General features: G+C 35.4%; 1 protein-coding gene across 1 annotated transcript; it reads right to left on the reverse strand.

The window, feature by feature from the left end:
* Nucleotides 1-25,479: 25,479 nt before the first annotated feature.
* LOC149786340 (uncharacterized) lies at nt 25,480-59,963 on the reverse strand. The gene is made up of 2 exons (XM_089976754.1): nt 59,881-59,963; nt 25,480-33,390 (listed from the first exon to the last, which is right to left on the reverse strand). The coding sequence occupies exon 2, from the start codon at nt 33,321-33,323 to the stop codon at nt 31,593-31,595; it is 1,731 nt and encodes a 576-aa protein (XP_089832880.1). The 5' UTR covers nt 33,324-33,390; nt 59,881-59,963; the 3' UTR covers nt 25,480-31,592.
* Between the last annotated feature and the right edge of the window lie 4,293 nt (nt 59,964-64,256).

Below are 64,256 nucleotides of genomic sequence, written 5' to 3' on the forward strand. Positions count from 1 at the left end.
AAAAGCACTTGACCTACTTAAAGTAGTAGCACACACTGACTGGGGTGCTGATAGAAAAGTCATCCTGAATTTATATAGAACGTTTATTCGCTCCAAACTAGACTATGGTTGCGTTGTGTATGGTTCTGCCAGAAAATCGTATCTTAAAATGCTTGATCCAATTCATCATCAGGGAATAAGACTGGCTCTGGGAGCATTTAAAACATCCCCGTGTGAAAGCCTTCTAGCTGAGGCGAATGAACCACCGTTATCGCATCGTAGAGAAATGCTTTCAGCACAGTATGCTCTCAAATTAAAATCAAACCCTCTGAATCCTGCTTTTTCGGCTGTTTTTCAACCCAAATACAAAACTTTATACGAAAATAAACCAAACGCCATACCTTCCTTTGGCATTAGAATATCATCCAGCCTTGACACTACAAATATAGATCTTTCAAAAATTCAGAAAACATCCATCTCCGAAACACCACCCTGGCTAATTAAACAACCAAAAGTACGTTTTACGCTACACGATGGAAAAAAATCCGAAACAAACCCTTCTATCTTCCACAACTCTTACCATGAACTCCTCACCGAATTTAAAAACTACACCAGAATTTACACTGATGGATCAAAGGATGAGGAAAAGGCTGCTGCAGCCTTTGTTTGTGGAAATCACACAACGCAAGTTCGCTTACCAAATGGAGCATCAATTTTTACAGCCGAAATCAGAGCAATAGACCTTGCTCTGCAACATATAGAAAAGAATCGTATTTCAAACTGTATCATCTTCTCCGACTCGCTATCAGTACTTCAGTCACTACACAATAGAAAACTGGAGAACCCATTATTGAAAAACATACTCGTAAAAAATACCGAGCTGAGTGTCTCCCACAATATAATATACTGTTGGTTACCTAGCCACATTGGTATTAAAGGTAACGAAAAAGCAGATCGCGCTGCTAAAATGGCCCTTTCTCAAGAACCATCTGATTTTAAAATACCATATACAGATTTTAAACCTTGTATCAGAAAGTTCTTACGTCAGAAGTGGCAGGCATCATGGAATGATGCTGTAAATAACAAACTTCATGCAATCAAACCAACTCTAGGAGAATGGACTCCTTCCTACAGAACCATTCGTAGGGAGGAGGTAGTCATTGCAAGAATCCGAATTGGTCATACTTATATCACCCACACCCACATACTAAAAGGTGAAGACCCACCAGAGTGCGTTTCTTGCAATGAACCATTCACTGTCAAGCACTTTATGATAGAGTGCTTTGACCTACAACCTACGCGCGATCGTTATTACGTTGTGCATGATATGAAAGAACTTTTTGATAATATAAACATCACTCGTATTATCGAGTTCTTGAAAGCCGTAAATATTTACTCTAAACTCTGACTTTTATGCTATCACCTTGTGCAGTTTTATGCAATATACATTCCGTCCCATTTTAATACCTATTCATCTTTTTTACATCTCCCGTTGATCGTGAAGCTTTATTTTGCACCGTTACCATCTTACCGTTTTTAATTTCAACCATTTGTTCTTTTATATCGCTGGTCGATGTAGAACCTTTTATAAGTTTTAAAAGATTATACAAGTAACACTTTGTTTGGCGCTAAATAGCCTAAGAGTGCTGATGCGCCGTTAAAAAAAAACAATCAATCAACTGTTACGATCCTATGATCTTAAACTAAGTAAGAGGAAAACGTAAAACCAACAACTGTGTAAAATTTAACCAGTAATTATTCATTTATCGGATAATCTGCAATCATGAACAAAAGGTTAGCTATGTAATATGTTGAATAGAAATGACCCTTACAGTCTATAATCATGGACAAAAGTTCAATACAAGTTATAGCCATACATTACAGGCACATCCAACAGATTGCATCAATGCTATTAGAGGAGTATTCAAATGTTTTCTAATATTAATTGTCTAATATGCTGCAATGTCGTGTGGAAATGATAATCTGCTATTGCGTACGTTTATTTCACGTGCCGCTGATATGCTTAATATACTAATACCGCTGAATGGAAACGATTCAACCTTGTTAGGATAATTTCTAACTGTAACGACATGGAGGGGTTGAGAGAGGTGGATTATTACTTTTTTTTCTTTCTTCATATATATATATATATATATATATATATATATATATATATATATATATATATAGTGAGAGAGAGAGACAGACAGAGACAGATACAGAGAGACAGAGACAGATACAGAGAGACAGAGACAGCGAGGGGGAGATAGACAGGTAGATAGATATACTGCGGTGTATAGAAAAGATATAGATTTATAGATTTCATATACAGTTTGATAATGATAGACCTATTTTATCAAACCTTTTTGGTTTGTTGTGTACCTTTTATTTTTTAACTCTTGCTAGATGACTGTATCTATATTTTGTGTAATATTTGCTCATTTCTGTAAATTGTAATGATCATCTAAAATCAAGACAATAGATAGCTAAGTTTTGCACATGGGTAAAACATTATATTTGAAGATATTAGGATTGTAGACTGCGTAGGATCTACAAATAGGTATTTATGTATGTGTTTCAGATTATTGTTACATAATATTAATAGTAAAACCTGTTGACAAGTGTGGGTTAATTTCTCACTGGCTGCTAGGGTCTGGTGGGTTATTAGAAGAATTAAATTATTTCCCATTGAATGAGTTTGGTTGGGTGGGTTCTTTTGCAATGTGGGATATTTGCAGCAAGTAACATAGCAAGTAGGTGAAAAATGTTTTTTCACCTCTTATGCTTGTATATAAGTGCGTGGAGCTGGATACATTTTCACTTTTTTTAATTTTTAATTGTATAAATTTGATAATTGTATTATTTGATAAATTTTACAAAACTGGTTTCGCTTCTTTCTATTACTTAGTTTATGACGATAGAGTCATAACAAGGTTCAGAAAGTAAAAACAACAGAGGCAAAAAAATAAGTTCGACACTTTAAGAGAAATCTTGAATAGATAAAGTCTGAGAAAACAAAGTTTGACATGAGAACAGAAACTGAGTCCATTAAATTTAAGAAAGTATGAGCGAGAAAAACCTCGAGCTGTTTTTAGCTTACGCTGACAGTCATCATCTGCAATTTTTACTTTGCTCAGATTCAGATTAATGTCGATCTGTATTATTAATCGGATTACAAATGAATATATAAGATAAAAGCCAATAGGAATCTGGGATTGAAAAATCGTTAGAGAAAGTAGCATCAAGAACAACAAAAGATTAGCATAGAAATGAACTTGGAAAACGTTCACACAAATTCAAATGTTCAAGTAGACTGTTTAAAAGCTGAACAATAATATCACAAGATGATGAAAACTTTGTAATCATACGAAAAACGTAAAAACGAAAACAAGTTCAAACAGCACAGTCTCTTCTACGACAGGTGGTTGCCTAGCTGTTTCTTTTGACATCTTGTTCTTTTTAGTCTGAAAAGTTAGGTTCTAACCTAACAAAAGCTTCAACATTGTACTTTCAGCGAAGTGCAGAGTGTGCAGTTGACATGCATGGCTCCACTTTTCTGCACTGTCCAATTGTCAGATATGTTTGAGTTTGAATGATCAATGGATACAATCACCGCAGCAATATCAAACCTTTCATACAACCCAGTTCCACTTGACAGTTAAGTAATAAATAAGAAGAGGTCGCCAAAACAAAACAAACAAACAAAAAAAAAACAAAACAAGAAAACAAGACATTCTTAACTCTGTTCACCACGCAACACTTTACATATGCCCCACCCTTGCCCAGAGTATGATTCTAAGAAAGTTATTACGAATATTATTTTGTCTCATGATAAACATAAATAGGAAATCGTACATTTAATTACATTTCCACTTCGAAAATTCATAGCTGACGTCTTAATAGCACTAATATGTTTTGGACATTTATCTGACATCTTTGTCAATACAATGCAAGCCAATGCAGCATAATGCTAAGCAAACGTGTGTCAGATGTGCAAATATATATATACAAATTACTTTAAGTTCCTATGGAAAAAAAGGGAAAAACTATCAACTGATAAAAAAAGAATTATCGGCATTTTTGGGGATACTACATTTACTTTCTCTTACCGTTGCACTTTAAAACACTTTCTACAATTTGTAAAGCATGAAGCATGGACATTGAAGACTTTTAAAGCTGATAATTCTTGTTACATTCAGTCCCGAATTGACTACCCGATAGTAAATACCTGAAAAGATATAGCCACTTAAAGAACCCATAAGCTTTTGTTTGACAAATGAGATAAATAGCTCAGATGGAACACAATTCCCTCTCTGCAACAATATCTGCTAAATGATTTCCAGGATATAAAATTATTTAACAAAGAGGTGGAATATTATAAATGTGATGGAAAGAAAGATAACGTATGGTACAAAGGTATTCATTGGATGGATGATTCTGCTCGTATAGGGGTTTCTACAGCTGCTTTGTGTTAGCGCGAATAATTATAAGCATAGTTGATACTTTAACTTTTACTGGTACTGGTGTTAATACAAAAGTGGCAGGTAATTTTACAAAATATATACAAGGAAAATAGTACTATCAAAAACATTAATGGTAAATAGTTCCCATCACTCAATTGGACAGTATTGATGTGACAAGCAACGCGATCAGTGACAATGAAATCAGCCTTAAGGACTTTATTCGATGAATAACAAGTACAGCATAATACAGAAAAGTATCAATACAGAAACAAATTATATAAATTATAAAACAATCAGATGAAGGAAAGAAATTGAAAGAGGAACCTGGCGAAACATAGCAAAAGATACAAGCTGGAGTTGGTACTGGAATAGTTAATTGTTATAATACAGATAGGGACGTTTATAAGCATATACTTTCTGATTCTCTAGGAGGGTAAGATATAACAGACAAATGTCACTCTGAGAAAGAAATTTATATTACAATTCATTTGCCGTAAAACAAAACTATCCCCTCATTACAGATAATAGGTTTCTATGTTGGTTATAATAGTATTTGTGATGAATTAAAAATATATTTCACTACATTAAGGAGAAAAAAATGATAAGATCTGTTTCACTTTATAATAGCTTTTACAACTCTGAAATGTACATAAATAAAGTCAAAAGGGAAATAATTTCATATTGTGAAACCGGAAATAGTGTTGATGCTAATGGGTAAAATAAAGTTAATATCAACGTGAGTACGAATTACATGGTGTATATCACCAATTACAAAGGTAATGTGTTAGGGCTCAAGGACCAAAAAACTAAAACGTGTGTACTGTATCATACACAGCGTGCAAGGCTTTTAGACAAAATCATCTATATATTTTCCTGGCACAAGTCAGAAACAGAACTACATCAATTTAATGACTGCATTGTCTTTTTTCTATAGTCCACACCTGTTATTTTGTTCAGAGACTTTTGCTTCGTTTGAACTTGTTATATTAATTTCTTATATCAACCATTTGTATGGCTCTCACACCGTAAAATCCATCCTAAATTGCTTTGGTTCATTTAATATTTTCAGACTGACTAACATCAAATCTCAAGTCTATTGTTATCTTATGGTTCGTTTATTGTATTCTACTTCAAGGATCTATACTTTCTCTTTTCATTTTGTCAGGAACAAAATTATTCTCGTGCAACATTGTTTCGAAATGGGGATATTTGCCATGGAATTCGACCAAAACTGTGTATTTTCTTTCAAACAACGTTTTGATAACCGAATCGTTTATTCGCATGATTAACCATATTGATGTTTAAAATATGACTACCTCTAACAGTTAGTCCAGTCAGATTATTTTCAATTGTTATTGTTTTACCACAATACATTACACAAATAAGAATGCTATGCGGTTGCCTTTAGGTAAAAGCTACGCCATATATTGAAAACATACCTGATTTTAGTTGATTCGTATTGTAGTTAACCAAGCCTTCTGAAACACATTAATATAACTTTGATGTAATTTAAGGTCGCCAACACCTCTTAAACAATTTCTTTATTATATTTAACTAATAGTCTTCCCTACAAATATTTACCTTCTTTTGACCGAATCACTTTGAACCCGTTCATGAAAGCAAATCAATTCTTACAGCCATTTTGATGTTCCACCCAACAGCACACCCTTTGGTTTGAATATTGAGCTTCCACTCAGTTTACATATGCCTATTTAGATAAAATCTTAAGACCATGCCCTGGAATGTCCAAACCCTAAAATGGGCTACCATTGATTAAATTAATTGTTTTAAGTTTAACACAGTATTATATGGTTGGTCAAGAATTCCCTTTTCTATAATTAGTGACGGAAAGGAAACCCTAAGGTAATATTCATGCTCTGAATGAAGCCTCTTAAACTGATACGAGGTATTTGCCAAATAATTAAAATAAAAATGCAACCTACATATAACTAAAACTATTTTGTATGGCAGAATAGACGTTCTTTTGTGTTTTTGTAATAATGTCTTATATCTTGTTTTTTGGGCGGGAGTGGTGGACGGGTCGATAAATTTAAAGAAAAAAAACATTATACGCACTGATTTGTTAAGAGTTTAACAACACAACAGCTACACCACAAGCACTACTACAGGACTAAAATTATAAAGAAGAATAAGAGCAACAACATAATAAAACAATCATTTCAATTAGAGTGATCGTTATAAGGTTATAATTTTATTGTGTTTTATTCATTTTCAATGGTATGAAGTATTTGAAATCTACTAATACTTCATCTTTGTTTCGATTAACATTTGGCAAAGTATTGGTTTAAGCAGACTTATATATACATGTGTCTCGGTTATGCACAGATTATAATATACATGAACCTCTAATTTGCCTGAACATGGAAAATAATTGATGTTTAGAAAAAGCATTATTGAAATTAGGTTGGTTTGCAATCAAATGATCATTACACATTAATTAACAGAGTATGGATTTTTATTGTACTTATCCCTGTTGTGTTGAAAATCTGTATCAGCCTCTGACGTCTTGTCTAATCCAGGTTTTCAACACCATATATACATGGTACAACAAAACTCTACGATATACAGAGCAGCGTATCATTTAAACCATTAGTTATGCACTCAAGTGGTATAATTGTACACTGTGTTGTTCTAGCTGAGAAATAAACGCACGACAATTTACTTTTGAACAAAAGGTAACATTACGTATGTTATATATTATATTTTGGTCCAAAACAACGTCAAGCACTTGCATAAAGTTTCTTACTATCATTTCTGCACTAAAGTGGTAACACAGTATACCACAGTATTGTTCCTATCAGAGAAACAGAAGCACAATAATTTACTTTTGAACCAAATAGACCAACAGACACAAACACAAGCACAAACATTTCCATTTTAATCAGCTTGTATTTATAAATCTGTATTAATTTTATATCTTCACACAAAAGAAAAGCTAACATACATAAATACATTATGCCACGCCACATCAGAGCATCCACCAGAAATTTTCATAATAGAATAACCTGTTTCTGATGCCAGTGATATTTGAAAAGCTATGAATATTTTCTTATAACTTTTTATTTCATTGAACCTGTAAATAAATTAAATGACGATCGATAGACAAAGTAACTTTCTATAAACTAATCCACCTCCGCCAGACACCTGCAGATACATGTGTGTCATTTAGCATACGTAAATGGGCTTGACGTAAAAATGTCGGAGAAGCAAAACAATTATCTTAATGTGAAGAGAGCATACTGTAGACTCCACACACTCTTAAGGTGTAAGTTTGTGACGGTTTCATCCTTTTTTTAAAGATGGTAAAGAACCCATCAAAGATGAACCACATTCTGGAAGACTCCTGTCTGCGACATCTGAACAGGAAGTGGCTGCCATGAATGGAATAATTGATTAAGATGCTCGATACACAGTGGAACATATTTCTAGTATCACTGGTGTTAATTTATCAGCTGCTTTAATATATACCGGAATATTTAGAAATTCAGAAAGGATTGGGCAAGAGAGTCTCCCAATTGCTGACGGGTAATCGAAAGTAGACTAAGGTAGAAATCGCCAATCAGCTACTCGCCAAATATCAAAAGTGACTATAGACGATTGAATGATATTACCACTGTTGATTTTCCTTTTTAACTTGAGCGAAGAGAAAACAATGCAGTTTTTGTAGGAGAAAACCAGCAATGACCACAATTCGATCGACGTATTTGGACTGTCAGGAGTTTATGCGTACTATCATACCGTGCAAAAGTCCCGGTGTCTGAGTTTGACTTTGATGGTAGCACTGGATATTTGTATACCTCCAAAGGCCTGCCACAAATTTTGTTGTTGTTGTGGTTGGTTTTAACGCCATTTTTCAGCACACGATAGGCTATGTATGGCGGCCAGTATTAATGGTGGAGGAAAAACCCGGGAAATCCTCGGGAAGAACCACCGACCCACCAGAAGCTACTGGCAAGCTTTCTCACATACCCACATTGGCCGAATCCGAGACTAGAACCCACGCAGACGGAGGTGAGATTAAAAATATTCATGACCAAAAGAATTCAAATCTAAGACAAATTTGAAAAATTATATTAAAGGTACAATCTAATTAGGTCGTTTGTTCATGCATACTACACTGCATTCCTGGTGTTACATATGCTAAAGTGTGCTAGAAAAGTGTTTGTTAAAACAGTTCAATAATACGTAACAGAAAAGTGCAATGGTCTAAAAACCTAGTCAGCGCTGCTGCACATGAAAACAAATATACTGTCGAATTTCATGTTTCTGTCATAAGTGGTCTTCGCTTAATTGTGCCAACATGATTGGTTTCTTTATCTAAAACAAAGCTCAAAGGGTTCATAAAAGCGTCAAAGATTGCAACTTATATATTGAGCATCTACTTATATATACAAATGCATCTAGCAAATTGTATTTGTTTACCACATATGGTCTGTATGTTATTGTGATAAAAATGGTTTAGTCAGAAATGTTTAGGTCTAAAAGGTAAAAGAATGTTCACAAAGTAAACAAATAATAATTATAACTAGGAAAGCTACATATGAATACAACGAGAGCTACGATATCGTATGGTTTACCTCGGGTGTATTTGCTTGAGTGTGCTAACAAGGTTTTTACATTTAGAAAGGTCTCGTTCTAACAATTTGAAAAGTGTATGAAAGTTTAGTTTTCTACAATTACAATTTACAATAAACTAATAATTACATTAAGCCATATACTGACAACCATGCAAAATTGTATGGCTCCTATTCCAATACTGTTTCCATTATCGTACTAAAATGGATTCGGGACGAACGGAATTAGAAGTGCGACGACATATATACCACTTCTGCTATTTCAGTAGGAGTATCTGGAACGTTGGCGGTTTAGAAGAAAGAAATTACAATCCTGCAGAAAGCTTAATATTAGTCGTAAAACGTACTAATTTGCCTGTCCTGGGGTTGCATTCCGCATTCGCGCAGGAAACATTTCCTCTACTTCTTTCGAATGTCTATCGATCGATGAATACAGATGCACGACACCTCGAGGAATATACAAGTCGTAGAATGTCAACGTCGCCGATACAACACCCTGTCGATCGATAAACCTGTCGATGCAACACTTTGCCAGATCTTAAACTCGCTAAACGTCGATTCCTCGATTGTTCTAATTGAAAACGACACATTGCACAACTAAACCTCACGAGAAGAATTTTTTGAACAGAGCATTTATCGAAAGATAGGATAAAGCGAATTCCGTTTTGAAGCGTGTTGACATAAAGGTATTACTTTTCAGCATTTATAGTAGCGACAGCTCGAACTTAAGATTCTATATTTAAGATAATTGCTACATGTCAACAAATATAATTGCTATTTTAATTACGTGGGATTAGGATTGGGTTACGTTTTGTGTTTGAGATATTGCTGTTCGGATACAGGAGCATGCATTGTCGTACGAGTCGCAGGTGAGGTACGCATTCTTCAGAACCAATTTCCTTGAGCAACAATGAACTTGAACATTAAACTTCCCTACCCACAATCAGTAGGACTCATTCCGATCTTTGGTATAAGCCCTTCACAAACAGTAGCCACGATGCTTCGTGGTCTAGTACTGCAGTTTTTAAGCAAAAATTTAATTTTTCTTCCTTCAGTCACAACGGCCTCAGCCTTTAACCTTTTTGTTTTACACCAAAAGAATATGATTCTTTATTATCCAACGTATAAGTGGTTCACAAACTTTGGTGAAGTGGACTGTCGGAAACTGTCATTTTTGTGCAGAAACTATTGTTTTCTCCTTTCTGTCAGATTCACCTTAATTTCGTACACCTTTTAAAGCAAGATCGATAGGTCTATTTCGGAACCAAATTACAAACCTTCAAAAAAATCAACAAAATTGGACGGACGGACAACATATATGCTCCGCCTAATGGCTGAAGTCAGAAAATAAATTGTAAAAAATACAACCAAGTTATTATTTTCCTTTATCCTTTCGTATTCATACTTTAAGACTGTATTGGATAACATATTCATGTAAGCATCTTTGGTGGAAGATATATACCAGGGAAATGAGATAGGATCCGGCTTCTGGGTAATCGATAACTTTCGCCTCTTTGAATATATAAAGCAAAATATAAGTATTGCCTTCTATCTTCCCACAAAAATAGGACAAATAAAAGAATTATTTATTTTATATTAAAACATAATAAATAGAACATGACCTTTTTGAACCGTTACGTCTAAAGATAAAGCCCTCCCCCGATTAGCGTAAGAGAGATATTAATATTGAAAATCGATCGCCACATATAATCGTTATCCTTGCAAGTTTCTGTGAATAGGTATAAAGATAGATATACATGTGTAACCGCGGTGCAAATTGGTTGATTAATAGCCTCATTATTCGAACATAAATTGCCCAGAATGTTTTCCTTGGAATGTTTTTATTAAACTATCCGTTCTGCATAATAATAATAGATACAACCCTATATTTAAATTACGCAGTCAGGGGACTTGGTCTCTAAACCTTAAAACCTGTAATTCAAACTTACAATTTTTTCTATGATATATTCCATCCGACAAGTGGACAAACGCGAGCAAATGTTACTGCAATATCATGCATGTCGTGAAGAAATTACAAGAATATTATCATCGATAAATATATATGAATTATATACAGTACTTAAAATTATCAACGCATGCACACGAAACGACTACTAGTGAGACAAAGTTGAACGCAACCTGGTTATTATGCAATAAACTTCTTCGATTTGGGATAGGCAAAGTTCCTACACATATTTGATATATATACTACTAAAACAGAAGATTATTTCAAAATAAGAACCAACTTTGTAAACATCGGCAAGATATGTTTTATATACGAATTGTCTAATTCAGAATTTAAGATGCCGTAGATAAGCGGATTAAACGAAGAATTTATAAGATTAGACATAATTACAAACTTAAAGGCGACCAATTGTTCCTTTGTCAAACCATTTACTTGATATCCAGCTAGAAATATACTGCAAATACCTATGCAGAGGTATGGTAGAAAACTGATCACAAACACCAGAGCCACAATAAACATGATGATGGTAGATTTTACAGTCCCACTGTCTATCGTTTCAAATCTTGAGCGTACGGTTGGACATTCTGCTTTATTACTCCTGTCGCCTATGTTTATTCGCGTTTTTCCTTGCTCTTTACATACCTTTAAAGTGAGACAGACTCAGTTCTTTGGTCTGGCGTTCATGATATTCTATTTCTTTGGAGTCATCGTACATTTCGGTCGAGATTTTGGAATCAATCACAATCAGAACGACATCTAGGCAATATAGTTTGGTAGCCTTCTCGAGGCATCCAGGCTCACGTAATTCATCCATCGCTAGAAGTCTTTTAACTGCCTTTTAATAAAGTGGTGCTGGAGTATTCTGGATGTCCTTAACGTGTTTGATAGGGCCACGACATTTTCCGTTTGCTTAAGGCCTTCATCTTTTTCTGAGATAAGTTCGAAATTGCAACACTGTTAGTTCTCGAATCATGTGTTTCTTTTATATATTGCAAATGTTTGTGCGTGCATTCTTTTAAAACTGACCATTTGTAACATTTCCTCATCATCAGAAGGACTTCTAAATTCCGCATCACCCCTCTAAGTTCTACCAAAAATTCCCGTGAAACAACGGATGCATCGGCTGGATCCGCAATATCATGCGATCTTTTTTTGTCTGTCCCTATCTGGGTATTAGTTTCATCAGTTGAATACATATTTCGACGTGAAGACGAGGGCCTTAAGCTAACATATACGAATGGTCCGTTTTCCCGTGGTCTTTGATTATTTATATTGAGACTTTTGCGATGTCTCCTGAGTTTTAGTAATTGGCAGCCGATGAGACCATACAAGACAGCAAGGGTAACTATCATAGCTATAAAATGGATGAATTGAAATACATCAAAGGATAGTATGTACGGGATGTATGGGTGTAACGTTTTAACGTTTTAAGTTTACAATCGTATTCTGTTATATTCACTTGATATTTTGTATTCCTTGAATCTATATAAATGACATGGACATGTTCAACTACAGTCAAAACTAATGCAGGCCATGGTACGCGAGCTGATAGGGAGACGCACACAGTACTTACAATCCTCGCCAAGATTACTGAAAAGTGTTTACTATGTGGCCAACAAATCCATCTCAACCTGTCTATACTAATACCCACCAGGGTCAAACCAGAAGCGATAGTTGTGTAAAAAGTTACAAACGTAAGAAGTTTGCAACTTGGGGTATTATCATATGTGATATATAGTATAAAATCAGCGTGGTCCATGGGCATACTCAGAACACAAGTCAACAGGTCAAATGCCGCAAGAGCTACAATAAAGGTTTTAGGTGTTGTCTATGTCTTTCGTCCGTGATAGTATCAAGAATCATATTGAAGCTGACGAACATTATGACAGACATCAAGGTGGCTGTCAGTTCTTTTGACTTCTCCAACAAAAGCACACTTTCTTCTTGACTTGACATTGTTGATGGCATTGCAGATTGAATTTGTGCTGCTGTTTTTCTTTCGGACCTCAGGAGGATGAGCGAAAACCTTCCTGCGCCTTGTTTATTAAAAAAAATTGCATTTTATAAGAAGGTGAATATATATATATCATAATATGCCTCGTGGACTGTAAAAATAATGCACACAACATTAGAATTGTGAAAAACTTTGAGAATTCCTACTGAATATTATGGAAGGTACATCTACGTACTTATGTATCGATGACATTTTAAAAATTCGGAAATGGAATATTTTTCTTTCATTATTGACTAATATACTAACAGATATGTTTACACACTAGCCTTTTGACCGAGAGTATCATTTTGCAATCGTTGTCAGTTACACTCACTTCATGAGTTTTATTTTTGGAATTGGAGTGAATGTCAGGAAAGGGTACGATGGCGATTAATGCAAAAGTAGTCCACGATAAGAGAACGCAAATAAAGGTGGACAGTTTAAACATAAGTATCACTTGACAAATTCATAGCGGCTTTATATGTGGCCACAAAATTTGTCTGTACCTTTCGATCGCAATACCCAACTAATTGAATCATTAGCGATAGATCTAAAGAACACTAAACCGAAGAATTTAGCATCATAGAACATTGTTAACAACGACACAAAATATCGATTCCGGAATTGATATTGTCATACAGAAACACACATCAGCTGGACAAATGCACAAGGTCGAAAATAAAAGGTTACATTGTACAAAATCCAGTGAATGCAATAAACAGTGTAAATGACAGTAAATAAAAAACTACAAGTCAACTTATGGTCAATTAAATAGAAAAAAGAATAGAATATATAAGATTGTAATAAAATATGTCCTAGGGCAATGGTGTACATTTAGACACCGCATACCAAACTCGCCATAACAGCAGGACTAGGTTTTATCATGAATGTCCTTGATGATATCTGATTTTTCAACCCGGATGAAAATGTGACACTAAAATGAGTTCTACTTTTACAAGGTATCAAATGCAGCTTTTTCACCGATTGAACAGAATACATGAATATATATATATATATATATATATATATATATATATATATATATATATATATATATATATATATATATATATATATATATATATATATATATATATATATATATTGATGTCATCACTTTATCATCTTCGGTAGCTACATTGTATTAAGACCATAAAGACAGCTATGGTGGCCTAGTGGTTAGAGCGTCCGCCTCAGATGCGGGTGGACGTGGATTCGATCCCCGGCCGAGTCATACCATAGACTTACAAAAATGGTACTAACAGCTGCCTCGCCAGGCGCTCAGCATTAAGAGGTTATTGTTAGGACCGGTCAGTCTGGTGTCAGGATAATGTGACTGGGTGGGACATTATGCTATATGTCTGCGGCATGATGTCCCAGTGCTAGATATCACTATAAACTGTCACACTGCAGACGTCCTAGCGATATGACTGAAAATTTTTTAAAGCTACGTTAAAAATAAAAATAACACACGCAAGACCATACAATCTGGTTGAAATCTGATCTAACCCAATTCGGCTCCCGTATGTCGAGTCGTAGCAAAAAATAACTACGTACAGTTCAACGGCGCGATAAACAGGAGAAGAGATGGAAAAACTTAGTTTAATCAAATTGACTTACATTGTTACCTCTCACGGCTACCTTTCAATCTACCGTATTGGAATATTTTGTATGGTATTCATTTTTGGTCTTTGACATGTGAAATCAAAATAGTAAAGAGTCAGAAGTTTTCTTTTAATGTATTTCAATTTACATTTTTCATAATATTTATAATACAGTAGAGTAAGTGTGTTTTTCTTGAGGACATTGTACTATCATACTATAATCTAACACCCTCGGAAACACACGATAGCTAACTCGTGTGCAGTGCATAATTTCGGTATGCTAATAATCAGTGAATAAGAGAACGAAACATGCGCTTACATGTGTACACATTATGCGTCTGACACATGGCTTGTGTATGACAAACGTCTGTACAACTGTTATTTTCATTTTAGGGTAAGCATAATTTTGAGGGTGATTGAGAATCAATAAAGTCATATGTGCAGATTTAAGTTGGAAGCGACTTATAAGCTAGTACAGACGGTTTGTGAAACATCAAGTGTATACAGTATCCCCAAAGAACATTCTTTGTCTAGATTGATTTGTTGTCGGCAATTCGGATCATATGAAACCGGCTATTATATAGTAGAATACGTTTCGAAAATTTCAAAGCGGAAGTATATACTCATTATTTAAATGTGAATTATCAGGCAATGAGTGGACTGTCGCGCTACAAAACAAAGCACAATTCCTGAGGTATTCATACTTTTTTTTTCTGGTTACATTTACACATGTCATAAATATTCAATTATTCCCGAAAATACTTCATTTGAATTTCAGTTCAAACCATCGTCAGGATGAATAAAAGGTAATGCTTGGATATTTTTTAATTGAATCTCATTTCAAAACCAGATTACAAGTCAGTTAAAGGTAATTCTTGGAAATACTTCACTTAAATCGCAATTTAAAACCAGGAAAAAACAGTTAGAATGTAATTTATGAAAGTGAATACCTCTGTCAGATTTAAAACGACTCGATACCAATCATAAAATAAATCGAAGTATGTAAACTAAAGATAAAGGAGTCTTCGTATTACTTTTTACAACTGATTCAACCAAAACCAATTAGTGGAAAGAAATAATGGACGCAGTATAAACAAACAAACAATAAAAACAGAGCGCGAATATAGTTTTTGAATCTTATATTAAAAATACCTCCTTGCTGCAAATAAAATCAGATTTTATCAATAAGCTTTATATAGAAATGATTGAACAGTATCGTAACTTTTGAGGCATTTTACCATTCTTTCTTCCTAACCTATCAATAAATTTAATTCTGATCGATATTGTTATGTATATTTAAGTTTTAATTTTAATGAAATTTATATTTGATTTGAATCCTCTTCAGGCTAGGCTATTATAGTCCCTACACAGTTGAACGGAAGGAAAGGGATCTGTATTATATCGTCAATACACCTGAGAAACGAAAAAAACAACAACAACTTTGCCATATAAATATGTTAAAGGAGTAAGTTGATAGAGATAGCCAGGTTAATTATGCAGTCAGTTTAGTTGCACATATCCCATGCAGTGAAGATTTAATGCAATCGGACTATCGTAACGTTTCAGTGACCAGTCTTCGGAATTCAGCAATTATGAATAATGTGGAACAGAGACCTTAACGTCTACAGCCACGAGAAAAGAATAAACTAAAACAGCTATTATTTGAATCTGAGCACTTGTTTCCAGATGTTTCAAAACAAACAAATAAAATCTACCAAAACCATATAATACTTTCCGCATTTCCACTGACTATAGAAAAGTGAATAGTGAGAGTAAAACAGATTCATTGCTAAGAATTGATGACAGCATTAACGAAATTGGAAATCCAAAATATGGTACCAAATTTGACCTTCTGAAAGGATTCTGTCAAATTTCACGGATAGAAAGGGCAAATGAAATTTAAGCCTTCCTGATTCCAGATGAACTTTATCAATATAAAGGGAAAAGTTTCGTCTTGTACTTTTCAACGTTTATTGAACATGAATAAATCTGGTCTACATAACTGTGATCGATGATATAATTACAATGAAACTCAAAGGATCATTTAGAAATTTTGTATAGACTCAGTGATGCAAATTTGAAAATTAATTTATCCGAAAGTGAGTTTTGTCTTGCTTGTGTTACATTTCTAGCACACGTTGTGGGACACAGACAAGTTAAACCTGTATATTCTAAGGTCAAGGCTGTCTCTGACTTCCCTGTGTCTACCTGTAAAACGAAACTGATGCAATTTTGAGGTATGGATGTATACTATCCGGAATTGTGTTCCAATTTTGTCCATTTGCTGAATCTCTGACAAATTTATTGAGTATGAATACCAAGTTTCCATTGGTCTGAAACATTGTCAGAAGCAATTGATGTTATGGTTGGTGCAGTATTGATTCAGGAAGACAAAAATAGTGTAGACCACCCTGTGTGCTATTTTTTCAAGAAATTGAAAGCACCTGAGAAATTATCACAAAATCGAGAAGGAATGCTTGACTTAGATATTGCCTTTGCAACACTTTGAAGTGTATATTAGTTCAGCTCCCCTTCTCCAATCATTGTGTTCAGCGATCACAACCCCCTTACTTACACTGGCAAGATGAGTTACAAAATCAGACATTACAAAGGTGGAGATTGATGCTGCTAGAATACAATATTGACATCAGGAAAGCCAAGGAAAAAGACAATGTAATAGCAGATTCATTTCACGTGTATAGAAATATATTATTTGTGTCATTCATAAAATATTTCATCTTATGTAACTTTTATAACATGCATATTTAACTAAAAGTTATAAGAAAGCTTAATTGCATAACTCTTTCATTCTCTTTATGAGAGAAAGTGTTATGAATATTTAATATTCAGTGCTTGTTAGGTTCTTTATATTTCGTTATATATTATGGGTAATGTAACATGGTATCAAATAGATGACATTTTCCAATCAGTGACAGGTTTTTAAACAGCATTGGATTACTATTAAGATTATTATTTTTAGCTGGGTCAGGGACATTTGTACTTCTCACATGTTTAATTATAACAAACTTTCTAATCCTCCTAGAACAATGAACGTTTGACCCTCATCATGGTTTTTTCCTTTTATATACCTCATATTTATTTGAACATTAGTCATTATTACGTTGCCATCTACGCAGAATCAAGCAGCATTATTGTTGTGCAGTATTTGGACCTGGGCAAAATTATTTTATTTAAATTATTCATTTGCGGAAATACAAAGTACTCTCATTAATATTCTTGGAGAAAGAGATTTTGGATTTTTAGTGAAATTCAAATAATGATATATTCTTGGATTGTATTATTTTGATTCAGTAAAAGATTGTTGGTACATCGCTATTAGACAGACCATCGCAGGCAAATCGAAACTTCAGCGTTGCATATTTGGAATGCCTACAAAGTTTATTCTGAACTTTTATTATTAGGACTTGTGTTAGTAATTCTAAGAACATTTTGGATTTAATTCTCAATACCACAAGTTATTTTATATTTTCACTTTTATTTCTGGGGATATAAATTATCTGTTGATTTTTAGAAAACTTGTCGGTTCTCATTCTTTTCCATTAATTTTTTTTAAGACTATGGAATCGTAATAATATACAACAATGAGTTCTATAAAATGAACTGCAGATGCACATGCAGCACGCGGTTACAATATATGCGTGTCACATAGGTTAATGATAGTGACGTAAAATGTCCGAGAAGAAACAATTAGTAGGACAGTATTGAGCAAAGAGCATACTGTAAATAATGAGTGCACTGATGGTACTCTTACACTGATATATAGGCCAATTTTGGACGAAGTTCACGGTTGTTATTCTCTGTCATATTCTACACTTTTGAGGAGGTTGTATTGTTCTAAAGATAGGCATGAATCCAAGGACGATTAATCAAGTTGAAGATCGTTTTATGAGATTTGTAATGTCAATCATCCAAGTACTTTAGCGTCCAGGACATGGGAGGTAAGTAACTTTCCCAAGAAGGCAGCTGACCCAGGCTAACATCAAACCCACAATACCTGGATTACTACTATTCCAAAGCTCTACTAACTGTACTACCGCGTCTCTCTAGTAATAGTGAGAATAAACATCAAATCAAGCCTTACGTTTTAAGAAAGTTTATTTTCTTTTTTTTGTCCCTTTATGTATCTTGAAATGCTTCCATCGTTTTCATTATGTATATATAATTTAATACATGGATATAATTAAACAGATACACTTAACAATTTTAGGAGGTTATTTTAATATAGAAATTATGGCGTGTAAAGTTGAATTCCTGTGCAAAACCGGATACACTTGTACTGACACATTTTCATTTTGCCACTGCGATATGCGCTGGCTTTATTTTCCTCCTTTGCTAACCGATCCATTTTACCAAGATGTAAACAGGACACTTAAAGCACAATACCTCTTTATACAAAGAGATTTATTATCCTATAAAGGTGAGTGGGGGGGATGCAATTCTTGGAAATCAAAGTATAGTTATTTTTACTCATCAAAACTATTAATAGTGCTACGACATTCTATAGTTTGGCTTCTAAAATGGCTTATGCGTACAAACGACGTTGATAGAGGCTTAGTTAGTACGCTAAACAATGCTGATCTTTTTCTCCTCGATGCCATTTTAATCATAGATCCCGGGATTTCAAAATATGTTAGATGAGTTTTGATCAGAACCGGAATATTTTATTCGCATGTAAATGTACACTTTCCAGGCTGTACGTGAATTTTCATAATCAATATATATTCCCTATGGCAACATTTAATCCTATTCAGGTGTTCAAACGCCTTTTGAATACCATGCTGTTGGGTTTCACACCATAGTTACCACTCGCTTGCATTATTTAATAATTGTCAGGTAAAACCGGTGGGTGGGGGTGGGGATATCCCTATGAAGTATAAATTAGCAATATTTACTGTGCAATGATTAGAAGCAGAATTCGGTCATAAACACACACTAAACTTAAGTAGTAATTCCACCTATCGTGTAACAAAAATATATTTCTTTGTTTCATATCAGTAGTGGCTTTTATAGGACTTCCAGTTACATGATAAATTCCCAGTATCTCGATAGCGTAAGGGATGAAACATGACATCCTTTCAAGTGATACTTCCCGACAAATATACATTTTAATGCCAGTGTACCCACATATCAGTGCTTCTGTGATACTATGCTGCAAAGTGCATTAGCTAATGATTAAGTATTCCATTTCCTTCTCGATGAGTATTAGTCATATCTCTAGAGATCATGTGCAAGACATAGGTCATCCATTTTAAGGCTATATTTTAATCACGTACCGTTTGAACAAATGACAGTTATTATGTCGTTATGCCAGTCTGTATGTGTGTCCTTCCGTTACCGATAACAGATTTAAAGCCCTTGGAGATGTTTGTGAGTGGTCTGTAGATGTGGAAAATGACATTAAATTTTACGTAAAACTTACAAGACCTACAAAACCTATAAGGCCTATAAGATCTATCAGACCTATAAGGCCTATAAGACATATAAGATCTACAAAATCTATAAGACCTATAAGGCATATAAGACCTAAAAGACTTACAGGACCTATAAAACCTATAACACTTACAGGACCTATAAGACATATAAGGCCTATAAGGCCTATAAGACCTATAAGACTTATAAGACATATAAGACCTATAAGACCTATAAGGGTTATAAGATCTATAAGACCTCTAAGGCCTATAAGTCATATAAGACCTATTAAACCTTTAAGGCCTATAAGACCTGTATGACCCAAAAGGCAAGACATTTATTTTAAAATCTCACAATTTTGAATGTACATGTATAGTTCAATGTTCGCGTTTCGTTATCAACAATCTGTGTGTGTGTGTGTGTGTGTGTGTTACAGAGCAACCGTAATTACGGTGGCAGTTCATTGTAACCGGATATGCATTATAATGACAGTATCATTAACGTTGAATACGAAGAAAAACAAAAAACACTCAACTGTTGCAAAATTACGAATACGAAGAAAAACCCCAAAGAGTTATCCTAAATGTAGGTATTAATGATAGGAGTAATATGAATACCAATAAGACTTGGCAGGAAATGAAGCAATTGTTCAAGGTTGCACGAGAAAGGTTTCCAAATTCCGAAGTGTTTGCGGCCAAAATACTCATCTCGGAGCAACTAGAGGTAAGAAATTCAAAAGAAGCCTGGAATATAAAAAAACTCAATGAATACATGTCAAAAATGCAAATGAATGGAGTTACGGTTCTAAATACAACTATCATAACACAGTTGTCTGTGTGATAAAATAGAGTATTAGAATCAAAATGCTTACATAATATCCATCATTAAATTTTGCACGATCGGCGGAAGTTGGAAATCAAAACACTTCTATTTATAGAACATAGCTCCGCTCTGGATGACAACGTATAATGCATATCAGATAAATAACTTGGAGTTTTCGTTGTTAATTACATCCGTTGGTAACCTTTAAGCTTGCAACATTTTTATCCAGTATCCTATTTTATATTGATATAATTCTTGTATTTTGGACCGACAATAACAGCGTATGACCTTGTAGCGCTAAGCCCAACTCGCCACTTTTTACTGCACTTTTTATGCGATATCTGTCTGCTTTTGCAGAGTGTTAGGATAAGTAGCCAGAAGTGAAATATTATTAGCAAGGCTGGATATCTCACAGCTAAAGAACCAATAAATCTTCTTCCAAAATCCACTGTTCTTTGACTAACAGTAGTCAACATATGTATACGAATACCTGCATCTGTCCGTGTGTCCCGGCTGCCAAGCAAGAGGTCGAGAGTTTGAAACTCGCGCGTCATCCCATTTTTTTAAAATGCTTTTTGTATTTTTATCTTCAAATTTTCTTTTAATCTTGCTTATCCCAAATTTTTATTTTCTTTTATTTTTAACTTTTATCTTCAAATAAAAGGTTTGGTTTCCGCGAGGCCGAGTGGTCTAGCGCGCTCACTTTTACTGTTCACTGTTGCCTCACCTCTATCAGGCGTGGTAATTGTGGGTATGTGAGAATGCTTGCCAATAGCTTCCCGTGAGTAGTTGGTTCTTACTAGGGGTTTTCCGGGTACATTGACCTGAAGGCAACGTTTGAGATACAGACAATACATTGATTGACCCGAAGGCAAAGTTTGAGATGCAGACAATGCATTGACCTGAAGGCAAAGTTTGGGATACAGACAATACATTGACCTGAAGGCATAGTTTGAGATACAGATAATACATTGACCTGAAGGCAAAGTTTGAGATACAGATAATACATTGACCTGAAGGCAAAGTTTGAGATGCAGACAATACATTGACCTGAAGGCAAAGTTTGAGATACAGACAATACATTGACCTGAAGGCAGAGTTTGGGATACAGACAGAACATTGACCTGAAAGCAAAGTTTGGGATACAGACAATACATTTACCTGAAGGCAGTTTGAGATACAGACAATACATTAACCTGAAGGTAAAGTTAAATTAACGCAGACAATCAATGATGTCAAGAGCAAAGATGCATGCCACAATTATTAAGAATTTCTCACATGAATATGCAGAAAATGCAGACACTGTGATATTGATGGAAATCACATTCGCTCTGAGCTCCTCAATAGGAGATTGTGAATGATGGTTCAATATCCAGAACAAAATAAAAAGTACAAATTTGAGAGAAATTGTTTAAAGCGAGACAGACTTAAATGTTAATGAACACCAATTCTTCCAAAGGTCATTTTAGTGCACCGGTTGGAAAAAAACGATAAATATTATGGGATGGTCATTTGTCCGTCGTCCGACGCACGTCCGTTTGTTTGTTGGCAATAGTTTGTTAACGCTACTCCTCGTAAACTAACATGAAACTTTCTAAACACTTTCATCCCAAGGTCCAATTGGTCCTAAATTAAAATGGATGGTCAGATCAATATGGGGTTTTGACTGTAAGACTTATTATATCTAGTTGGTCCCAAACGAAAATAATGCTGATCTGACTTCCAATATAACCACAACATCGGCCATTTTAAAACTCTTGTTATCGCTACTGCTCCTGAATAGAGAGTTACATCAACTTGAATCTTAATTGTTGTGCGTGTTGTCTCTTATGTTCTCCTTAAGTAGCACTCAAACCATCCATTCGTCCATTCTCCGACAGTAGAGTCGGAATTGGGATTGATTATTGTATCTTCCTATTGAAGAAAGCGACGAACAAGTTGCAGCGCTCATAATTATATTGTAAATAATCCTCGTTGTTACAATCTTTTGTTGCTTTTCTGAGTAGTTTGGGGTGGAGAGTGTAAGCTTTGTTAGTGTAATGGTATAATTTATATTTTAAATTGTCTTTCGTGTTCATACACATTAACATATTTTGCACAGAATAATCAATAGTCATAAGTAACATAAGCGAGTCAACTGGGACAATTTGGGTATACAGGCGAAGACTTAAGGGAATTTTCCAGAGCCGAACCAAGCTAGGGAATGGGACGAGAGGAATGAAAAGTTATCACAGTAGAAGAAGAGGATCGAGCAGGAAAAACATTCTTGCTCAAGAAAACATGGATCAGATGAAAATTCTTGCTCAAGCAGAAGTTTGAGCAAAAGAAAATTCTCTTAGAAATTAAGGCTGAGGAAGCTAGTGATGGGATAGCTAGGATAAAAATCTTGTCGACTTAAGGGTTAGAGATATTGTTGAAATGGCAAGGTTAGAGAGAGATGCTCATATATATTGGAGAAAAAGAGCTTGCGAAGTTTAAAGTTCAGCATAAGCTTATAGCGACAGAGGGATGAGGCTAAACAAGAAAGGGTTAAGGTTAAGATGTTACGTTTGGATGAAAAGATAGATCAGATGGACGCTTATTTGAGTATTTGAGACGCATGTCACGGCGCGAAAGTGGAAAGAGGATATGTGGCTTTAAATTTGGCATTCTTGCTTCAGAGAACGGCCAGTGATGTGTTCGAGAGATTGCCACTAGAGGATTTAATGGTGTATGACAAGTTGGAATATGCATTGTTGAGGAAATATGAATTTACAGAGAACGAGTATAAGGAAAAGTTTAGGATTGAAAGACCTAACGACAAGGAAACTTCTGTGATGTTCCTTTTTAGGATAGCTAGGCACTTGGATGGTTGGTTTAGGTTCAGTAAGTAGCAAAAACACGAGGCAGTTATAGACTTCTTGACCACCCGAGATCATTTATTTGATATATGCACTAACGAATTGTAGCAAGACTTGAGTGCAAAGAAATTTACGGATACTAATTATATGGCTGAAGAAGCGAATTTGTATGCAGAAACTCGGGGATGGCCAAAGGATGTGTTTGTGACTCGATAGGGACAAGTTCTCCAAAACCAATGTACCAGACTAATTCTCAGAGTTCGAACTCAAGACGAGGACCGAAGGTAACCAGAGGTCAGGATCAGTGATCAAGTGCAACTACTGTGGTAGACTAGGGCAGACAGTGGATAATTGCAGGTTAAAAGGTCAACAATCTTAAGCTAGTGCAGTACCACATGACAAAGATTGAGATATAGAGGAAAGATGGAATGATGGCCAGCTTTACAGGGTAGCAGCGAGACGCTGCAAGAGAAAGGATAGTTATTGGGGTACAGGACAAGATCGTGATAGAGGTATAGGTCGTGGAAGGAGTTAGATGCAGAGATCAGAGAGTAGTTGTTGCTTGTTGATGAAGGGCAGACTGAGACTCTGTAGACCTTCCGTTTTGTTTACTGACTGATCCCTCTGCACTCCTACACATTTAGACGGAATCTGCCAAATGCCGAAAATTGTTTTATCGATCTTAAGTTGGTTTCATCATCGATTATGACTGCACGTGACAATTAGCTACGGAGATATGTCCACTGCCACCAAAGTTTGGTCATTTACTGTGATGGTATGCTCTACACGAGGTTTTCCTGGTGCAGGTTGGAGGATAGCTTCTGTCTTGTTACTGACAGATCTAGATAGTCAAAAGCTGAAGAGAAGTCTTTCATATTGTATACGTGAAACTCAACTTTGCCATTCAGGAAACTGACAAATACGAGACCACACAGACACTTCCAGTAACGTTGTATTCCCCTGTTGTCTCCACCGATTGTGGAGGTTGGCATACATGTGTGTGAGAGAGTGAAACAGATCTTACTTATCAACCAAGTAATAGAGAGAAAATAATCAACCAAGCAAAATCCATCAATTCTCTCTACACATGTTCTAGAGACGGATGGACAGGAAAAAAGTTATATATGCGTGTGCCTGTCTGTGTTTTTGTAAATCTTCATATGTCCATCCATCTGTATGACAAGTTCATAACCAATACATTTTCTAAACTGTTGAATTGCTACAAAAATTGGACACCTGAATTCATCCCATTGTCCTAGATGCAAACGTTGCTGGTCATAGCAGGTTTGTCTTCAAAGACTTCTTGTGATCGTCCTCAATGAAATGGTCTTACCTTTCTCTGCATCCATCTTGAAGATCATAGTATCACTAATTCTCCTGGACGGCGAGTCCTACTGTGATAGATTTCATCTTGAGCAAGAGCCTAGGATCAGTAGCTTTAAAATGATTTTTAAGATGAAAACAATCCCGATATTACTCGCCGTCTCTAGAATATGTGTGTAGAGAGATTTGATGGATTTTGCTTGGTTGATTTTATAATGCTTGTATAATGGAGACCTTTGCCAATGTACTAATTTAAATAACCTTGATACAAGCTGACATAGGGTATCGGGTTAGTGCTAAGGAGATTATAAAAAGGGTTTTGGTTTTGTCTTGAATTGGTGGAAATTCTGTTTACCCAGGAGAACATCAATACCTTCGGGGGACATTTGTTAGAGAGAGAGAGTGAGCAAATAAAAACTACAAGTCTTTTGCAAGGATGAAATTACGACAACAACGAATAATACTTGTCGTTGCATCAGTTTATAAATGAAGAGAAGATTTCCACTGGTCAGAACATAATCGTGTGATCAGACTTAGTTGCATTTATTTCCGTATTAACTGTACGGAGAACTAATTTATACTAACTTCTATAAATAGAGTCTCGTGCAAAGTAACTAACGTAAACAATGAACTGTAAGGCATACGCACACTGCACGCCTCTAAAACGAAATAAAAACGGTGGGTATATATTTTATTAAGAAATTGAATAAATTGATTTGACAGAATCAAATAACACGTCTTTGTTGTTTTTCAGAATATAAATAATTCTTTCTTTGATTAGATTTTAAAAAGAAAAGCTGGGAAACTCAAAATCGGCCAAGAACATTGGGGCTACAGCACTTTCACAGCAGCTCATTACAAATGAATTTAAAACTATAGGTAAATGAATATAGGAATTGAGGGGAGGGGGATTAAAAGACTAACACTATAACAAATGGGTTCACAGTCCTCCAGTGTAAGACGCATACCTTGATAATTACGATGTGGGGTGGATGGGAGATCTGCTACACCCCTATCGTAACAGTCAGTGTCGATGTCTTGCACTGTTTGCCTATTGGACCACCATCACTATAACCATTTACCAATAGTCTTAATTTAATTTGTAAGTACCCCGTGTAGGTAGCCTAAACAGTTGATCGACACGAAAACAAATTTAAAGGCGCTAAAATTGGTTAATCACATGTCTGGACAATGACGATTCGGCCAAGTCATAATTAGCTCTTAATAGCATTAGATCCAAAAGTCATTAGTATGTCAAAAAAAACCCCAAGAACAGCACATTCTTGGCTTTGAATATTTAACTTCTACCTGATCATATATGCCAAATTAAAATAAAAGAATAAAACCCTGATGTGGAATGTTCAAAATCTTAAATCGCCTAGCATTGACAATATTTTTGTTTGATATTGACGTAGCTATTATGTTGGAGATGTTGAAACCTCTGTTCTATAAATAGTACGTAACAGACGCCCTAACAAGAAATCTTACGCTTAAATAGGCTCTAAAACTGGTAAGAAATATTTTTAAAAAAACAAAACAACAATAAAAAAAATATAAATAATTGCAATTATAAGAATTTAACGTTGTTTTTTCTGAGTTTATGGTGGTGTAAACTGTCATTTGCAGACTCAAACGGCTTATATAACGCCCGTCGGTCATTATTTGCTGTGTGATTTGGCAAATGATAGTTATACCCAGATACACGCAGAATAAACATTAAACTCGTAAATAGTTTAAGTTAATTATTCATTTATTAGCCAACCTTTGGTTTAAAAATATACACTATTGTACCGACAAATAGTCAGGTCAATATAATACACGTGTTCAGATGTGTTTCTTCTGAACTTACTTGAAATATATTTCTCATCTATATATAACGTATCTTTATCATTCAATAATTGCAATTGCATTAGTAACTATAATTTATATTGCGTACGACTCTGTGGACTTAAAATAAGTAGAAACAAAAAGCGAATACTAACACGTTTGTATAATTGACAATATAATTGTTCTCACCTAAATTACACTGAACAAGGAAAAATAACTTGCAGTTTAATTGAATGAAATTTTAAGTCCTACATGTTCCATCAATTCCATAAGTATCGAGTAATCCGAATGAGTTCCAAAGCTAATTCGAATAATGTCCTGTAGTGTACTGATCTATCAACAGTACAGAAAATCACTATGATATAATCCCAAAATGTCTTTAAATGATTCACAGTAATTATGTAACAGTTATTAAATGTCAAAATGACTTTAAGTGAATTCACAGTATGTACGTGACAATTATTCTAATTTATTTGAATATTTTAAATATTTTAAGCATTGTAAGTTCAATGAATGATTAAATTTAATAAATTCCTCTATATGTAACTGAATAACTTCCAACACTGGTAGTACAACTAAGACTAAGAATGCCTAATTCTTCGTAATGACTCTAATATATGGATTACTAAAATGGCAATAGATAGCGTCGCACATTCACAATATAAACCGTGCACAGATCAGATGTTTCAACATGGACTTATAATAAACTAGATCAGCCCGGTCTCTTCAAGAACTCATGCCCTTGTCGGATCACGAGATGTTTACACGAACAACAGTTCAGCTCAACCTTGGAACTTTATGACTGCATCTACGCAGTTGATACGAGTCATATTTAAAGTGCGAATTTCCGATGGTAAGAAATTAAGTAGTTAAAATATTGTTAACTAACCCTTACGAACTATAATTGTGAATGATAATAAACATAACATATATATCGTGTATATTGACATACTGCAAACACTGAGCGGGAAAGCATACACTCTGTATGCATTCACGAGTAACAAATAATATAAATCTGGAGAAAATGATGCATATATGCAAGGTCGAGGTCAGTGGTCACCGATATTCTGCTTCCAACTGTTGTGACCAAAAAGGCAGAATTTTGAGAATTTCCGCTAAATTGACCATATCAAACACATTTAAAAAATGAAGCCATTGAACACACCTATCACTAACTGACGTATCATCTGAAGTGGAAAATATTACACAGAGTGAACAAGCATTGTGAATGAATAAGTTAGTCAAATCACTTGTCATTGCAACAGCCGGATGAACACAAACCAGAACGAGTTCAGCATCTCCCAAACAGGAAGATCTCTTCCGTAGAAACCTATCACAGAGCTGTGAAACTCAAAATCTACCAATAAAACATTAGCTGATTATAATGCTTTTAAATTAAAACGTTTATAATTGAATATGTGGAAGGCTGGGAGGGTCGGAGCAAGAGGGTCCAAAGACTATCAATATAGCACTTGGACCTCTAGTCCTGAACAGTGAAACATTAACCTTGATAGTTGTGATGTGACCGTGCAGGATAGACAATATTGGACCACTATCGATATAACCTTTTACCGACCGTCTTGACTTCATGTATAAGGATCCACTATGGTTAGCTGAATCCGATATGAACACACAAAACGGTTTAAAAGTGTGCTTTGGTTTTGTATATATCTATATTATTGAAACTTTTGGTACATGACTATACCTATATTGTGTATAATTTTATTCTTGACTGTAAATTCTACTGGGTTTTTTATATACAAAATAATACGTATTTATTTGTCCATTTTTATAGATTCTATTTTGATAAATATTAAGCTATAAATAGGTGTTAAATGCAACCTATATATTGAACCTGTTGAAAAGTTTGGCGTAATTTTTAATTATCTGGCTTAGGTCAGGTGAGTTCTTAGAAGAATTTAGTGGTTTACCATTGGATTGGTTTGGTCACGTGAGATATTTAGAAATATTAGATTGATTGGTAATATCCGTAACGTGGGGTATTTTGCTATATATAGTCGTAATCGATGCTTGAAGGTGTATATAAGGAGAGAACTGAGCAACAAATTCACACCTATTTCGGATTCTTGTTTCACATATTAAAATCAGTCTGCAGATGTATTTAATGTTGTTTAGATAATTGATGGAGACATTAGTTAGGATTATTCATTGGAATTGCAAAGTGCTCATTGGATGGAACTTTATTCTGGAACTATTGTGAATTATTCGAAGGTGTTTGGACAATGACATTGTGATATGTACATTTGAGGATCTGAAATTCATCCGGAAACGTTCGATTCTTTTGGACTTGATTACCATTGATTATATTAGTTGTTTTGATTTTAACACAGCTATTACATTGTTGGTCGAGAATCCCTGTTCTATAAATGGCTACGGAACAGAAATACTAAAGTAGCATTCCTGTTCTGAATGAGGGCTCCAAAACTGATAGGAAGTGATTGCCAGATAAAGGTAAATAAAAATGCAACCGAAGTATAAATAAAGACATTTCTAATGGCAAAATATATGTTTTTCATAACAAGGTATTACACGTTGTTAGTTGGGCGGGATGGGACGATAAATTAGAGAGATAATAAGCACCATTATATTAGGAGTTTAAGAACTAATATGACAACAACAGCAGCCACACCACAACCAATACTACACGACAAAAAACAACAAAGAAGAATTAGAACCAAAATTAAAAATAATCAATCATTATAATTAAAGCGATCGTCATCAAATTTGACTGACTATGGAAAATAAAGGATGTTTTCAAAATCATTATTGGAATTGGGTTGGTGTGCAGTCATATGACTATTATACACTACTCTTCACATTAGGGATTTTTATTGTACTAGTCCATGTGTTGATATTATTTATTTCCCAATGCAGACTTTACAACACAATATAGACATCTACAACAAAAGTCTATAATATACACATCACCGTGTAATAGACTCTTTGTGTCATATAAATGTTTAAATAAAGCCTCGAAACATTAGTGATACACTCAAGTAGTATCATTGTAAACTGTTGTTCTTAGCTGCGCTGAGCTGAGAAATAGAAGCACGACAATTTACTTTCGAACAAACTTACACAAAGACACAAACACAAGCACACACATTTCCCTGAAAGTGAAATATATATAAAAAGGTTCATTTTAATCAGCTTGTATTATTTTTATATCTGTATACAAATGAAATGCAAACAGGTAGGAATGAAAAAGAAAACAGCTAAAAAATAAGTACATTATTCCACGCCACAACAGCGTATCCACCAGAGATTTCACACATACAATAATCTGTTTCTGACACGATGAGTATTTGAAACGTTCTGAGTATTTCCTTAAAACTTTTTTCATTGAACCCATGAATAAATTAAATGATGATTGATAAACAAAATAGCTTTCCATAAATTGATTAGCTGCTGCACGTGCAGCAAGCAGAGCACCTGCAGATATACACGTGTCACTTAACATATGTAAATGACATTCACGTAGAAATGTTGGAGAAGCAGAATAATTATGATACTGTGCAAAGAACATACGGAAAAATATAGGCACTCTTAGGATACCCTGTGATTCATATCAAAGCCCACCTGGAACACGATGGCGGAATCGAATTCTCAGTCATAGACTTCAGTTTTGTGATGGTTCCATCAGTTTAAAGATGGTTGCGAACCCACGTTATGCAATCATTATTAGCAGGAAGTGGCTGTTATGATGGGAACAATCAAAGATGAATGGAAGATAATATATTACCATGGGCATTATTTCATTAGCTGTGTCAGGATATAGTTTTACGCGAATTATTATACGGTGCAAGATTCCCAGTTGCCCCAGTATCTAAGTTTGACTCTGCCTATATCGCTGGTTGCCACAAAATTGAGGAGCACCGAATCAGCTGTCCGCGTACCGCAACCCAAGGTATCAATCTACGCCATGAAAACATACTGGCGCATAAATCCGCCGCCATGACAGACTTCCTGAAGCAGTATAGCATACAAATGTTGCCAAATCCTCCCTACAGCTATAATGTAAGAGAGTCTTTCATCGTGAAAATCAAACGCTACATATCATACTTTCTCCATGCCAGTTTATGTGATTAGGTATTAAAAAAAAGATAGATAGACTTGCCGTAACCGCTGTGCAAATTGGTTGATTTATAGCCTCATTGTTCGAACGTCGAAAGTTCAGAATTCCAGACTCTCCCGCTTGGGATATTCTTCGTAAGACTAACAGCTCTGCATAATATTAATAAATCACATCCTATATTTCCTTAACGCAGTCAGGAGACTTTGTCTTTAACACTTAAAATCTGAATTAAAACATGCTTTTTTCCATGAAATATTCCCCTTTTACACTGTCTTAGCATCGTTCTTCAGTGTAAAAAAGAACTTTGGAGTTTGAGTACGTTCTTTTATGTTTAGTACATCTTACCTCAGTTACGATGACTAGACTAATTTTTAACAGAATTCTGCTTTTTGATAACCTCCGACAAGTGTGCGAACAGGAGCAAACTCTATTGAAACATTATACACGTCGTGAATAAATTACACACATTATGACTTGGTTAAATACACATATATAATAAACAGCACTTTAAACTATCAAAGCATGCACGTGAAACGAATATAAATGAGACAAATTTGAATAAAAACTGGCTACAATGCAATAAATCCTTCGATTCATGATAGACAGAGTTACTACAAATATTGTATATATTTACTATCAAAACAGAAGATTATTTCATAATGAGAATCGCCTTTGGAAACATCGGCAACATATTTTTCTGTACATAAATTGTCTGAATTCAGAATTAAAGAGGCCGTAGATTAGCGGATTAGATGAAGAATTTATAAGGTAAGACAGATATCCAAAATTAAAGGCGACCAGTTGTTCATTCGTCAAAATATTTACTTCATATCCATCTTGAAACAAGCTCCAAATAGCTACGCAGAGATATGGTAGAAAACTGATCACAAACACGAGAGCCACAATAAACATGATGATGGTTGATTTCACAGGCCTTCTGTCTAACTTTCCAAATCTTGAGCGTACCTGTGGATATCCTGCTTTGTTACTCCTGTCGTCTATGTTTATTCGCTTTTCGTCCTTGCTTTTTATAAACCTCGAAAATGGCACTGACTCTATCTCTGATGCTTTGGTCTGGCGTTCATGACAACCTCTTTCTTTGGAGTCATCTTGCATTTCTGCCGAAATCTGGCGCCAATCAGAATCAGATCGACAACGAGGCAACATAATTTGGTGGCCTACTCTTAGCGTCCAAGTTGAATTAATTAAAGTATCGCCAGGTATCGTATCGCTGCCTTCTAGGAAGGTGCTGCTTGAGTATTCTGAATGTCCTTGAAGTGTTTCATATGGCCACGACATTCTCCTATTTCTTACGGCCTTGGTCTTTTTCTGAGATAAGTTCAAAATTGCACCACTGTTATTATTCGATTCTTTTGTATCTTTTCTATATTGCAAAAGGTTCTGCACGCATTCTTTTGAAAATGATTTGTTTAACCTATCCGTATTGTCAGGAGGACTCCTACATTCCGTATCAAGTCGATTTTTCGTAAAAACATCGAGTGACACTACGGATATGTCTACTGCATCTGCAAGTTTATGCGAACCTTGCTTGTCTGTCTCAATCTGGGTATTGGTTTCAGCAGTAGAATAAATATTCGGAAATGAAGAAGAGGAGCATAAGGTAACAGGTGCGGACTGTACATTTATCTGTGATTTTTTATTGTTTATTTTGAGACTTTTATTATATTTCGAGAGTTCATGTAATTGGCGGCCGATGAGACCATACAAAACAGCAAGGGTAACTGTCACAGTTGTAAAGATGATGAACTGAAATACATGAAAGGCTAGTACGTACGGAGTGTATGGAGGTAAAGATGTAAATTTACAGTCGTATCCTGTTATGTTCAATTGAAGTGATGCATTCATAGGACTGGTGTAAATGACACGGACATGTTCAACTGCAAGTAACGCTATCATAGGCCATGATATGAGAGCTGAGATAAAGGCACACAGAATGCTTATAATCCTGGCCTGGCGTACTGATAATTGCTTACTATGAGGCCAACAAATCCGCCTGTACCTGTCGATAGCGATACTCAACAGGGTCAAACCAGAAGCTATAGATGTGTAAAAAGTTACAAACCTAAGAATTTTGCAACTTGAGACATTATCAAAGGCGATATATAGTATTAAATCCGCGTGATCCATGGGCATACCCAAAACACAATTCAAAAGGTCAAATGCCGCAAGAGCTACAATAAAACAATTCGTAGGTGTTGTCTTTGTCTTTCGTCCGTAATAGAAAAGAACTATGGAGTTTCCAAACATACCAAATATCATAAGGAAGCTGACGTACATTATGACAGGCATCAAGGCGACTGCCAATTCTTTTGACTTTTCCAACAAAAGCACACTCTCTGCTTGACTTGACATTGACGATGGCATTGCATATAGAACTTGAAGGCTGTTTCTTTCAAAACTCAGGATGATGAGTGAGGAATCTTCCTTTACCCTGTTTCGTAGAAAATTGTACTTGATATGAAGAGGTAAATTTCAAAACTAAGATGTATGGTGAAATGTAAGCAAAAAAGCACACAACATTAGATTTATAAGTACATTCCTACTGAAAATTGTGAAAGTCGACTTTGAATTTGTACTTATTACAGACATTGGCATTAAAGAATGTTTTATCGGCTTGAACCTTTCCTTTGAAATGGAATATTTTTATTTCAACATTGACTACGGTACTATCCGAAAAAGTTAAACATCAATGAAAGCGTCATTACCTCGAATGAGAAAACTTCTACCAATTATGACTTTTGATGTATTTTTTATTTGTATCAAAATAAACGAAGAAACAAAATAGTTCACTTTCGACAATTTTGAATTTAGAACAATTTTCTTCCATATATAACTATTTCCTCTTGATCATAATTTTATCCGAATCACAACACAAATATTTTTTTACATAGAATTTACTACAAAAAGGTTTAATTAAATATTGATAAGAGAATAATGTTCACTTAATTGTTTGTTTCTTATGTATGCATTACAGGTCTTAAATGAAGTTAAAGACAATGTAAAACCAAAACAAATGTTTGTAAAATTCAACAAATAATCAGTCTCTTAAATTATATCTGCAATCATAGACAAAGGTTAAATATGTAATATGTTCCTTTCAAATTACCCTTACAGTCTAAAACCAGGGACACAATTTAAACACATAATATAGATATACATTACAGCAGATTTAATTAATATTAGCTGAGGGTAATCCAATTTTTCTAATACTAATTCTCTAATCTGCTATAATGTCGTGTTGAAATCATGCGCTGATATTGTGTACGTTTATTTCACACGCTTCTAACATGCATAATATACCAATGCCGCTGGATGGAACCTTGGTAGGATAATCTCTAATTGTATCGATATAGAGGGGGTGAGAGAGGTGGAGTATTCCTTGTTTTCACCGTACCCGAAATCTGGGTAGGAAATGGGGTGGTGGAGTCGGGTGTGATTATGACAATTATATATCAGTTTAACAAAAGTACCGTGAAACTTACAATATACGCCAGCTTATTGTCTATTAGTACATTACGCAAGCTCTAGCAAGGTCAATAAAAGTCGTTGAACTTGACATTCGTCCTTTGACAGTTTAACTCATTTTCGTCCTATATCAACATACAATCCTGAACGTTTGGTCTCTATATTTGGCTTGCAATATGTCTTTTGTAGAAATATTTTAAACATAATGTTTTCGTCCAGTTGACTTTAATCTTTGGCATTTTATCCCCCCCCCCCACCAAAAAAAGAAGAAGATATGTCTGTTTTTGCAAAATGATGCTATTGCGTGAAGCCAATTCTTCTACTTTGATATTCCAGTTTGACCTTTTGAGGTCGAAATCTATAGGATTCTTAGCTAGTCTGGAATTACGTTTAGACAAGGTATGTGATGTAGACCTAAACAATAATCAAGAAAGGTCAGTCGGACCGAGCATGATACTCTCGGTTTATAGACTGGGGTATCAACTTCAAAACATTGACGGATAGTCGGATAGTGTGATATACATTTTTAGAATTTCTTATTTTTATTTTTTTCGGGGCATGAATGACGATTATAGAAGAGTTTCTCCAAGAGACTGTCGCTTTACTGAGTAAAAACGATTTGTAGGAGCAGACGAAAAGTCCGTTTCTTCTTTCCGTTTATATGATTTCGCATGTATTTTACACATGTCTGAGTTACTTGTTTACCAGATCAGAGGTTTTTGCTCTTATCTGTTACTTAGTGTAGGACCATAGAGCCGGATAAATATATAGTGCGGTGTATAGAGAAGATGTAGAGTTACTAATTTCTGTACAAGAGAGCGTCTGTGTAAGTCACGTAAACTACTAGCAGCATGCAGACATGTGAGACATGCAAGGTATGCAAATAAAACAAAATGGATATAAATAAAATTGATAGTGACAGCCTATTAGATAATGTTTGGGGATGTTATGTACACCTATAGTTTTGTAACTCCTGGTAGATGATTGTATCTATGTCATGTGTAATTCTTGATTTTTTTTTAAAACTGTAAATTGTAATGATCATCTATAATCACAATATTAGGTAGTTAATTTTTGTACACAGGAATAAAATTCTATTTGAAGATGTTAAGAGTGTAAACTGCGTAGGATCTATAAATAGGTATTTTCGCAGATGTTTTAGATCGTTGTTAATAATATTATTATTAAAACCTGTTGACAAGTTTGGGGTATTTTCTTATTAGCTGCTGTGGTCACCGAGTTATTAGAATAATTAAGTTATTTCCCATTGGATGAGTTAGGTCGGGTGGGTTCATTTACGATGCGGGATATTTGTGACAAGTCACGTAGCTAGTAGAAGCAGAATGTGTTTTAACCGTCTATGTTTGTATAGAAGTGCGTGGAGCTGGACAATTTTTCATTTTTTATTCCTCCGTTCATGTTGTAACATCAGTCTATCGATGCATTATTTTTTTAAAGATATTTTGTGAGAGAAAATATTTGCTTAGATTATTCACTGAAATTACAAAGTGATCATCGGATTAAAAACAATATTCTCGGGCCGTTGCGAAATTATTCAAAAGAGTTCTGGACAATGTTGTTGTCAAACATCATAACTCTTGGTAGACCAGTACATTCGAGAATTTGAAATTTATTCGCAACATTCGATTTTGAGGGACTTGAATAGAACCATGTACGATTATTTTGGATTCTTATCCTTTTGTTGTAAGTTCCTCTTAACATTTCATTCTATAGTTTTGATAATTGAATTATTTAAGTTTTACAAAACTGAAAATTGCTTCTTTTCGTTACTTAGTGTATGATCATAGAGTTGTAACAGGGTTCAAAAGGTAAAATCAACAAAGGTAGATGATGTGTTCAACGCTTTAAGAGAAATCCTGAATAGATAAAGCAAGAAAAATAAATGTTACTCACAGATGTTAAGGAATTATGAGAAGAGGAAAACATCGATCTGTTTTCAACTTACTCAGACAAATATCATCCGCAGCTGTAATGTTTAGTATAAGCATAAAGGATAGAATATTTAAGTAGTTCACTCAAAATAAAGCTATACACTGGCTTACCAGATCTGATTGTGGGATTCAGTACTACTCCTCACAGATCAGGAAACATGATTCCAGTTGAATTAAGCGATGAGAGAAATTGATCAGCAGTATGGATCATAATATTTAGTCTCTTGACAACTGATATATTTGGAAGGCCTAAAATCTAATTTAATCAAACACGAATAGAAAACAATTTTTGCAATCGGCTATCTTCTTAAAACCAAGGATATGTTTAAAATCAGGTACGTAATTTTAGGTGATAGTGAAATTTGCAAACTGGGAAAAGTAAAAGCAAAGGATATAAAATGAGGTTTTATTAGAAGAGCTCTCTCTATACGACAAAGAAGACGGTTGCACTAAACTTCACACGACCGAGAACACCAAAACCATCAATCGTACAATATGTGTACTATTTAAAGGAAAGGATAAAACGAATTGTTGAACATCTGGGAAGCAGCTGTAGGAAAGATAATGTGTAAAAGTCTAATAATAGACACCTTAACATGACCATATAATTTACATACAGTATTTAACTAACCTACCAACATAATATTTCGTATGTGAGTGTTTTAACATTCATTCTACAGTCATTTCAGAACACAAATTACGTCCTTTGCATGTTTCAAGTCTTCCTTTCATTATTTCCTTGAACTCTCAATTCGTCTTAATGACACGATTTTCAAACGTCATGTTAATGCACAAAAGTTTCTAAACTTTGTTCTTGAAAACCATTAGCAACAATGTAGAGTATGATCAAAATATATTTAATCTTGTGTGCATATTTAACATTTTCATCTTTATATCTATTATCTTATATTCTCCTATGTCAAGATCTTCATCACCATTAGTCATGTTTTTGTGAACATGTCAAAACGAGAAAATGATAGACAGATGAATAAATGGCAATTACCCCATTTGTCATATAAGAAGTATCCACAGGAATTGAATAAGTCCGTTGCAATTGAACATCCAAATAATTACCCCCCCCCCCCCAAAAAAAAACAACAACAAAAAAAAACAAAACAACAACAACAAACAATTACATGAAAAGGAGTTGGCAAACATGCTTGACAAACATATCTATAAAGCGAAGGAGTAACCTGCAAATACTTCCAAAACATTGTAAGATGGCGTCAATTAGATTACTACATCATTAATTGCAAAATTACTTCCAATCGAAAACTTGGACAGTTTATAAAATGAACTGAGACATGACTAGATATCATCCAATGGAATTCGATAATTTATTTTGAATTTTGATATCTCAATATGTTTCCCCCACCAGTACGTATAAGTAATTTAATGACTTTGAAACATTAATTATAAAAGCAGATATGTCTGTATCCTGTCTACATTTTGAACAAAGCTTTAAATTCCTGTTTTTTAATTTATTAATTATATTTCAAATCATTTTTCACAACTTTTAAGTCATTTATCATGTTTACTTTGCTTTGATCCAGAATAATGTTAATATGTATTATAAATCGGATTACAGATAAATGTAAGATAGCATCAATATGAATGTAAACTTGACAAGTCGCTAGAGAAAGTAACTTCAAAACCATCAAAAGATCCGCATTGAAATTAACTTGGAAAACGTTCACATGAATTCACAAGTTCACATCAGACTGTTTTAAAGCTCAACAATAACATAGTAAGATAATGAATTCATTGAGATCATACTAAATGAACGAAAACAAGTCCAAACAGCACAGTTTCTTCTTAGACATGTGGACGCCTAACTAGGTTTTATCATCTTGTTATTTTAGTCTGAAAATTAAGGTTATAACCTCTTCAACACTGTATCCACAGCACAATTGCAGAGTGTGCAATTGACACGCACGACTCCGCTGTGCTTCACTACCCCGTTATTAAACAGTAAACCTTTCTTACAACCCAGTTCCAGATGTGCTTTAATATTTAAGTAATATATAAAAGAGGTCGACATAAACAAAAAAGACATTATTATTAACTCAACACTTAAATATGCCCCACCATTGCGTAGAAGATGATACTAAGAGAGTTATTGCGAATGCTACTTGTTCTCATCATAAATATGGTCATTAAAAACGTACATTTAATTCCATTTCTAGTTTGGGAATTCATAATCGACGTCTTAATAGCACATGGACATTTAACTTTATTTTAACTACATTACATCAGAAGTCGGGCACGTTCTAGGTTTCATATAAGATCGAATACTCCCATTACGAATCAAGATTACCTGTCTTAACTGCAATAGTGTTGCTTGAAATGACATTTGCATTGGTTGCCGTTTTTGAACAAGTCATCAGACTGGACGAACGTCAGAGGTGGAGCACATATATCTGGTCACAAGTCGTGAAGTTAATTGTGGTAGACACATTCATGAATCAAAGGATCGACAGATGAGAAGTATTTATATTCAAGTCTCTTATTTCTAAATAACTATGAGGAAAAATGCAAACTAATTTTATAATTATGTTCAAAATTCCTCTTAAAAGGTAACAAATGTATAATTAGTTTGATCTGGTCAATAGGGCTCATTATTTATTGAGCTTCCCATATTTTAGCTCTTATCTGGTTTTAGAGCCTTACTTATTGATGTTGTGATATAATACCTCTTCAACGGAAAAGGGATAACATCAATTTGTATGTCACTGATGACTATTCTATGTGTATCGCATTAAATTAAAAAAGGTACCATGAGTTTTCAAAGGTGAGCTAACTGGCATTCTAATTAGAGACAAAGGAGAACTGATATCAAAACTATATTCATCCAAGACGGATAATGATAGATAAAAAGTTTACTAAAGAATCAGAACATGAGTGATGTAAGGAATTTCGAATTCGAAATGTAAACAAATTGCAAACAAGCTCATAATGATAATCACCAAGACAAACATTGACTCGGACAATCAATATATGTATGGCAGCCAAATGAATTGTATAGTGTTGACTATGTATGACGCCAAACGTTTTGGTTGCCAACACACATAACGAACATGATGAACACGTCAGTACATTGCACTGAAGAGGAATGTCAAGTATATCTTTATCTTAATTTCTTTATTGTGTTCTGCTTCAAAGGGACTCTAATTTCTCATTCATTATGTCTGGAACTAAATTAATCTCGTTAAGAATGTTTCGGAGAGGGGTGCTATTGTCATTGCAATACGACCAGTACTGTGTATTTTGTATCAAAGACACTCTTTGATAACGAATTGTTTATTCGTACGATCATCCATACTAATGTTTAAAATATGCATAATTCTAACAGTTGGTCTTGCTAGATTATTCCATTTCTTTATCCTCTTGTCAAGAGCCTTGCAAAAGCTTCGCAATGTATTGAAAACAATTGATTTTTAGCTGTGTTTTGTTTAAACCTTGACCAAGCCTTCTGAAACTAAATTAGTATAATTGTCATGAAAATTCAACAATTTTTTTATTATCGTTATTCATTAGTTTTCCTTACAAACATTTGCAGTCTTTCGTCGTGCAATATGCATTCTATGGGCGATACTAAATATCGAACAGGGACAGGTCACAGATGATTTGCAGTCTTTCGTCGTATACTATGCATTATATGGGCGATACTGAATATCGAATAGAGATAGGTCATGTAAATTCAGTCAGATGATTTGCAGTCTTTCGTCGTGTAATTGGCATTATATGGGCAATACCGAATATCGAACAGAGACAGGTTATGTAAATTCAGTCACAGATGATTTGCAGGATTCATGTGGAAAACTAATTTTAAAGACTTAGTATTTAATGCCTACATTTTTTAAGTTATATTTTACCTATCGTTTTCATTACGCCTCCTCACTGATTACATACGTGCACACTATGGTGTTGATGAGAGAGAGGAAGGGCGATAAAGAAAGTGTGTGTGTGTGTGTGTGTGTAGGAATAAGAATATATGAAGAAGAAGAATAATGAAATAGCCCTACATATGGAAATACGAGTCTTAATGACACGCATAGAGGCGAATATATATCCTAATTTGAAAAAAAACGTTATCCTAAAACTGATACTAACGTGGCGATATCAATTTGCCTGAGGAAATCCTGTGAAAGAGCATAAAGATACGGCCGAAAAATGATCTACCAGTATATGAAAATCAAGTGGTATTGTTAACGTCTTTTCATACATCACAAACTGTATAGCTTCTGTACTAATATGTTGTGCAACACCATATCCTAATTTCAGCATTATTGTACCACCTTCAGTCCTCTGTCGCAAATGAGACCTTAAACCACAAATCTTAGTATGCCATGAAAATGTAGCAGTCATTTAACACGAAAAAGAGCATCGCTTTCGTACTAGATTGTTAAGTTCTCCCACCATCATTGTATCAAAATTATTCCAGAATGCATTGTTACCTGTCACCTTCATATCAGAACCAAGTCACTACCCGATACAAATAATATAGTGAGAGTTAGTTTTGCTATTTGCCATGTTTGAAATTTGTTTAGGTTTTCGAATGCTGGTGGTATACCTGACACAATGATGTGTTTCAGTATGGTATCTACATTTTTGTGGTACTTATTCCTCCTTCCTAGGAGTTGTACATTTACGTAAAATAAATCTATATACTCACAATTATCACAAGTGAAATAAGCAAATATTTGTTATAAGTAGGATTGCTTTACTGTTGATTTTTGTAAATAGCACAGTATTGATAAAAAATATTCAGTTTAAGTTCCCTTGGTTTTTCAGTATTTGCCTTTCTAATTTGCTTGAGTTTTGACACATCTCTGTCTGTTGTAAATTTCTGCTATAAATCAGTTAATATGTTAACGTTGCATCCTTTGGACTATTTCGTCAATTCAAATGTTATTGACCACGTTTTAGTCAACCTATTATTTTGTATCTGTTTTAGATGGTTCAACCATAGCTTGTAAAATGTAATAAATGTCGGAGAAAAAACATCTTCTATTGTTTTAACCTGATCAATCCAATTTATTATAGAAACATTGTAAGTTGTTTTCAAACATCTAATTATTTTTCACGCACAGATATTAAGTTTTGATGTCCTATATTATTTTTATTAATTCTGGAAAATCAAACCTTTAATGCAATTCGGACAGTCATCACTGTACCAAACTCAGTATTACTGTATTAATCTCTTGTTCGCTCTTGGAATTCAGTATACTAGCTCTCTCAGTAAATGTTCCAATTCCGATTGTAAAATGTCATAGTTTGTAAGATATATTTTATATATGTTCTCCATGTCTGTACAAAATTAAGAATGGCAGTTGCATAAGTTACAGATTGCTTTCAGACATATTTTCTTCCACATAATGTTAATAGGGCTTGAATACCAGTCTATAATGTTATTAATCTCTGTCTCAACTAGACTTAAACAAAGTTTTATACATGCTATGCTAGATTGTTAATACGGTTATTGTTGAATATATGACCTATTTAATTGCTTGACCTAGTTTTCAATTGTATTTTAATCAGTGTTAGACAACGAAATTAATTCATTTATATAACTGATAAATGTATCTCTATTTATCTAGAGACAAATTCTGTTTCGACAAAATTGAGATATTTCAGATATGTGACTCATCAATGCAAGCGCTTTAGAAAATAGCTGGTGTCATTCTTACGTGCAGCTTAGATATTTGAATTTTGTTTCAATGTCTTCTTCGTTGTTAGCATTGCGGGTCGTTCAATCCTTGACTTGTTCAAATCCAATTCGAGATTATGATAACCATCATAAAAACAGTCTTTGTTTTATTGTCATTGAAGCTGAAAAACGTATTATTCTGAGTTTCCTAAAATCAATATACCAACCAAACCTAATCTTTGAAATGAAATGGATACTTTGCCAGTTCTGTCATCATTTGGGGTCTTGAGATAGAGGTCCATTCTTAGAAAAATAGCAGTTTCAAATATAGCTCCTATATTTTCAATATATTTAAACAACTCAAGAAAGTATAATTGATTATAGATTTGTTAAGTTAAATTCCATAAACTATAAGATAGTCGATTGTGCACTGACTTCATAAATATTTAACAATTAGCTTTACAATATTTACGTTTGATGGTGAACATAATGGCATATTGTATATTTTGTTTCCTAAAGGCATTATGTAAGCACATGTGAGATATAATGTGAATGTTGTAAGTCTTTACTTCAGACAACCTGTTATTTTCATTTACCTGAACAAGTTAACATAAATACCACACAGACTCACGTATCTGCTAGTAGATATCTGGCATTGGGTTGTAAGATGTTGATATGGCTGATTTGTCCAGACTCAGATGTTTGATTTCGTTGTTATGTCTTTCGGACAAGTGGTCATCAAAGACTTTGTCAAGAAGCAAATTTCTTTTAGAGCGAATGATCAAGTTGTTAAAGATTGAGTCATACTACCTTGTATCAAATAATAAACTGTGCTGTTGGAATTCGTTTCTATTTTTTTCACATGGTGTACATTAAGGATTTCGTGTTTTGTAAGGCTACTATTGTTCAACCTTTTAGCTTTCTGCTTCGTCTTTGTTAATAATATGTGAACGTTGTTCCACGTTGTCATCCATGTACAACTCAACATGGGTCTTCTGGTTATTGAGAAGTTTCCTGTTCAAACTCTTAGCAAACTTTTTCTATCTAGCTTATATCAACACTACCTTCTGCTTAGCAGCAGAGGAGGCAAACCCATCTATTTTTCGAGCAAAAGTATTTACCCAGGTCCTTTACGATGGTAAAAAAAACACGGCAAATAACGCGAAACCGACATCTCTAACTATCTGAGAGTTACTTCGGTTGTCTAACCAAAGAGTCTCGCCAATGATATTGTCTGTAGATTTCTGTATGTTTCATCGTTTTTGTTTTATTAAAAGTACACTGTGCGTTTACTTTCGTGACACTTATTTGTGGCTGTGCCTCCTCTGCTGCTTTATCCAAAACATTTGTCCTTTTACTTGTCAATGCCAATTTGTTACCTAATCCGTGCAGGTAATTAAACCACACTGACAAAGTCAGCGATTTAAATCATGGGATAAGAATAATGGCACCGGCGCGTGAGTCGCATACAGCTAAATTATCTCGAGAACGATTAGAGGCAATCGAAAAATGTCTTCCCGTTCGTGATTCTGTGCGGGGAAAACTAGAGGCGCGTCAAGAATCTCAAGTTGAATATACAGAAGATACAAAACAATTACTTAGACCTGTTACAGAGGTTATTGAAAAAGTTGTAAAGGCTACTGAGGGTCTTCTACCATCAGTAAGATAAACTGCAGAAGCTACTAAAGTCTTCTTTTACCAGGAAGACAAACTGCTGAGCAGCAAACCAGATAAACAACAACGCGCGCTAAACAAACGAAAAAGATTTTACGGAACCTTCCAGTCGATATAGCTGCTGCATAACCTCCACCCGCTGACCCTGACAGGGATAAAGAAATACTTGAAGGTATTGATGAAATAAAGCGCACTTGCACCTAAACCTGAAGAGAAAGAACCAGGGAAACACGTTACACTATCTCAAAAGTTATTCGATGATACTGTTATGAAAATAACAAAATACAAACTGCAAGAAGTAGCTAGTTTACGGCCACAAGTTTTAGTTTCAGAGGACAACACTTAAAACCCGAATATAATAAACTTGTGAGTAGAGATACCTGGTACAAATGGTTATATAGCATAAAGTACAACAAAGATCGGGTTTCGAATGATGATGTTGTGTAATCGTATTACTTGGATCTGATAAATAAATATCTAGGTGCTCAGTATCAGCAACAGTTCCAACCACATCCTGCTCAGTAACAGTCCCAACCACAAGCTGCTCAGCAACGGTCCCAACCACAACCCGATCCTAATCTTTCTAAGATCTCACCATATCCTGCAACGATGTTTACCACTGACTGTAGGTTTACGCTTGTTTATGCTACTCGGAATGACTTAATCTCTATTGCTGCACATGAATATGATAAAAAAGACGAATTTATAGACCCTGGTTTTCCTGACGTGGTATATCCTAAAAATTGGGTTTTTGCAAATGTATTTTGCCTCCAAAAGATCACAGGTTAATTTTGACGATCCAGATTACATTAAATTTGAAAATGAAGTACAATTGACGCGGCAACAGAAAAAAATCACAATCTTCGAACGTCAGCACCTCGACGGATGTTACGGGGAGTGATTTTCCTTTAACAAATGTCAAGGGAAGTGGGATTTTTGCCTGCCCTAACAGTGTTCTTGATGATGTATCACGACTAGAGGTCCTCATAGGAGAAAAACGAGCTGGGAATAATTCTCCAGAAATTATTAATGAAGCATCTGATATTTGTCGAAGATTATTTACGGTCGGTATTATGGACATTAATTTTTATCGTGAACTTATCGATGAAACCGCAGATGACTATGTTGCCATCGGCTACTACAGTGATTAGATTCAACTATTAATTTGTGGGGAAAAATAAATAAGATGATCGTACATAATGCTCAACGTGGACCTGTAATAGTTATAGTTGTAAACTCAAGATTACAGGCATATAAATCAATTTACTTCAATGGGCTTGGTGATATTGTTCAGGGTGTATTGAAGAGGATAGCCCCAAAAGCATACCTTTTGCAAAACAACTATCAATGAAAGTTATTGATGTTGTTCATGATAAGGGTATTGGTGCTGTTGGAGACCGTGCCGGTAAAGCATTTTCTGCAGTTAGGGATAGATTAGCGCGATTAATATGCAAACGTGGCCCAACGGTCTTACCTCAGACATTTTTTTACCATCCACTGACGTAATGCCGCAGATGTCAGTAGAGCAATAAAGCAAGCCTCAAATCAAAGACTAGCGGCACTGACATCAGCCAATGCATGTCGAAAAGCAGATACAAAACAAAAAGAAAAACTATGACTGCAAGTCTAGTTGCAGGAAGTGGACTTTCTCGAAGTGGTTTTCGCACCATGTGACTTTTCAGTGATTTAGATCATGGTCATCTGCAATCAGATGTTTAAGGGCATATCCGATACTGTGTTTGACATGGATGCAGAAGTTATTAAAGATGAATCTGTACGAGATTATCAGTATTAGTCTTACGATGCGCTTGTACCTAACGCACATGGAAGAATCGAATTACAAGCTTAGGATACAAGTAGATATTTCTTACCCGCTGAGGTATTTATCAAAGTCGAAGGTAGACTTTTAAAGGCAAACGATACAGCATACGAGATTGTTGATCGAGTTGGGTTTGTTAACAATGGTGTCATGGCATTATTTAGCAGCGCTATATATATGATTGACGGAAAGAATATTGAATCGTGTCTTGAAAACGTCGAACGTTGCAACGACGATACTTGGTCTCGCACGATACAGCGATGATTATACGAGATCGGCCGGTCCAACAATGATGTTTGCAAAAGATACAATCGATCATCCAGAAAACAGAAACGTACAATGGACGCAGCTGAAACTGAAGTTGCATCAATGAATGAAAATTTCAACTTAGAATTTGCCGAACGCCGAGGAATAATAGGCAGGGATGAAGAATTTTCATGCGCAATTTCACTGTCTCATATTTTTGAATTTTGCAGAAATGATAGAAAGGTTATATTAAGCGCTAAACACACCGTGGTACCTGTTAAAAAAGCCACTGACAATGATGCAATCTGGAGACCCAACACGGTTGATGCTCATAAAGTAATACTAACAAAACTTTCATTGTGGATGTCAGTAATGACACCATCGATTGCTGAAGAACAGCGATTGTTGTCTTTTATGGACTCAGGTGGCAAATCATTGTTATCATGGTTGACAATGACCACACACAGCATTCAGGGTAATGCAGCTGAGATATTTAGATGGCAAACAGCATCGCAGCATGGAGTGTTGGAACCATGACATATATTCAACGCGCTTCAGGAAAATACTAGAGTAGATTCACAGGGAAGAAATCCAATGGTATTTGACGTACTTGGAGTTTCTGAAGCTGCTTTAAGGATAAACGAACATCAGGAACCTTCTGAGGAAGTGTTGCTAAATTTTGAACACAATCATGTAGCACGTGCATATCATCGGTTGATGACATTTATGGGACGTGATCAAAATGTTGATAATGGTTTGCAGATTTCTCAGCCGGATTTTACAATGCTGTATCCGATCTATTACTCTTGGCTGGAGCATTTAGATTTATTCAAGCAACTAGTCGTTGATATACACTTCCGAGCACGTGTAGCTCGACTAGCCGGAGGTGGTTATAGAGTGATAGCTGTTATACTCAGCGACAAAGCAATGTTGCTTGAAGGCGTCGGTGGACGAATGAGAGTTATTAAATCGCTCACTATAATGTCGTATCATCATGTTAATGTCAATCTGACTCCTGGTCAAATTAAAAAACTACAAACCGCGTCGTTGTAGAAAACCGGAACTACAATGCCCTAACAGGGTCAGGGACAAATGGTGGTCATATATTGTTATTAACAGAAAGTCAACTCAAAAAATTTAACAGCGCTAAACAAGCCAAGACTAGAATACGAATTACTCTTTCTGCAGGTGCCATTTCAGACATAACTAAATCAGGTGTAATATTTCCACTTCTCGCGGCGATACCAGCATTGATAGCCGCTGAAGCTCCATCCGCTAAGATGGCATTAAAAAACGCGACGGGAAAGGGTTTCAGACTTCCGTGAACTTCGACAAAAGGAAAAGGTCTAAGACTTCTATGAACCCTGCGTACTTAACGCGGGCGTTAACACCCGTGTTAGACAATACTTCTTCGCCAATGTAAAAATTTTGATTTACTTGTGCTGCTTGACAAATTATCAAAACTTTTAGAGGCGCTGTTTTGCGCGATCGGTTGCCAGCGGGGCCAAACCCGGTTGAGACGGGTATTATTAATCTTGACAACTGCACAGGTGTGAGTATTCATTTGATTCCATACTCGATTGATCCGCGTGGTATTATTTATTTTGATTTTATGGGTTAGTACCGCCTCAGGAATTTATCGAATATGTGAAGCCACTTAACTTTAAGTACAAGGTTAAAAACAAGGTTTTGACCTGGTATTCAACGCTGCCCACACAAACACTTTCCGATCCGCCAAATGCTCCGTGAAGTAATTGCTGTGTTTGATGCTATATCGGCAAATCCATCAGTGGCACTTCCCAAGTCGTACGTAATTATACAAGTGGACGTTACAGCAAATTATGCGACTAAAGATGAACTCGCTTTCATTATGAACTTATCTGGAGACGACTCCGATGAGGTTGTTGTTTTTCAGGATAAATAGGGCGTTTTAAAAACGAGTAACATCAGATGGAATGATATAGACGAGTTCTTGGTGCTGTCACGGATAATATTCCTGTGTTTTCCAGCGACTGTAAATTCAGAGACTCAAGTGTATCATTTGCAACTATTAGAAATGAAATTGCCGGCCGACTGTGAAAATACGGTGATACAATGACAGGTGAACTCAGCATGAATGGCAATAACATAGTTGTGCTGAGGGATCTAACATCTGATGAGGATGCAACAACAACAAAAAAAAATACGTAGATGCTGGCTATAATTCCGTAGACGCCAACTTATCAACACTGCGGGCCGAGTATGATGTGCATGTTGTCGCGTTTAATATTACCGTCGTAATTTTGCAGCGACTTAATACAACCGCAGAAGATTTCTTTGGAACTCATTATGCGGTGCCTGTGACACTTAGTGAGATCACCAGCGACGTCAACACAAAGAAACAAAAAATATCAACGACATCATAAGTGAAATTCCCACTATTGCCGAGCGGCTTGACAAAATTAAGAAACCTCACAGGCAAAATATTAATACTGTATACTCGGTACAGTGGGGTTTTATCAAATGGACACGCACTAACAACATTATCAGGTATACTGCAACGGTTAAGGGTATTTACAGATTTACAGTGTTTTCAGCTGTGTAATTTAAACTCAGTCGAATGCGTCTCCGCTGGGTGGTGGGTGGGTAGTGCAATAATAGTCAGTGGTAACAGTGAATTATGCACAATAGCGCCTGTCGATTCCAGCCTAATAACGGCGTCACTTACATTGTATATAGAATTTGTAGTCGATTTAACGCCAAACTAGCAGGTAGAATAACATGGATGTGCAGACATTTAAATACAATCAAGTTCGTGAATGGCAGACGGAGCTAAAGGTTATCGTGGACATTTATACTAGCAAGGTAAAAATAATTCGTAGACGAATGCAAGTAATTGACGTTGTAGATTATTCGGTATCAGCGTATGTTGGTGCTGTGGGCGTGTCTTCGTTATCAGCAACTGTGGTAACACCGCTGATGCTACAATCTCGTATCAGCGTCTACGACAATTGCCGGTGTCTTTAACATTATTGCGAAAAAGATATCCGCGTGCACGAGTGCAAAATTAAATAACTATCTGGTTAAAAGAAATGCAGCGGCGTCTGCGTATTCTAAATTATCGTCGATGATATCATCAAGTCTTAACGATCGCGCAATATCAGATTCTGAATTTGACGCGATGGTTAAAATACACAGTGACCTTGTTAGTAAATTAGACCAAGAAAAACAGAACAATGACGGAATTACTTCAACAGATATCAGTGAATATAGCTCCGTTGAAAACCACAATGGTATCAGTAGGCTGAACCAGCCCCGAGTTTAAGTGTTGTTTTTCCGACCGCGATTCTAGTAAAAGAAATTGCACTGGCGCAACTACGTGTGTATTCCAGTTGGTCCAATATCAGGTCGAGACAATTTGGCGGACTAAGCTCAAATAACTCATTAGTGTTTGCATACAAAAATAAAAACGATGTGACGCCCGACTGGCAAGTTGTAGGAATACCAACCGGATGTTATCAGATCGAGCCGATTAATGATGTTATTCAGAGTAGGTTTAAGTCTAGGACTTGGCGGGAATCTAAAATAGCTACAACAGTCCACGAACCGATATTATCGGCCGCGATAGAAATAAATTCGCCGGGTTACACCGTTGATAGTTACTCGAGTTCGATCAGGTCTGTGTTAGGATGGCCTGAAGTAACTCCACCGGTGGCCGCGCTGATACCAGAACCTAAGTTGGCTGATTTTCAATCGGCAAATTGCTCGTATCATGGTTATCCCATGAGGTATGACCAGTACTGGTTTTTTATAGCGGCCCAAAAATATCCAGATGGTGGTGAGCTCACTTATACAAGTGTTTATGGAAATTGCATAGCATGGAATTATCATAAAGACGATGATTATATATTTGAATATCGAGAAAAAATTGATCATATCGATGTGGAGCATAAAAAAATCCATAGTAGAACTTTATCGTTCTATTACTGAATTCATGACAGCTGAAGATAAATTTAAATAAAAATTAAAAAATTAAACAAGTAGAAACAAATAATCAAATTTTATTTGACGCTGAACTTGTTCACAAAAGCGCTAAATTATCAGTGTCAAACTCACAAAATGAGAAGCAAAACAACTTTTTTATAACACATACTCGATAACATAAGCGGATTTTCCTGGTTTTATTTTTACCGGACTTTATGTCGCTAGTATGCATGAAACGCTTGTAGTTATGATCACTAGATTTTATTCATTCGCACTTGAAGAGTTGAGAAAAATAAATCCACCCGGCGAAATCATTCGGGATAATATTCTCCGACACAACAATGGGCAACACGGAGAAGGTCGTCATATCTCGCCAAAAATTGTTAATATAAGATTAATGATTGCAGTTAATCTTGCATCTGATGCAATTGACGGCAGTTACCAGGCAGTCTTGACTTCATCAAGGGCAGAGTCAAGTCAAGCTCAACAGGGTTATAGTCTTTATACGTTTACACCGCATGTACCACCTGGGTATTTAATCGCACAGGATCCAATTAATCTTCTCTATCTGCGCTGTCATAATCGGCTATTATCACGAATACACTTTAAACTAACTGTTCAGATTGCCACTTACTCGATACACCAGGGAAACCTTAAGTAAAAACTTGCATGTGAAATCTTAACGATTTTAACATCCTAACAAAGTTAGTAGATTACCATTTTTTTTTCTTTCCCTTTTGTCAACGTTTCCATTTTTACTGCCATTTTTATTTTTGTTTTCCACTATTATTTTTATTCCATTTTTAATGCCATCTTTAATTTTTGTTTCCTATTTTTACCGCTATTATTACTTTTATATCCATGTTTATTTGTTGTTACTTTTATCTTTGTTTTTAATTTCCACTACCATTTTCCACGAAATATATGCTTAATGTTACAACATACTTGTCCGACGAACAAGCAAATTACATCGTAGAATTACGCGGGTGTGTATCACCGCCAGAAATCGCGAAACAATATCACATCGGCTTAAATCATTTGTATAAAATTTGGGAAAAGGCGAGTGAAAAAAGGAGTGTCCCGCAGGAGTCACTGGAATAGCCCGCTGGCCCCTAGCAGAGTCAGATCTAAACCTCATCAAGCTTAGGGATACTCTTGTTGGCGATATTAAATTAGCTCAGGAAAAGATTAACGCGCTCAAGCTTGAGTGTGAAAAGTGAACAGTTGTGCAAGGCGCGCGATATGCTCGCAGCAGAGGTACTTGAGCTTAAATTTTTTTTTGAAAACACGGGCTCAGCAGCCATGACTTACACAATGGATCAGTTTCGTAAAAATCTCGCTGATCATTTAGGCCAGACGAGCCACCTGACAGAAATCAGAATGAAAATTAATTGCCTTTATTACCATCATCGCCGTACTTGTTGTTGTTCTAGGGTTAAACGCCATTTTTCAGCACAAGATAGGCTATACATGGCGGCCAGTATAACTGGTGAAGGAAGAACGCTGGAAAACCCAGGGTAGAACCACCGACCCACGAAAAGCTACTGGCAGGATTTCCCACGTACCCACGCTAGCCGAGCCTTGGACTCGAACCCACGCAGACAGAGGTGAGATGGCAGTGATCAGGAACGGTAAGCGCTTTAGGCCACTCGGCCACTCGGGGCCCCCATCGTCGTACTCGTCCGCGGTGTCACCGAGAATTTTCGATAAATCTTTTGCGCATTTCCTCTTTTCTGTTCTTCTTCAAATATTTTTCTATTTGCGCTAAACTCCTCTTAATCACTCTAAGGTGGTACAAATTCTTTAAAGTCTTCTTTGGATATAAACAAGCGATTCATTCATTGCGTCTTCAATGTTTTCATTATGCGATATTCAAATGGGTAGGTTCGTTTATTATAATTTTGGGCTCGCTCAACACTGTCGTACTCGTTCTCAATAAACTCAGGGTCAAGTATTTCGTATGGTGTTTTTGTCCTCTTTTAGAAGGTGTTGGTTTTATCAACCTCCGAGTTCGCAGTGACTCAATAATATTTTTTACACTATCGACGTTTTCTCTGTTCATATACTAATGTGATTTGTCTAATTGTTTGAAATCTTTAAGCATATGCAAACGATATCCATGAAGAGTGTTTGCGCGAGTATGTCAAATCGATCAATCCATCGGCGGTGTGTTTTACTGACGACGGGTGAATATTAAAATACACAGCTGCAGAACGGGGAACTGACGGAACACTAATTTCGATCGTATCAACAACAGCGAAAACAAGATTAACCAGGTTTTTAATAATGTATTTAAGGCCAAAAATGAGAGCGAGGATAGAATCACGAAAGATCTTGGCAGAAAAATAATCGGTAAAATCACTCAAGGTGGATCATGTGATCATAAACGACACTGCGCAAGATTAATCATGGATGATGGTGAGTTAGATTTTATAATTGCTGATACAATAAGCACAAATACGTTTATAAGCCAAGAAATAGCTTTTTGTCAGATGGAAACAAACTTGGTACAATTGTAAGTTATGCTGATGGCCAGCCACTGCATTTTATTAATTTAAGATCTTCAATGCTCGAGTATGTTTCGATAAATCTGTTATCGATGGTGAATAGATTTCCTGACACCGCGGTCAGAATTACAACAGATTCATTTTATATCAAACAACAATATTTAGGATTGCTGACTAAATTTGCAACGACCTTGCTAGGTAAGGGTGACTGTGAATAGGGCGAGTGGAGAAAAAACAAGAAACACTGCACTGTTACACCGAATCCGCTGACGTTCCCACTAAGGATACTTATCGTAAAATGTCTTTATGGCCCCAACAGATGTCGAGGGCACCATCTGTGTACGATCCGGTATCCAGACATAAAGTAGTTTATCTAAACGGACCTGGGGGCTGTGGTACAACAACACCAGTTATTGAGTTATTTCAGCTTTAAGTACCCCCGGGAAATTTGGTTGTGCTAACACCGACACATAGACTGGCAAGAGAAATGCGTAAATTCGTGCACGTATGATATTTTGTTTCGATGGAAAGGAGAAGCATGGACCCAAGAACGGATGGGTGAAAAATATATTTGAAAGATTATCGTTTGAGATGAGATATACACTGTGTCGCTCGAAGCACTAAAATGTTTCTTGATTGGTTATTGTTAAAGAATACCGCAGTAATAATCTGCTATGATCATGGTCAACCTCCGCCGTTTGTTGGATTGTCTACGCACGAATGGTTACAGAATTTTGTGGATTATTATGAGGAAGAAGACGAAGACCACAGATCGCTTGATTCAAAGTTAAAAGCACTTAAGAAATTAACCAGATTACAGTCGAATGAATTTCAATGTGAAATATTACGCGAGGTGATACTGGAAACTTCCATAAATAAATTTTGGAATAAGTGGAAACCAAGGGACTTAATAGTGGCAAGTAGAAAGATAGTTCGCGATGGCTACAGCAACAATTGTTTCAAAAACACAGGGAAAAATAGTCAGATTTACCGGTACCATTGTGTTATCGACCGGCTGATAGGCGCCGGCAAAATATCGACGTTGATATTCCGGGACCCTAGACAGAGTCAGGGACGGAGTCAAGAAAGCAGAATTTTGTATTAAATGATACTGTTTTAGTTGACGTCAGTGTTGTTGAGGATGCGCTGAAAATAATCAAATCTCCGTGGACGCTAGGATACGTAATAACGATCCACAAATCACAAGGTTTCCGACACGCGTGTTTGGATCGTTGAAGGCACCAGTAACGAATGTCTCCTTCGAAGCGATGATATAGTAAGAAAAAAATTAGTTGGTTATAAAACAACTTGACAAAAAATAAACGTGAATTTAATCTTGATACTGAATTTATAATGACGCTAAAACAGCAACAAAGTAATTGCTGTGCAAGATGTAACATTTTGATGTTGTGGCAGTACCCTTCAGTGCAACCAAGACAATTTACCATAGATAAAAAAGATAGTAGTCTTGGTCATACACTTCAAAAATGTGATGCTAACCTGTCTTGAGTGTAATCGAAGTAGGGGGACTGGCACCTTACAAAAGTGATCGCGGTGGTAAGTGTGTGTCTTCAGGAATTACTTGTAATTTGCTCGAGTACAAATCCTCGTTGAGGAGCAGTTGAATCTAATATGTAGATTGCAGGTCTACCCGTAGATGTAACTGCGCTAGATATGTTATGCGTTGTGATACTCTATATAGGATCAGTTACTTTTATTTACCACCTTCAAGTTACCCAGGCTCATACAACTATCTTACAGTAACATTACCTAGCACTGGTTGTTTTGAAAAATCGCGTCGTTGTACTGGTATATGTTTTTTTTATGATCACGCTGATAGGTTTCATGGCAATTGTTCGTGTAATCTCATTATTTAATGCAGCTATCACACTTGGTAATCTTGCAACCCAATCACGAGATATATCGTCGGTTTGAATTATTTCCTTCGCGTATTGATATCCAAATAACCGCTCAGCAAGTGTTCGATTAAATAGCTCAAAAATTGCCTGGTCATGATTAATTGCCGTATGTCATCGTCGTATATTGGCGTTATGTTGCTTCATCAACCACGATACTGTACCCTGAAATTCTTTGCCAGGATCAACCTGTAGCAGCTGTGGCCATTGCAGACCGCCTTGTGATCCAGATCCTCGTTGATAAGTTCGCTCAAACGCAAAAGCTACTTCAGTTGCTGTTTTAGTAGATAATGGTTCTGCTTCCTTGTATCTACTTGCAACGTCAACAACAGTTAACGTGTATTTGTACGTTGATCGACGTCTTCCAATTTTGATAGTATCATGCGGTAAAAGTAATATATCCACCTGATGAACTTCATTTGGAACGCTGGCATCAAAATGTACGTACTCGATTCTTCTAGGCGGTGGCAGATACAATTTTCCATATTGCCTGTCGTGATAACATTTGCAGCGCTGGCGAGTTTATCAATTGCAGATTTGCCCTGCCAATATCCTCTTGGACTGTAATAAATTGATTCCATTATTTTAATAATCGGATGATTAATTATCAGCCCCTAATGCTAGTTTACCGGATCTTGCTAACCAGTAAGCTAATGGTTCTCCCAAGCTTTGCTTGGAGGTTGTTTATTTTTTTAACAGAATTAAACGCATGAATTAATTTAGCATCCGCAATATGTCGTTGTTGTACATTTTTATTTTTATAAGCTACGTCATGGGGGTGACATGCTCCATCAATATAATGTATGGGATACTCTCCAGGTCTTGGCTGATCTTGGTTATCAAGTCGAATGACATGTCTGGTTCCAGGACCACAATAACTATATCCCGGAAGATGTTTTTCTCTTGGGTATTTAGCCCAAGGAGTTCCTTGCAATGTTCCTAACGACGTAGCGATATCACCACCAATTTATTTTTTGTCAGGGGGACAAATTTAAATTTTTTTGTATCACATTTCACACACTTGCCTGTAAGTGCACGCATTTTATTTTTTGTCATGATTGTTCTCACTGTATCTGTAGGAGTGAATGCGCTAGATTTTACACAATATAGATCTATATTATTTATTATATTTGTATAACATGGATGTCATCGATTTCTCAGCGAAAACGAGAAACAGTCAAACAAAATCCAGCGTTACCAAATTCTATCAGAGCAATTATCATAGGTCCATCTGGGTCTGGTAAACCACAATTGCTGCTTAATTTAATAATGAGATGGCTCAAGTGGGATAAGTTGTAATTATTAGCTCCGTCAGTTGATGATCAGAGATGCTACGATGTGCTTACAGATTTAAAAGAAAACGCAAAGTTGATGGACGAGGACGGCAATAATGTTATTGAATTTACCACCGATATTGATGAATCCCTATCCGTAGATGACCTTGATGGATTTATTAACAATTTAGTTGTATACGATGACGTAATGCTGGATAAACAGTCAAATCCAGCTAGAATATTTTCCAGAGGCAGGCATAATAACACAGATGTAATTTACGTTACTCAGCGGTATACACAAATACCTAAAGTGATCCGAGACAACTGTAATATTTTAGCTGTATTTAACGGAGTTGATACACATACGTTGCGAAATATTCACCAGACTTGGTGTAGGGTGGACATGGATCATAATCTTTTTAAAAATGTATTTAGTAAGACGCAGTTAACACCACACAGATTCATAACAATAAATTTACATGATCACAGAACAAGGTATCGAATCAGCCTTGACAACATTTTTGGATAAAACAGAAGAGGAGGCGCAGTCACAAATAAGCGTCACGAAAGTAAACGCACAGTGTACTTTTAAAAAACAAAAACGACAAAAAATGCAGTAATCTACAGGCAATATCAACGGCGATACTCTTTGGTTAGACAACCGAAGCAACTGTCAGCTAGTTAGAGGCATCGGTTACGCGTTATTTGCCGTGTTTTCTTACCCTCGTAAAGGACCTGGGTAAAACAATTTGCTCGAAAAATAGGTGGGTTCGCCTCCTCTGCTGCTTGCTTATTTGACACGGATATTTATAACGTAGATATACATAAGTCTCAATGCATTCGCGAATACGATATATACACATCACGTTTCCATATTCCATTTTTATCATATGCTGCTTGTACCATTAATGACAGTAGTTTGATTGTATTTACTACCAGAGGTCCAATAAAAAGCTCTGTGAATCATTTATACATCTTCATGCAGTAGATCATGTACTGTTTGTTTACTTCAACAGCTAGTGTACAATTGTTGTTCATATGAACTGATTTTGTTAATTTATTGCACTTCTTCCTTATTAACTGTTTTATTGATGCATTCAAATTTTATATAGTAATTTTTCATAAAAATGCATAGGTTTTTGGGGAGTTTGTACGGAGCTGTGCTATACCGTCATTGAGTGAAATTTCAAGAAGCTTTAATGTCATGTGAATTTGTCATTGTATAAATGATTGTTATTAACCTTTATTAATATACTTTGGTCTTTTACATTGCATATGCTTTTAATCATTTGGAATATAGTGAAAATTAAATTCACCTTTCTCAATATTAAATATTTTATTTTCTTCCGTGACGTCCTTTGTAACCTAGCGAGGTCATTATTTATATTGCAGTCTCCTGGGCACGTTCGTCATTTGTATGAATGCATCATTCAGCTGTAACAATTTTGGATTCACTTTCCATTTGCTTTTACTTTTACCTCTGGTTTCATGGTATCTGTGTCTCTCTTTCCTAATGCGCTCTTGATTTTAGCATCTCTCACATTTTAGAAACTAGTTGTCTTTCTAGACCTTAAAGGCTTTTTATTTTGCTGTCACTTCATTAGAACATATGCACCAGTGACACATCATTTATTTTAATGGAACCTTTAGAACATATGCACCAGTGACACATCATTTATTTTAATGGAACCTTTAGAACATATGCACCAGTGAAACATCATGTATTTTAATGGAACCTTTAGAACATATGCACCAGTGACACATCATGTATTTTAATGGAACCTTTAGAACATATGCACCAGTGACACATCATGTATTTTAATGGAACCTTTAGAACATATGCACCAGTTACACATCATGTATTTTAATGGAATCTTTAGAACATATGCACCAGTGACACATCATTTATTTTAATGGAACCTTGGTTTCTGCTGATTTCTATTGTTATTAATGATTCATCACATCCTTTTCGTTTCAAATACTTTTGCTGTCCGTTTATGGTCACGAAAAATTCAACTTTGTGAGTGTCATCTTCTGTGTCAGTGAAAAATAATCGTACTTTGTAAATATGCTCTATATATCCTATTCCTTTATGTCTACCGGTTTGTAAATTAGCGTACCATCCAAAAATATTGATTTCAAATATTTCACTTGTAACCTTAGGAAATATTGCCTTAATTTTGAATTAAAGAGTTCCAAATGTATCAGCTATAAAATAGGCTTATCCAAATTTTGGATTTTTGTTCTCATTCTTAGTCGCTTTAAATGGAGTAATCTGTACTTGAGAGAGATCACTGTAATTGTATCCCTTAACTACCTATAGGCAAAATGTCGACCATCTTTTCCTTTCAGTTTGAGAGAAATACCTCCTCGTTATAACTCTCAGAGTTGTGTTAAATCTTTCCACAACATATTATGTTTTCTGAATGTGTAAAAAAGTAGTTAATGTTTATATATATAGGCTTTAATGATTTTGTTGTAAAACTCGTCAGGCCTTCAGCTCTATTTAAAGACATCCATGAAGACGTAATATATCTCATCTTACTTAGATATTTTTACTATCTCAGCCAAAGTGGGTGTATTTAGAGAAAACGTGTCAATGTTAAGACATCGTTACTTCCATCATTGTCTTTTTTATGCCTACATGTGAACAATGTCTGCCTGGTACTACCGATCCACATGACTAACTTAGTCTCTTCTGTATGGAAACCTTTTCTTACTTTTTTATGTAATTAGTAGGGGATTAATCAGTTGACCATTCCTTCAACTCATTTTATTTTTCCCCTTTTAATGTCTTTCAAAAGTGATCGATATATGTGTGCGCAACTGTACGTTTAGGCTCACAGCAGATGGCATAAATACAGTTTCTTTACAGCCATTTAGAGCAATATCAAAACATCAAGAGAGGACGTTGCGATTCATAAAGTGTCTTTAGGCCTACTCAGCAAATCAGCATGACCTCTGTCTGCAACTCGAATATTTAATGTTTCTTCAATCCTTCGAAATTTTGAATGTTCCTTTTTTTACAACTGTGAGATTCTTAAGAGTTAATATAAAAAATATACTACACCTTATGTTGGGTCACCATATGCTGTTATAAATAGAACGTTCCTTTCCGTTAATTTTGTTGCTGTTGTTTGCCGAATTATTGATGATTTATCTTGTTAGATTTACGCGCTCTTGTGTGATTCTCTCAGTTAAGATGTATACAAATTTATAAATCTTTCCACATCAAATAGGCAATTTATTCCTTTGTCAAACTGAATCGTTTTAACTGATGTTAGAATTGATGATGTTTGTCTACCTAGTTATCATCATTTAATGTAAGCTGAAATCTGAATCTTGCAAAGCATTGCTGAAATATCCGTTTTATGTTTGAAATGGACAAATCAACATTTATATTCTCTTGTATGTTATCTTGTATGACAACTAATTTTGACATTTATTCCCTCTCAAAATCGTAAACAAAAAAACATTAACTTTGATAGTTATTGTGTTTTGTTACACTTATGAAATATTATCTATCTGTCGAATCTAAAACAATATGAAAAGCTTTTTGCTATTCATCATCTTTTGCCTAATTTCTGGAACGTATTTTCAGCTAAATTCAATGCACCAAAAAGGAATTAATGAGTAGTCCATGGTCTCAAGATTTGCACTGTTTCGGCAGAATTTGAGTCTTCAAGGGACTGAATGGTATTTATGTAATTCATGTATTAACAAAAATTATGAGTGATCCAGACATTTCAGGGACTTTGAGAACAGAATTTTAAATTTCTGGAACTTTCTCTTTTTAATTGCACTCGTGTGGAAAAACCTCCGCCAAGAAGCTCATGATATAAGTACATTACTGCACTGACGAATGTAAACTTCTATACTAATTATTGTCCTGTATTCAACATCCAATTATTTGTAAAAATCACTTCACCTGTGTCTGTAATTTGTTGGGTAGTTTATTGGTCCTAACATTATCATTTTTATTATTTTTCAGCACCGTTGACATACAGTTAAAACGTTTTCCCGATGTCTTGATTCACTAGATTTATAGCTTCAGGTCAAGGTAAAGAAAACTGTCAATCTAGTCAAATCAAAGAGAGAGAGAGAGAGAGAGAGAGAGAGAGCGTTGGCAAATATCGACACAGTGATCTCGCATACGACGGCTAATGACAGTCCAATCATGTGTTTGCTTGTTTTCTTTTCGAGTGGGGGTGGAGAGTATGTTAGTCTTTTGTAAACGTTCATAATTTACATGGGAAATTGTGGTGGGTGCGAGGGTTGGTAACCATATAAAGCCCACTCAAATACTTTAAGATAAAATATGAATATAAGCCCTAACATTGAATTATATAATTATAACTCAGTATGAAAACAAATCAAACATCGTTTCTAAAGTGAGTCAGCTTTTGTCTCTTCACCATAATGAACTGTGTATTATATATTCGTTACATTACGTACCTTAACACAACTGTGATAATACCGTCCTCAGACGAAATTCTTCTCACTGATGCATAGTACGTGCAGTGATGGTAATCCCTCAGATTTACTGATTGTACGTAGATGACAGTTATGAACATATGTTGAACGGAAATTGTTTTGTTCATGTGCCGTGGGACAAAAATAGATTTCTTTGTTTCATATAAGTATTGTTTTCCGTATGATTAACCAGTTATATGAATCAGTAATAAAATAACAATATATACATATATCATGCAGTCAAGAGAAAATGAAGCTACTTTTAAATGTCATGCCTTTTGAACAAATGTCAAGTACTATATCCAAATCTCATGACTTTTGAACAAATATCATTTATTATATCGTCATGCCACTCTAAACGTCTGTCTTTCGTGCGTCTGCTGGTAATGTTCACCATATCCCTCTAAATTGTGAAAGACCTCAACATTAAAGCTCTTGTATATGTCTGCAAATGATCGGTGGATTATACACCGGTTTTAACATTTTCATATGGCTTGCCTTACATTATCAAGGATAAGTATATATATATATATATATATATATAGATAGATAGATAGATAGATAGATAGATAGATAGATAGATAGTGTAAGAAGGAGGTAGAGAAAGAAAGAAAAAGGGAGGGAGAGAGGGGAAGAGAGAGGAATATGTCTGTTTATTGCACCCTTTGATGGAGTGAGTGCTGCCTTTTGTTTTTGTCTATGTGCATATGTTCATCCATTGTCACAAGATCCTTTCATAATACCCAATAGATGGCAAGGGAACTTGATACATAGTATCTACACTATCTCGTGAGCCTTTTATAGTACCTAATACATGGTCAAAGATCTTGTTACATAAAATCTGCATTGTTACGTGAGCCTTTTACAGTATATGACACATGGTATTATGACTTGATATATATTATCAGCAATTTAACAGATTACTCAAAATCTATTAAAGCACACAGAAGAAGGGATAAACAACACTTACCTTACAGTTAATAAATATTCATTGTCTATAAGAAAAGTGTTTGACTAGAAGACTTTATATTAATGAGGTTAATGCAAATTATGGTCTGTGCGGTTATGGTTCTGTGCAAAATTGGACCCAATTTCACTTGTTCATCTTCAGTTCGCCACTGCGACAGTCATTGGCTTTTTCTTCCACCATTTTACTAAGGCGCAAACACAACACTTAAAGCACAATATTTATTTATTCATAGGTATTTGTAATTGTATCAAAATGAGTGGGTGGAGAGACAATAGGTGAAGATCACAATATAGTTACGTTTTGTTCACCAATACTAATGATAGTATTATGATAGCCAGGGCCATAGCGTGGCTTCGAAAATGGCGCATGCTTACAGGCTGCGACTATACAGACTTAGTCAGCATGAGAAACAATGCTGATCTTTTTCTCTTCTAGACTATTTCAGCCAGAGATTTTGGGAATTTATTACATATATGATGAAAATATGCATGTTTCTTTGCATTCATTACATGTATGATAATAATTGACCTATTTTAGCCAGAGATTCTGGGAAATCCAATATGTTTGATGAGTATTGACCTTATGTACATGTAGATTTCAAAGTTTGAGCATTTAGTCATCAACGCTGTGTGTGTGTGTGTGTGTGTGTGTTTGTGTGTGTGTGTGTGTGTGTTACAGAGCAACCATCATTACGATGACAGTTCATTGCGACCGGGAAGGCATTAGTAGAACACAGTATCATTAGTGATACGACATCTGCGTCACCCGATTATTTGCTATCATTCTGTACATTACTTTGCTGATTGATTCACCTAGAGAATTTCATTCAAGTATTATGATATGATCGAGACAAGTAATTAGTATTTTATTTAAATATATCCAATTTTTTTTAATAAGGCACATTATTTTATGTTTTTTCTCTCAGATCATTTTTAATGTCAACACAGAACACGGCGTTTAAAAATTGAGTAGACGAAACTGTCATATTTGAACGTACATCAGTCTTTTCTGAAAGTAAGGTATTGTCAACGAAAATTAATGAATTAACTGATTTTATTAAATAGTTAATAAATTAAACGTTAGACATGAGGCCTTAATGAAGAATATAACATACTATTTATAAATCTACTTCTTAATTTAAAAATATATTCATTAAATTTTAATACATACCAAAGTTATTATTTATTTTTTGTATTTTTGCAATTACCATTTCATCTCTTTCCATAAACGTTTACCACTGCGATCTAAAAAATATGAAGGACATTTTTTTACAAGAGAACACTGGTCAATGTAAGTACCGTTACCTAGCTTTTGTCTTGCTGGTAAATTTGTACATGGTGTATTTTACTCCTGATATCACTGACATGCAACAATTGCGTTCGATATTAAATGGCCATTTACTGCAAAATAGAGATTCGTCTATGTCAGATATTGTGAATATATACAGTTCTCTTTGCGGCAACTATGTTACGGCATTATAAACAACCTGAAAAATGATAAATAATCATTCATTCGTCCGTTCAAAAGTCCGATCAAAGTTATATAACCTGCTTATTACAAATCACACATTTTAAATAAAGAATAAATAATAGTCATAATAAACAATAATGTTCCCATTTCGCCACGTGTGTCGATTTTATTTTCTTGATTTCCATTAACACAGGCTTAAATGAAGTCTGGTCTCGCGTGAAGAAAGTTAATACTAGGATGTAAAATCGACAGACAAAAATGTTTGTGCATACATAAATGTTTTGTCTATGTGATACAGTGGAATATTAGAATCAAACTGCTTACATTATATTCATCATGAAACTTTGTACCATCTGTGGAAGTTGGAAATGAAAACACTTTTGCAGAACATAATCAACACTGCATGAAAAAGTATAGTGCATACCGGACAAAACACTTGGAGTTTGTCAATTACACCGGCTGTTAACCTATAGGGTTTACACATTTGGACCAAATATACCATTTCATATCGACATAATTCTTGTATTTAGGATTGAAGATAACAACTTATGATTTTGTAGTGCTAACCCCAAATCGCCCCTGTTTTGTATGCGATATCTATCAGTTTTTTCAGCGGGTTGTGACAAGTATCCAGAAGTGAAATATCATCAGCTAGCGTTGGATTTCCCGCAGCTAAAGAACATATATTCCTCCAAAATCCACTATTCTCTGATTAACAGTAAGCCATCTTACATATAAATGCCCTCTTTGTCTTGTGTCTTGGCTGCCAAATAAGAGATTGCGAGTTTGATACTCGCCACCGCATCCTAAATTTTGTAACACTTTAATTCTATCTTTATCTTCAAACGTTCTTTAAAATCGCTCATCTGAATCGTTTTTTATTTTTTAAACTCGTTTATACTTGTTTTTATTTGTATTTTGAAACTGTATCATTCCCCTCCGAAGACAGGCAATAACTGGTCTTATATATAAACACCTACAATTATCTGTGTGTCCAGGTTGCCAAACAAGAGGCCGAGACTTCGAAACTGGCTCGGCAGCCCAAGTTTTTAAATACATTTTTGTATTTTTATCTTCAAACTTTCTTATAAGCTTGCTCATCACCATTTCTCTTTTTTTCTTTTTTGTATCTAGACAATTTATCACTCCTGTCCTAGGACGGGCAATAGCTAGTCTATAAATATTTGTATACGTAAAGGTTTGGGTACCGTGTGGTAGAGTGGTCTAAAGTGCTTGCCTTTACTGATCACTATCATGGCACCTCTGTCTGCGTGCGCTCGGGCTCTGTAATTGTTTGATTGTGCGAAAGCTTGCAGGCCCGGTGGTTCTTACGGGGGTATTGCCTGGTTCTTTCTCCGCCAAATGGCGCTAAATGAAATGAAAGGATGATCCATCACTCTGTCTTTTGTCCGTCGTCCGACGCAAGTCCGTTCATTTGTTAGCATTAGTATGTTGACGCTACTCCTCTTAAACTACCATGAAACCTTCCAAACACTTTCATCCCAAGGTCCAATTGGACTTAAGCTAAAATGGATTTTCAGATCAATACGGTGTTTTGACTTCAAGACTTCTGTTTATATCTAGTTGGTCCCAAACATAAATAACGCTGATCTGACGTCCAATATGGCCACCACATCAGCCATTTTAAAACTCTTTTTTTCGCTACTCCTCCTGAATAGAGGATCATATCAACCTGAGGTATTCACTAGTAACGCTCTTATGATGCTTGGTTGATGATAAATCACAATGGCGTTAATGTGACAACCAATATGATTGCGACAGTGGTTATCTTGAAAAACATGTCACTATTCCACTTAAATGGATGGTCGAATTAATATAGGATTTTCACTAAATAACTTCGAATGATGTCAAGTTGATCCTAAATGGAAATGATGCAGATCTGATGTCCAATATGGCC

The sequence above is a fragment of the Sinohyriopsis cumingii genome, chromosome 12 (genome assembly GCF_028554795.1).
Source record: "Sinohyriopsis cumingii isolate HCF-2022 chromosome 12, ASM2855479v2, whole genome shotgun sequence".
Taxonomy (NCBI): Eukaryota; Metazoa; Mollusca; class Bivalvia; order Unionida; family Unionidae; genus Sinohyriopsis; species Sinohyriopsis cumingii.

Coding starts and splice junctions, on each gene's coding strand:
- LOC149786340 (XM_089976754.1), bottom strand. CDS start 33,323: ATGCCATCGTCAATGTCAAGTCAAGCAGAGAGTGTGCTTTTGTTGGAA.